Source organism: Nothoprocta perdicaria, unplaced genomic scaffold, assembly GCF_003342845.1.
Source record: "Nothoprocta perdicaria isolate Ctin4 unplaced genomic scaffold, notPer1 scaffold_2, whole genome shotgun sequence".
NCBI lineage: Eukaryota > Metazoa > Chordata > Aves > Tinamiformes > Tinamidae > Nothoprocta > Nothoprocta perdicaria.
The window spans coordinates 12,526,253-12,598,341 of record NW_020455204.1 but is presented as its reverse complement, the minus strand read 5'-3'; the positions used below and the strand labels follow the sequence as shown (position 1 = coordinate 12,598,341).

Genomic DNA, 72,089 nt, shown 5'->3' with positions numbered 1-72,089 from the left:
CCCTTCATCTAGATTTACCATGGAATAAATACATTATCATTTAAGTAACCATTTGCTTATCATGCAATAGTCTGAATAAAGATTAGAAAACGGCTAGTGAAACTTATAAAATTTTTAAAGTGTTCAGTGCCTTGGGAAGCTTAAGGAGAACAGAAAATATTTTTATATTTTTATATATTTTTATATTCTTTAGTTATGAGCCTCTTTTCTCTACATATTGTATAGATTACTAGGTCCCTTTCTCCTCTGGTTGCCAACCCTCTCTGCCTGTTGAAAAACACTATACAGCAATTCTGCCAGTTCCATATGAATACTGTTCATCTCCTCCATTTTATCTCACTTGTCACTTATAGCAAAGCTTAGAGAAAGCCCTTAAATTTTTCAAAATATTTAAAAAATGTGAACAAAGCTAAGACCTTGACATACAATGCAGAGGTGTAGCACTTAATTTAAATCCACTGAAGAATGAATATTATTCAGAAATTGCTCATTTGGCTACACTGATACACTTTTTCTTTCCCAGCTTTCAGTTTCTTTTCAAAATAAAACCATGCACCTGGATGGTAATTTCTCACAGTATATTTGCATGCAAACTGTCTTTTGTGAAAAGGATTTCTTTTCCTCTGCAAGAAATAACATTTTAGTATTTTGATGTGGCTATAGGAAAGCGTTTCTGAAAACATTAGGTGTTGAATGCTTTAACTTGTACCACCTACACCTTAAAGGCATTTCAAATTATTACTAAACAGTGAAATTTTTGCATCGTTTTTAAACAAATCACACTGCATCTGTATGTTGCCTAAGATTTTTTTTTTTTCTGATATCACATGTTAACTAAAAGCAAAATGCAGAGAAATATCTTGCCATTCTACCACAGCTATACAGTACAGACTTTATGATTAATAATGGTATAATAATAGAAGAGTTTCAACAGGGCCAAATCTAGAATTGTTTATAGGAAAGAAATCTGAAACAAACAAACAATACCATTCAATAGTCCTGTCACCATAATTTTCATTCTTTCACGCAAATTGATCAGTGAGTAATAAAACACACAACCACATACAATCCACAACCAAGCCTCATATAACTCAAGAGCTGGAATACTAGACCACACACTTCATGCAGCTTGTGTAAGCTAAGGAAACTTATCCTATATACAAAACCACACATTCACTGATAGTCTAATTAAAACATTAGCACCTAATCAAAAAGTTATTGTTAGTCTAGTTACATTGATAGTGACAATTATAAACCGAAGTACCCAATTACTTGCAATGTGCACTAAAAATACAGTCAAATTGATCTGCTCATTTCTTTGGCATTATTGTCATTTTTCCTTTTTGTTCAGAAAGAAGAGGGTTTAGGGAAGGATGGATTGACAAATCATTAGCGCTTCTGGGTTCTTTGCTGCAAGAATGATGCCATATTCATACCATGATCTGATTTTATGTATTTCTTAAATGCTCTACACCTTCCTCACTGGTCCACAGTTCTACTCTATATATGCCGTATGCCCTGCATGTGTTGGGCAATTTTTTGTTCCCTCAAAACTGTCTCCTTTGTTCTTTGTTTCCCTAAAAGTGGTTTTATCAAGCTCCCAAGCTTTAATGTCTTGCAGTTGACCACTGATCTATTTGTTTATGATTTGTTTCTTTGTTTATGATTTGTTTATTGCCCTGGGAACTCTGCTGTCATCCTAGGCCCAGACTTTCAGACTGTCTGCTGTTCTACATACTATTGTTGTAAGTCACAGGTTATCTAATTTCCATAGAATAACTCCTGGTTATGGCTATCTGTTATAGAAAAATGTCAAAATTATTCTAATGGTAGGTGTTATACCACAAAACTGTTAAGCAAAAACTAAAAAGCTGGGGTCATACTCACTTAGTTGTTAATTTATTTAGCAACTGCCTAAGACATAACTGCAAGTAGGCCATGTCCAGGCAAAGTAAGCCTTCTCTGTCCAATTTCTGAATCTTTGCAGTTAATATAAGGCCTGTGGCCAGTTATTAGTATGGTAATATATTTACCAGCTACAAGGCTATAGTTTTTTTTTTTTTTTTCAGTCCCACAACTGAATTTTCATGATAAAGAATTCTATTTCTCCTTTAAGCAAAGGCTGTAGCTAGAGGGGAATTGTTATTTCTATTTTCAAAGAGAGAAGATGCCAAGATGCCTAATTGGTATCTAGAAAAGACTGCAAATCATTGACAGCAGAAGCCCTGCTCCTGACACTGAAAACTCTGCAAGAGTTCTTAAACCTCGTATTAAATTCCTAATTGGTATAAATCAACACAATTCCTCTGAAATCACAGAAGTGCAATGCTTGGGAACATAACAAGGACATTACACTGAAAATTTTGTTATAGGTAAAAAGGAGGATTTCCATATGCAAAATCAAAAGGGTATGTTAGTAAAAATAAAACCTTCTAAACCTTCTAAACCTTCTACTGTTCCTATTAGTCCAGATCAAAGTGTTACAGAAAGGCAAGAATATTTTTACAGGGAATCTCAAAACTGACAGTTAAGATTGTTACATACACACCCTCTGGTATCCGTCATTATTTTTTTTTTTTCTGTTATGCTCACCTTTCCACTGTTACGCTCTGTGTGAGATCGCTGGATTCAACTGAGGTCAAGGATCTATGGCAAGTCATCAATGTTCCACATCTTTCATGAGATAAGTATCGTGTTGATGGTGATTTCCTCCTTCTCTTTGCCAGGTGAGGCAAATGTTTCCTATTGTGATTTACTTGGCTTTTTCTTCATTGGAATTCTACTCATTATATGCTTATTCTTAGTTTTCTTTCTCAACCTTAAAACTAGTTTTGCCCAGTGACCAAAGCTGCATTTCTTCAGCAGACCACTGATGAGTCATTTATAGGGGGGCAGCAGCCTTAAGGCACAGACTTGACTGCCTCTCTGTATACAACCTCCTACATGCACCTTGGTCTGCGACCTCATTTGCCTGGTCATCAATTTCCAGGGCCTCATACCTGTTGAACATGGTCACTTGTAGCGGTGAGGGGGGCCAGGGAAGAGTTCTCCTGCCACCTCCAACAGGGACCCATTTCCACGCTTGTTCATCATTTAGTACAGTTAATTCTGTCCCCTCCACTCTATGGCAAGAGGCCAGTGTATTCTCAGATAGAACCGGGCGGTTTCTGGGTGCCTTTCCTGGGATGACTGCAGAATGCAGCTCCACCAGTCTTTCTGACATTCTCTAAGGGCTCTCAACCTCTCCACATCCTCCTTCAGCTCTACCACCAGGCTAAGTAGGCCTTCCACCTGCTCATCCTTAAGACAGGTGTTATTTTCCCTATTCCCTGATAACATGGTGAGGCTCAGTCACTCCCCACAGCTGGAGACCTGGACTGATGCATGTTTCTGTGGCAGTCTAGTCTGTGTTGCCACAGTCTTCCTGGCAGAAGCTCTCTGATGGCAATTTCTGATTTCCCACTGATGGGAGAGATCATTGAGAGATCTCTTCCCAAGCTGAGATGAGGTTGCCTGCACCTCCTGCCTGCACTAATCAGCAGCCGCAACACACTCTACTCACCTGCAGTCCCTGGGGGCAGCCTTTAAGGCTCCCACTTCCCTGCTGGCCTCGCCCCTGCTGAGTCAGAGCAGGCTCTGGCTGAGGGCTTGAGACTGCCCGCCGCATGGGGCTTGCATGCGCCTCTCGCATGGGGCTTGAGACTGGGGCTGCCTCTCACTGCCTGCGCCTTCTCGCTCGGCAGCTTTCACTGTGGTTGGTCACCTCTAGACAAGGTGCTGCGGCACGAGCGTCCACCCCAGAGCCCTTCCCTTCGAGATGCGGGGGCCAGTCTCTTTTCAGTGGTGGCCACTGATAGAACTAGAGGAAACGGCCACAAACAGAAGGACCAAAAATTCTGCAGGAGCCTAAGGAAAAAATCCCTAACAGTGAGGGTGACAGAGCACTCGAACAGAGCACTCCTGCCCTGGAGATCTTCAAAGCCCGCTTGGACACAATCCTGTGCCTCATGTTCTAGGTGACCCTGCGTGTGCAGGGGACTTGAACTAGATGATCTCTTGAGGTCCCTTCCAGTCTTAAGGGTTCTATGATTCTATGATAGCTTATAAGTTTTTTGCACTGCACCTTCAAGGCCACTGATGTCATGTTACCTGTATTCCTTTATACTGGTTAGGGTCATGAATATTGTCTTTTACAGACAGAAAATTACTTGTCGTCTAAATAAAAGCTATGTTAAAACTAAAAGCAATTGGGTTAGAGTTACCCACTTATTAGTAAATTTTCAAGGCATTAGGAGTAATCACTGCCAGAGTGGCGGCTTGGTTTGGCTCAGACGCAGGGGTTGGCTACATATTTTATTGTCCATATTCAAAAATACACGCTGGCTCCAATGTTCTTGCTAGTTCACATGATTTCTAAATTTAACCTACATTTTGTGAACATGCTATCCCTTTCAACAGTTTGGCAAATGAAGGTTCACTTCTTGTGTCTCAGAACTGTTGTCTGTGCCTCACAGTTCAATTTCTGCAGTAGTAAGAACTTCAGCAGTTACAAGTGAGTAATTTTTGAGTGATGTTCACAAAGAGGATTTTACCTAATACTTCCGGATATTGCAGAAGTTTGTATTTCACTCCCACTTCATGTTGGAATCACACACTATAAATGGTATTTCAAAGCCTGTCAATCTTACAGGAATAACTAGGTCTTGACCCACAATTCTTGAACAGAAAAGTAGTGAATCCATGAAGTGATTTTAAAAGCAATTACTGGAGGAAAGTTCTCTGGGTCATACTTGCTCTGTAAAATCTAAAAGAAACAAATCATAAGTGTTCTCTCAATCTTCTGTGCATTTCTGGCACAAACCCATACTGTCAGTGGCTAAGCTGCTTGAGTTTTTTCTGTATTCACACTATTTCAACTTTAAAGTGAAAGTGGCATTTCTGTTGTATGTTAGCTTTACTCTCTTATTTAGCAATCACCCATAATATCCTGGTACTACACAGAAGTAAATGTACATCTTTCACAATAACTGGAACGGTAAATTGAACACCAAAACTATCAAACACATATCTAGTAAGTCGATAGTCTATATTCAGGCTCAAGTATACAGGAACATGTTTAATTTAAAATGCCCTTTTTGGATGTATTTAAAGCCTAAGTTCAGTTCTAACTGATATTATCTAGAACACAGGACAAATTACTAAATACCTTTTTGTTTGTATGTGTGGAAAGTCTACATGAATGGAAGGGGACCAACTATTTTCTTACCTGTCAGAGATATGAAGGTAATATTGCTAACATACTGTGTAGGTATTATAATGCTGATCACCTAGCCTTTCTATTTCTACTACAGAGAATAAAAACAATAAGAGAAAAAGCAATCTAAATGAGTCTGAAACTGAGTATCTGAACTTGTAGTAGAGCCCAAGCCAGGTTAGACCTCTTGACTATGAACACTGCATAAGAAGTTTCAGGCAACTATAAACAGAAACCCAAAGAAACTTCAAGGAGTTGCATATAACCATGCAGCTGCTCACAGAAGCAGATAGGCTTCCCCTTTAGGTATCTAAAAAGATACCTCTAAAATGTTTTCATACTTATTTCTATACTTTCCGAGTGATATAACCTTTTGTATTTGCTCAAATGAATCCAGATTCACAGAGCAAGACAGACAATAAAGGTGCATAACCTCATATTTTCCTATTAGACTCATTTATAAAAAAAAGAAAATAAAAAAGATTGTAGAGATTATAAAATGCATAGACAGTTAAGGGAACAGAATATTTAACATTACTAATTTCCATGAATAACATGAACAATTTCTTCATCAAAAAAGAATCCCTTAATGCTAGATCTTGTAGCACTTGGAAGTCCTTTGGAACACAGAAGGGAAAAGATTTCCTTTTCTGTTTATTTTTTTGGGATACAGCATCATCTAAACTTAGCTTTAATCTGAATGGTTCTTTGAAGTCTGTCTTATGAGCAGCAGTTATGGGGCCTGTAATTAACATGTTAACTGAGGTTTGAAAATGATTACTAAACTTACCAGTTCCCTTCAGATTTGGAAGAACGAAATGGCCTAGGACATACATTAGTATGCAGGCCTGGATACTTATGCTATTGAGAGAGATATATGAATGCTCTAAAATAAATTTCTTTAGGTTATTTGAAGCTGTAGTGTATAGAGATAGATATTTGCTAATTTCCAGGGCATTTTTTTTCCAGCATCTCAGTATGGTCATTTACATATTATGTAAATATCCCACTTTACCTATTTACCTCCAAGTTTATAACTAGTCTTTTTTTTTTTTTTTTTTTTTTTTTTTTTTTAACAGCCTCTCCAAATACAATTGGAGTGGTCAGGATATTTTGTTTTGTTTATGTCTCGAGAACAGGAAGTAAATCTCTGTAACTCTTTGATTTTTTACCCCCAGTCTGCTGCTTGGATATTTCCTATAAGTAGCCATTAAAAGAATGAGAAATATAGTTCCCATGATTTTCCAGTATCTGAAGAAAATAGGTGAAGAATTATTCGATACTGAGAATTTTTGTAGCTCATAAAATAAAACAGGCATTGAGAAAATTTTAGAGAAGAAGAATTGTCTATTTTTCTACGAAAAACACCTAGTAGTGTAGTGAGGGAAGAATTTTACAGCAAAAATGAAACAGCAACAAAATACATACATTTTTCCAGCACATCAAAATTTTCTTAAGAGCATTTTTTTTTCTAAATATAAGCACAAATAGAGCAAAACTAGGCTAAAGAGCATCACAAAAGAAAAACTTTTTGTGAAAATCTGTACAGTACTTGTGAAAAGAAGACAGACAGTGGATAAGTAGTTTTAAAGGAGTCTCTCTGGAAAGATAAATCTTACTGCTAAGTGCAAAAATAAGCAGTAAGTGAGACTAATGAAACAACCCTATACAAGTTATTATTTTCCTACAACTGCAGCATAAATTAGTCAAGATTTCTAGACTGTTGACTTCCTCATATGAAAAGAAGGATATGCAGACGTACTACTCAAAATGTTTATTACTTATACATCACAGTACTTTGATTCCCACCATACCACTATGCTTCACTCTCCAAAGTATCAGGGAAAAAACATTTCTTCTATATCAAAGGCTTAAAAAAAGGCTTAAAAAAAGAGACCATGACAGTGGCATTATCCTAGAAGTTAAAAGTATTTCAGGATACCTTGAAATATCTCCTACTGTGAATCCTAAAAAAAAGAAAAAAAAAAAAAAAAAAACCACCACCAACAAAAAAAACTCATCCTTTTACCAAATAATGCCCAGTACAAGCATCTTTTCTTCTTACTTGCTTTCAAAGCTGTTCTCTATGAGAGCATAACTTTTTTTCATTATTGCAAATGAGCTATTAGGCAGACTTTATTTGCCTCCTGAACAGAATAATCAAGCTGAACACTGTAAGAAAAAAGTACAAGAGATTAGATAATTGCTAGGTGCAAAGTAACATTTGCCATTTCTATAGGTCTAGAAATTACAGTATACACTTTTTTTTTTACTAAGTTTCATTTTATCACTCTTTCACAATGAAACGGGAAGAAATAAACTTTAACAATTTTAGACAGATGGGTTATTTCATGTCATTTTAGTTGTGCTTAGAAAGCATAGTAATGACTGTGCTATAAAGATGAAGAAAACTAGTTTAAGCAGCCAGAGTACAAATCAAAATGTTAAATTGCCTTAAAGTATGTGTAGGTCCCATGAATAAAGTAGCAGTCCTAAAGAGCAAAGCAAAAAATAGCAGAGCAGAAAGAAAAATGTTTGCTTTTAACAAAAACAAAAATCTCCAAAAAGGTATTTCTTTACAGCAAGTACAATTCTCTATCTCATTTTAAGAATTTCAGTCCATCAATTGGGTTGCCACAATCAGGTAATTTTTCAGAACAATATATAAAATTGTCTGTAAATAGATTACAGACAAAGTGTGTCTAATTATATATAAGATTTTGTTTGTTTGTTTTTTGTTTTACAAGGACAATATTTTTAAGTGATAATAAAAGTCTGAAATATGAGAATTCCTTTTAGGGGCTGTATTAGTATCAAACCGTCTACCAAAAGGCAGACACCATGGAGAGAGTCATTTTAAGCTAAGCCAGGCAGCAGAGGAAGTTACTGAAGAAAGGATGGGAGAGGCTCCCACTCAGGATCTGACAAGTTCATAATGATAGAACTAATCCTGACGTATTATGGAAGCTAAATAAAATCTAGACATAGTTGCAGCAAAAGCACAATTGGCGAACCTCTCCTGGAAACAACCATCTCCTAAAACTATAATAGATAATATGAAGAGGGCCTTTCTTTTGCTACTAGAAATGTTCTGGTTTATGTATAAAGTTTGGTCTCAGTATTAACTTCATGTCATGTTGATATTTGGGATAATTCCATCCCAGTAATACCAACTCAAGTTCTAAAGGCTAACCAGTTTGTCCTGCCTAAAAAAATTGTGATTTCAACAAACCTAATTTCTTATTTGGCTAGAATACAAATTCAGTATATGTTCTTGAATACAAGATTTTCAAAGATTTTTCTCATTCCACTTCCATCTCTTTTATCATAGAAGCTATGATATATTCAAAACAGACAAAATAGATACAATCATTAATCACTGAATACATTTTAGAATCTATTAGAGGCATAAAGAGGCATAAAATAATATTTCTTGATGGAACAGAGAATATGACAACAGACTGCTTGACAAGAAAAGCAGTGCCAGATAATTATTCACTTCCAGATATATTTTAGGATATAGAGTCTCTTATCTCTAAAACTGGACATGTTGTCAAAGGTAGTTGTCTTTAGTTGTCTGCAGCCTCAGCTCTTGGTGTAGGAGTAGGAAGAAGCACTGATAGATTCATCAATTTAAATTACCATAATCATTCTATTTAAATTAAATGTCTAGTTTGCAGACAACTAAAAGTATGTGACTCTTTTGCAGCTCAACCATGAATTATTAGCTAGGAATTCTAGTAAATATAAATGTTTTTTACTTGCTGGAAGTTTTGGAGATATTTATATTAGTTGTTTACAAGCATTCATATATACATAAATATATATATTTGTATGCAAGGGAATGATTCAACATGGACAGAAGGAGAACACTGTATGATGCTAGTGGCCTAAGAATCAAGTTACATTTAAAACCTTGTGAATGCTATCCCTATTTTCCTAAAGCCATATGCTACTCAAAACATATTTTAATACAACAGAGGAATAAGAGGAACAACAGCAGGTAAGCAGCATACAGTGCAAACCTGCTTCTAGTGAATGAATTCCACTAATGAAAAGACACTAATTTACTTCCAAGTGCTCAAGGTTTGAGACTCCACAATTATTAATAAGGATACCATTCTATTTTGGGGAAATTTTATGTATGTGTTTTTAACCTGATCTAACTCTGCTGAAATCTTTAGGAGACTTTCCAGTGATTTAAATGAGAATTTGATCCATCCCTTTGAGTCTAGTGTGACAACACATATAGTGGTAGGTATTTAATGGTTAAAATAACAGCATGAGCTCTGGGAAACTCTTCAGTGCTTCACCTCATCTCACTATTATTACCACAGGGATTCTGGGTCAGCATTAAACTGATGACAGTTCTCCTTCTGTGTTCTGAAATTCCCTTGGAAAAGGTTAATGGGGAGTAATAACTCTACCTGAGCTACACTTTCTACCATCTGTCTTTCTGTTAGCATTTATACTAAGCTCATCACTGCCACAGAAAGTGGACAATGAAAAAAGGCTCAGATCTCTGAATCTTTGTGACTCAGGTATTGATCAAACCACCTGCTAGTTGAATGAAGTGGCACACACATACGCAGACAGACAGATTTATAGAAAACTCCGGGAGTTTCCAGTCTGCTTTATGGGAGTATTTAGGCCAAAGGCTTTTGCGATACACTGTTTCCAATGACATTTTTGGCAGCAGCAGCTTAAGCAGTCATTTTTCAACAGCCTACGTGTATGTTATATCTGTCAGGTCTGCTATTTTCCTTGAAGTCTTTATGTTTCAGGTTTGTTCTACAACTGGGCTTAATCAATCAACTTCTCCTCCCCCATAATGCTATACTTTAATCCAATCTTTCCTTTTATGCTCAGAGACTACCCTGCACTTTCTTAATTCCCAGACTTTAAGGCAAAGAAGTTTGATACCATAATTTAACTGACTTGATTAATTTGGTAGAAAACACAAGAGAAAGTTTATATGTATTTATACATGATTGATGTAAGATGTTGCTTGTAGTTTTCCACTCTCCTACTCCAGTAATACCCAAGACTTTTTTTTCCTGAAGGTTTGCTCAGCTCTACATGTGATCTGCAATTTACAGTATTTCTAGATGACTGACCATGATTTTTCCTTCAAAAAATGACTATACTAGAAGAAAAAGAAATATGAATATTCATTTCTCCAAAATCATGGTCTGCTGCTTTGCATGAAGCCTTTGAAAGCTATATAGCTACACAATTGCACTTATAAAATGCTATAGAAGACAGACCTGTTCTTGACCTAATTGGTCATTTTATACTTAAGCTCCTTATGTTTTCCTTTTAATCTCACATTTGTTTCAATGACTACAGAGAAGAAATAGATTTTCAACTTATATATTATTATATATTGTACAACAACTTAGTGAGAACTTTTTAATCTGCAAGTTGACATAGACTTTATTTTTACTGTTCTGCTAAACAATTGAACTTTGCCAAACTTTTTCCATTGAGTTATCTTTCAAATTGTTATAGAAACTTACAGATATATTTTGGCAATGGCTGAGAAACACATTAAATGTCTGTCTTGATCTTAATGATCTTAATGCCAATGTAAGATGGAGAAAATCATGCACTTCTGAAATCTGTTCCAGTTAGTTTTCCTGGATTGAAAGATCAGCCTTAGTATTATTGTTGTCAATAATATGCTTAATGACATCATCAGTTACTCTCAGCTGTGTAAAATCCCCTTCAGTTTCAACTGTTGTAGCTTATTTTGACTGTGGAGTGCAGAAAGTGTCATTGTGGGAGGTTAAATATGCTCCTCTGCTGGCTGGAAGTCTCAACATCACATTCCATTTTTCAGTGAAGGAAGCTGATATGATTTTTGGACTGATTCTCTACTGCTGAAACTTTCCATAGAGAAAATACAGGGCATTGGATTCCATACATTTTAGCTGCCCTCACCTGTTGTACTGCTACCACAAAGCTTTAAAGAACTATTAGAGCTCCTTCTTTCTCTCTTCCTTCGGATTACTGTCATTGGCTTTGATAAGGATAGAGACCAACCTTGTATGAGACACTTTTAAACATATGAAACAGCTGTCACTTTATTATTCCTGCACTCAATGGAAGTCCTAAAGCCTATCAAGTAATCCAGCAATTACAAAATTAGAGGAACTCTAACAGCTTACTCAGATATGGAAGGAGGTACAAGGAGGTATAAGGTCCTTGTACTTGGAAGGAGGCACAAGGAGGTGCAAATATTCAGGTACAAAGGAAAGTGGTACTGCTCAGAGTAAACCTGCTTGACACCTTTCGTTGATAGGGTTGTAAGGAAACAGTAAGATGATTCAGTTATTTATATTTAAATATCATTGTACAGCTCATGAAAAAAAAAGTTGCTTAAACTTGATACTGATTTAAAATTTAAATAGGCAGAAAAGAGTACTTTTGCTCCCTGTTCTTTAACATGGTCACATTCAAGGACTGCATTTTAGAAGCTTAATGTCATACTGAACATTACTGAACTATTATTTTGGAAATGTAAGCTTCCTGAAAAAGAGTTAAAGGTTTGTGAAGGTTTCATGAGGAAAACTTCCTGGATTTTTCTCTCAGTAATGAATGCTTAGAGACATAAGCTGAAGGCTTCTAAATCCCACAGGATGTAGACTGAAAAGTTTTGTGTGTGATTAAAGTTTAGAAATGATTTGTTAAGCAGACTTTTGCATCCAGAATTGCTTCATTACTGCAGAGGAAATGCATATGAGCATAAAGACACCCTCTATATGGACTGATGATTGACTAGGGCTTAAGGCTCAAGAGTGTGAAGATGAAAACTAGAGAACACACCAGGAAAAAAAAAAGTTATGAAAATCATAAAATTCATAACACAACAAACAGGGGAATAACTCCCACAACAGCTCACATTACAGCCCAAGGCCTTTATGAACTATAATGGAAATTTAGTTAGTCACAAGACAAGATATGAAGTATCATTAGCTACCAGTTTCGTAATATACTCTTACACAAAAGGTATAATATTCATACCAATGTTTTGCCTTTTCATGGCAAGATTAAAATACTGCATCTGAAATTATATTACATGATATTGCAAGTTTAAGCTAGATCTCCAATATGTAACTTGGGAAGTACAAACTAGGGTAGAAACCACACTGATATTACCAAATATATTTTCATTTTTGTCTGTGGTGACATTTTAGCGATATATTTATTGTTGACATATTTGGTATTTTGGTGCATGCTATATAATCATTCACTAACAACAACAACAACAAAACACTGTATAAAGATTTTGTGTTTCTGCTGTTTTCTATACTATAAAAATCTGTAGTGAAACTTTTTTTTGTTATTATTTAGCAAATAGTAACAATAAATATTTATGTAGTGCTATAATTGGGATTACCAGCTACACAGATTATTAAATTAGCCTGTCACAATTAGGAACCAATGACAATTGAGGCAAATTGGGATGAAAGTTAAATAAGCTATGGGAGAGTTAGCAAGACTACATTTTTAGGTAGAGAGAATAAGTTGGGCTGGCCAGAAGAGAAAGTATACACAGATTTTTTTAGAAGAAAAAATAATAAAGACACTAGAGAACGTTTTAGGGTGCTACCCACTGTCTTAGCCAACTGCAGTTACCTTCCAGATAGAGGTAACTGTTTAAAAACAAGATTGGAAGTCATCACTTTCTCTGAGCTTTGGAGACTCTGCCAGAATGCTGAATATCATATGGATCAATTACTTTTTGAGCAAATGCTGTGAAATTGGGCATATTACTGATGCTTTCACCTACTCAGAAAAATGATAATGCTTGTTTCAGGTGTTTAAAATCAAATGCAACAATTTGTAGCAGAAGAGACCACAGAGTAAAATTCGTGTGGGTAAGAGTTCTGAAAATGACAAATATTAAGAATTCAGCAGTAGAATATAGATTTGCAAAAGGTCCTGAATACATGGTTATTAGAAAAGTTTAGCAGTTTTACTGGTTTCCTTCTTTCAGGGAGGCCACCAAAAGCAATAAAACAGGAACTAGCATCAACTTTCCCCAGAGGCAGACACAAAGACAGGATTCAGATAAATAATCTCTCACTATCTTGAATGTTTATTTCTAAGAACATACACTTCAATAAGAGTCTATTTTTGAATTGTTGGGAGAAAAAATAACTACTATAGAGCCACTATAGCATGATTAACCTTTATATCCATGTGAGAGGATGTATACCATATTCTAACCCTGACATAGCATGGTGGCATTTTAGGTGCTTCCAGAATAAACAATGTATCTGACAACTCAGTGTAGGGGACAATTTGTGACTAAAAGCAATTTAGTAAATTCAGACAGAGAAGAGAGGTAGGAATGCTTTTCAAGGCAGTTGAAGAACTTGAAGAACTCTCAGAAAACCTTTACCTAATAATCAGATACCACTGTGTGCTTTTAAGACCATTGAAGTAGGCTCATTGCTTTGTCTTTTGAGTGAATATACTGTTTGAAAGCCTCTGGAACCACGTTATATGAAAAAGGACTAAAGCTATGAAACAGAACTATTCCCCGTCTCAACTACTACCTTTGATATTACTTAAATAAACACACACATATTGTACTGGACTGGGAACATTTTGAGCTTTCAGGTACATAACTTCTTCACACTCCCATAAAAAATAAAAATTGATCAGAATAAATGGAGTGGGCAGATTTTATAGAATTTTGTTTCAGAAAGAAACCTTAAGGATTCTACGGCTGGAATTACAAGTGGTGTTTACTTCTGTTATAAATGCCTCCTCCTCTATATTAAATCTTATTCATTATACAATTGTTTTATTTAATACACAAAATGTGTCCCTCTTTGCAGTAGTAAAATGACTTTTTTAGATGAGGTACAGAGATCTTTAATATCTGTGCCAGCAGATTTTATCCATATGACTTGCCTCTTTCCTCTTTTTCAGTCATGGAAGCTTTTCTCCAAACCCCAATATATAACAATATATATAACAATATATACCCCAAAATATAACCTCAGTATAACAATATAAAAATAGCTCCATGTTTTCTAAGGTGTTATATGTTAGCATTTTAACAAACAGCTTAAATTATCTACTCTCTCTTTTAGGATATTGATCTAGATTATTTATTAAGATTATTTACCTCCAAGACTATGCATCTAGATTGTCAGAAATCTGAGAGCAAATAACTCCCTCTTTCCCCAGGTAATCCTACCTTTGGCAGGATGCTGCTCCAACTCCCATTCTACCCATACAGCTTCACTAAATAAGGCAGAGAAGAAATTTTAACATCTTAAATATGCTAAATATTCCCACCAGCTTTCCAATTCTCAGTTTCTTCTTTTTATAATCCACACTGCTGGCAGTGTGTAGATTTTAAATGACTTTCTGATATTGCTTGTGTTCCCAATAATATCTCTATACATCCCCTTTAGGTATTATGGAATTTCAGCACTTATTTATATGCTACATCTCTTGCAAAAGATAAAAAACAAAAAAGAAACAAACAAAAAAAAGGACTTTAAAAATTGTATTCATTACCTTGGATTTCTTTCCTGGATGGTTGTAAGCATTATCTACTGCCCTGAACTATGGTAATGTCACCTATTGTAAGTTACAATCTCAAAAGAACAAAATCATTTTGCTGAGTATTTTGAGAATAGTTCTAACATGGAAAGTCACTTCCTGGTATCTTCTTTGGGATAGGCTAAACCCATTTGGTCTGTCTGATCCTGGATTTAGTTAAATGTATATAACTGTCATTGCTATGCACCCAACTGTATTTTTTCACTTACATAAAAATATAAATAGCTTATGAATTTATGAAAAAAAACATGTATCTAAACATATAGCAAAATTGTTCTTAAGCAAGAAAAATCAGAGGAGTTATTATGAAAGAAGAATTCTACAATTCGAAATCACCATCAAGAAGTTGCAAACAAGAAAGACAAGCAGTGAACAGACCTTTCCCTGCTTTAGGAAAGATACTCATTTGCACATATTCAGATTGATTTTACATTTCGGGGTTTTTATTTTCTTTTTCCAACGAAGATGTGATCCTTTGAGGAATAAAGATAAGATCACCATATCAAACACATCATTGATAAGATTAGTGATATTAAGTAAAATACTAAACATTGTCTTTATGTATTCTCTGTTTACAGTGTTCTGTCAAGACATAACGCTATCCAGCAGCGAATGGAGAAACTTTCAGTGGATGCTTTTTGTATGAAGAATGGGCAGCTGCACAGAGAAGGCAGAGAGCTGCTTAATTGCTAGAAACAAGTGTTGTGTCCCTACCAAAGAGTCTTGAAAGCAGAATAATATGCTTTTAAGTTCAAGGACAAGTAGTAACAAATTATGTCAATCCAAACACTGATCTACTTCAGCCCCTTGGCATCTTCTATTTCACTTTGGTTTCTAAATGAAGACACAAACACCTGTTCTTACAGCAGGTGGTATTTGTTTATTGTAGCTCTTCCTGCTGAGTTTTAATCAGCCTACAGCTGCAACATCCAGGAGAAGTAACAGTTTATAGTACCAGATTTCACATAACAGTAGTACTGGTCTAGAAAAAGAAAATTTATACTTGACTTCCATCATATGTTAGGAATCAAGTAGTCTTTTTCTTCTTAGACTCCAAGTTGCTAATTAGAGAATGAGTTCATTTACAATGCTAGTAAATGAAGTTTTGAACATGGTGCCCTGAGGGTGATGCTTGATCATGTTCTCCAGTTCTTGGAAGAAGATTCCAAAATCTTTGCCAGGTTCTACTCTTGCCATTCTTTACTTTGAGAAGAATCATTCAGGGAGAAACAAGAGGCTTAAAAAAAAACAAGGAACAAGTTAGCAGTATGTAAATCCCTCCATTCAAATGCAACTGAGAGGAAAAAAAAGGTACTCATGGCAGAAGTAGGGGATATAGGGGGTGATTATAGGGGAAAAAGTTTCTGTATAGAACTACACAGTAAAGAACAGTGAAAAAAATTAGAGGTATTAAAAATAGTGTTCCTGTAGATAGGTTGAAAAACTCTTACCCATATTAAACAGTGTACTGAATTGATGGTCAGCATGCAGCAGTAATGATTACTTATATTATAAAACATTATTACTTATATTATAAAAACATTTTTTTCTAGCATGAATAGAAGTAAGTAATGGACTTCATAATGCAGTGGGCTGTACAAAAATGTAATATGAATCTTACCTAGTATTAAAGTATTGAATAAAGCTTAGATAAGACTTTAGTCATGATACAAGAAGATCAGGGTTAAAAAAAACAGATTTGATTGTGTGGTATGATGGCTAGTTCCCTCTGTGCATCAGTTCAATTATATAACTGCTAAGTTTTTGTGTATGTAATTGTAAATAAAGTTTGAGGAAGGACTTGAAAGAAAATAATGCCTTTAGTCTGAACAAGAAATCCTCTTAAGAGGAGAAATGCAAGGAAGTGCAACGCTTCAAATACAGACAGAAACAATACAAAAAAAAAAAAAAGAGATAAAATTGCAATCCCAGTCAAACATGGACTTCTGTGTTACAAATCTACAAAAGCTTTGATGCCTAGTATGAAAATGGGATATGATTATACATTATATGGTGTGAAGAGTCTGTAATTCTGTTATTAGTTGATTCACATCTGTAAAGGTTCATCTCTTCAACCAGATGATATAATTTCACTGCAATCAAAGAAATCAGACTGACCACAGAACATATGACAAGTAAAGCATAATTTCTTGAGAATATCATGACATTGTGAGGTTTTCAAGTAATGCATCTCAGATTGCAGCAGTAAATTCAGGGCTTAAAAGATTGCCCAGGTGAAGCTGAAAGGTGAAATATCATATAGTCTCTGTGATACTTCATAGATCATGTTGAGTTTCAATATTGCTTCACTGATTAATGTATGTGGGGTTAGAAAGGTGATGATTACTTTACTTCCTGTCACAGAAATATGAGATAAAAAGCACACAGGAAAACAATCTATAAAGTGAGACTCACCTTCAAAGCTAAGGTATCTATATAAGTTTCTGAATTTTGATCAGAAATGTGGATTTAAAACATATTTTCTCATCATTATTATTAATTGAGTTTGGTTTTCAGTTTTAGTTAAAGCAATTTTATTCCTTCCTGATGTAACTAATCTGAAGATGTCCTGCAGAAGCACATCCAGCCCTTCTAGATACACACTGTTTTGGGAGCAAGAGGCAGTGACACACATTTGCAAGGAGTGCGGTATTTTGCAGCTCCTTTTCTGGCTTCTCCAGAACCTTCGTTAGTTAGTTAGTTAGTTGAGGACCTGTCTGCACTTCTATGTGGTCCTGAATTCACAAGGCCACATAATTAAGAATTCATAGCGTTATACCTCAATTTTCACTGCTGTGTCTTGTCATTTTTGTGGGCAATGCCCATTCTTAGGAATAGGCATAAGGCCAACCTTAATAAAATAAAAAAAAAAAAAAAAAGAAATATCATGAGAGCAATGATATGGTGTATAACATTTTGACTAGTTTGATTTAGTCTGAAGTTCTGCTGTCTGCAGAGATTTCCACTCTTGCTTTTGGAGAGATTTTGTTGCTGTTGCTTTGGGATTTTTTTAAAAAAATTGGTGGTTTTTTATATCATAACATGTTTTGGGGATATGAAGAATTTTTATATCCTGAGCTCTGACCTCTAAAAATATTGCAAAGTGGAGCAAGCAAAGAATAGATCTGTGGCTCTTAATTAGACATAGAATTAGGACAAGTGCTATCAAGGACACTGTCACTTCAAGCATCTCTTGAGATAAGAGTGTCAATGATCAATATAGTTTTTTTCCTTTGTGAAGATAAGGAGCAGTGCTGGGAGAAAAGAAAGAAATGAAGACTTTTAGTCCTTTGGAGCATATGATACTTTATACTTTTTGGTGACAGAAAAGAGATTATTCCAGTTTTACATATTAAAAGTTTATGAAGTATGTTCACTATTTGTGATACACAACAGCCTTTCGTTACAATCATGCAGCTTCTAAAGAATAGTACCCTCATCCAAGCTATTAGCATTGTGAAAGGTAGATCTGTACTAAGAATACTCCATATAGACACAGAAGTTATTGCAAATGAATTCATCATTATTTAGCTTTTTGCCTCTGCTTTTCATCATAGATAAAAACAGGCACAGTGAACATTTTTATCTTTTCTACTAGCTATAAGGCATAACAAGGACCTCACACAATAAAGGGCATTAACAGAAACAATATTTGTCCTATAAGTGTTTGCTTTCCTGAGCTGATTTTTTTAGTTCATTTTGCTATTGACATAATATTTAATATTGACCCTTAAGATTAAAAGCTACTTGTTCTGAAGAAACTTAACACTATAACTAGTCCAAAAGCCTGAGCTAGAAATTGTTGTAAGCTGAAAGAGCATCTTAGGGAAAATACTCTCCTGTTAAGAACTTCCCTAGACACCTTCTAGTGGTCGTTGCTAAAAACTGAGTATTGGGCCACAAGCAACCTCACGCTTGTCATAGTTCAACCAACAAGTTGGTGTCTTAATTCCTCCAAGAAGTCTGTTAGTTCAAAACATTCCAGATTGGAATGGGTATGTGATACAGGTGCTTGCTTGTCTGTTAAAAGCAACACACTGAAAGGATGCCACAACCCTTGGAGCTGTAGCCCTGAAGTTACATAGAGGAGTTAAGTAGTTTTGAGGAATAGCTTGGAGCAGGCTTCTTAACGAGCTGAATTCTGCCAAATACAAAACTGCCCAGGCACCTAGCAAGAATGAATATGAGTGGGCCACGGAAAATGCACTAGACCTTTAACAGAGTTCTTTCTGGAAATATCTTGCTTTAGAAAATAATTAGAAATTAATAAGCGCGCACACACACACACACACACACACACAAATAAATATTTTTATTTCAGCAGGTAGTTCACTAATAGTTATTTATTTAAATCCCTAGTCTTCCAACAGCTTTTTTAACAGATCTGGCCACGTATGCTGCACAGCATGAGTCATTACAGCATACCCTTTGCAGAAACCCTGTTCCTGCTTATACACTGAAAGGCTGCAGACATTGAACCAAATCCAGGTCATGATGCACTGTTTTTGCTATATTAATTAGCACCCGTTCAGAGCTCTAAGTTAATAAAAATAACTCAGGAAACAGTTATTCTCTAAAAAGGTTGGTATGAACTACTCAATAGTTCAGATAAATTCTCTGAGAATAAGCTGAGCTCTTTTGGAAAGAGTTACAGTCAGAAAGAGCCCTTGCTGTCCAAAAAATATAAAATACTCTGCTAATTAAGTTATATTATCAAAATGGAGTATTTCAAGAATGCTTGGTGAAATTATATGAGATCTACAGCACTGAAGCCTCTACACTTTAGATCTATATATCTGAAGCCTGAGAGATTGTAATACTCAAAAGAAAGCGCGGATATACACAGATTTCAAAATCACATCAAAAGATTGCTTTCTAAAACGTGAGTGTAACAATTTACACTTTTAATTGGGTAACATTATAAAATAGCCATGAATATCACATATAAATCCTCACTTTAAATCTAGGAAAATTAAAGGATCTTGTTATTTTTTGCACTCATTATTTTGAATGGAGAAATAGCATAACACAGAAGGCAAAAGTAAAAGCATGAGAATTAACAGCAATCACAAAATTAGAGGAGAGTGTGGGCCTTAGCTTTTTGTACATTTAAATGGTCTCCAAAAGCCCCAGATTTATAGAGCTAAAAGCTACATACGTTTCTCACTACATAAAGATCAAAAGATCCAAGTGTATGCTTTCAGATTCACAAGTCACATTATGCAATTTCGTGATCAACATATTTTTAGCAGTTTTAGTCTTTGAATGACAGCAGATCAGGCTGTGGAAACAGAGACAGAAACCTAGATGAAATTCCTACAAGTGCACTTAATTCTATCAATGTAAAAGCCAGTTATAGTGAATTCCTTCTGTACATTTTGCCATAAAACTTTTTTATGTATTGAAACTTTTGAAGAAGGTGAATCATTCAGAAATGATGAGCCACTTTTAAGGAAGCAGAGTCTGAGGACACATCAGTAGTTGTTGGAAGAGACAGGAAGGTGGCTATGGCTGAGTTATTACTTTCAGAGTACTTGTCAGAAACACATTTCTACTAATCAGCCATACATATTTGTGCTGTTAGTATGAAGACACTCTTAGGGCTTCTTAGAAAAGGTTGCAAACTAGTTCTCATAAAAACACATTTTTTAGCACTTCTATGACTGAAAAAAATCCCTTATGTAGCTCCCAAATTGTCTAATTTCTGCCCACCCTCCCAAGCTTTGAGGAATATTGGTGCAATCAAAAAATAATTGCAGGTCATTAAAATTAGCGTTATTAAATTTAGAATGTGTATAATATTAAGTTTCCTTAAGGAAACACAACTGTTTGTGAAGTTTTAAAGCACCTTAACAGCTATAAAGCAAAAATCATGCAATTTTGTTCATGGTTATTGTACTGAAATTGATTTTTTTTTAATTATAGGTCTAACAAAGACAGAAGTAATGAAGTCCTTACCCACTGGATTTTACTAGTAAGGTTTTCATTTTGATGACCAGAAAGTAAAGAAATATTATAGAAATGGTAATTTATGAATAACCTACTTAATTTCCAGAAAAGCAAGTTCTGTATTATTAACTTCCATTTTATTCTTTTCTAATGTAGGTTCTGGTTAAAAGACCTAGACTGCAGTGTCATTTAATTAAAGATTTTCAGAAGGTAAACTCATAAATTTCAAAGTTTGGAACATTATGATAATCCAGTCTGCTCTGCTTTATAACATAAGCCATAGAACTTCATCTTGAATTGTTTGATTAAGTTATAGCATTTACTTGAACAACATATTCTAGAAAGATTTAAGTCAGAGAATTACAATTAAAGTATCAAAGTGGCATAAAGCTAGGACCTCAATGGCAATTTTGTGAGTAGTATCACACTCCAAACCACCTTCCTGTCTTCTGCCCAAATCACTAGATGTCCTGATCATTTTTAGGTTTGTCTTAAGAGGAATTTTAGATCAGTCCTGTGGATCTATCTTGTAATAATTCATCTTTAGTTATAAATAATTCAGTTTTATAATTGTCTACCTACAAGATAGCACTGCCTACAAGTTACATGACTTTTCAAACAAAGCATGAAGGCAAAGTGCCTTGCTAAGGATTTCAGCCTATTTAAAACTTCTGTTTTCTTGCTGTCAGCCCTCATTTTTGCATGTGCAAGGGATATCACTAGTGTTTCAGATTATGTGTGTCTTCTTCATGTAGATACTACATAACTTGGCAGTAAGCTGAGCAAAGTATAACAAAGGATATATAGATATTTATTACAGATATTACATAAAACAATGAGTCTGAGAAAATATCTATGCCATATCTCTCTAATAAGAAAGTTCCTCACATTTCTTGCCCTTAGTGCAGACATCCTCACTAACATACAAGTTCTAACTTTTCCACTCCACACAGAAGTTCAGAAAACTTCCAGAAAGCAGGCTTGCTAATTTATCTACTAAATACCGACCAAAAGAATTTCCTGCAAAGATGAGATAGGATAGGGCCCTTCATGAGATGTGGATTGGCACAGAAGAGCTAGTCTCTCTAACTTTGTAGAGGGTACAAAATTCTTGAGGTGTTTCACAATAAGACTACTCTCGCATACATGCTTGTAAATGAGTCACCTAGTGCTAATGAGCAAAAAATTTGGACTTGAACACAGATCTCACCTAAAGCCATGCTCACAAAGTCACACAGATGTGCAGCATGTGTCTGGGAGTAACTGGAGACCACTTGAATTTCCTCGTGGAATATCACACCAATTAACTGAGCTACATTCTATATTAAGAACAACTCCACTATATCTGTCACTGCTTCCTTATCCACAAGAAATACATTGTAATCCAGAATCTACAGGCACTTGAAGAATTAATATTTTAGGATTTAAATAATATATTACTTACAAAATGCATAATAAATTTTTATGCAGAAAATAAATTCCTTAAACCCAGGCTATATTTGGAAGAAGCATGAATACCTCTATCTCTGCAAAGAATCTGGTCATGAAGTTTCAAGTACTTTCCAAAGCAATTTGATCTCTTAAAAGCCGAAGCAATTGCTAATGACTAAATAATAATGGCTAAAATAGTAATGGCTATAATAATAATGGCTAAAATGCACTATGAATTGCTTTACACCAAAGAGGAATATTAGCACTTTTTTTTTTTTTTTTAAATAACTGTAGCAATATGTAACTAGAGACAAATATGTATTGGTTTCTCTTTATTCACTTGTAGTTTCTTCTTGAAGAGACTACGGTCAAAGCAATCCAAAAGTTAAGCGTCCCTCTAGAAGAAAGAACAGCTACAAGAGTTTCTTTTCAGCACAAAATTATGTAGTACTGTTTATCTTTAAGAATTCTGTCTGTGTTTGGCATAGAGGAAATCACAGTGTGCTTTTGAAGCCCACTGTTATACAACATCAAAGTTAGACTCTTCCATATTCAAATGAAAATATTGCAGGTTCATATTTTAATTCACTTTTTAAATTTTACTTTCAGAAAGTTAGGTCCTAGTTCCCCTTTTCAGGCAATTCTTTCACATATGAGTGCCACACTGTAAATATAAACACGTACACATTCATATATGCTCACACAGTATTCATGGATAAGCTTCTGAAGATGTTAAATTTACCTCTTCTTGATGGTGATATATAAATTTAATATTAATATTCTAACATATTCAAAGAAAGAAGCAGTTACAAACCATACAGACTTTATAAATAAATGTATACAACAGGTCTAATAGATGGAAAACTCTGAATAGCTCTCAGTTTATAATTGCAAAACTTAAAATGGCAAGGAAAGGAAAAGGCAAGCATCCTTTGATTATTCTTCTTCCACTTAAACTCTTCACTGCTACAGGGATCTCTCTCCTTCTATCTTGAATTTTACTTATGGATCATTTTTGGTTTAAAAGTATTTATTTCCCAACTTTGCCCCAGCTTTGGAACAGCTAAATCTTGATTAAGATCATTAAAGCTTTAAACTGCTCTCAGACTGGAAATATACACTGCTAGGAACTCACAATTCTATTCTTAATGGCTTCTTTTCAGTCATGGCCATTAATCATATTCCCCCAGTAACAGACTTACAGATGTTATTTATCTCCAAGCTTGCTTCTACATTATTCTTTTTGTCATTGTCACCATCTTTTCTCCCTCATTCCATCTTACTTTCTTATTAACATATTAATTTTTCTCTTTTCAGTTGCCTTGATGTTTTCCCATATTCAAATGTCAAAAACTTAAAATATTGATTTCCTTGCTATACAATCTCTAAAAACACGCAATTCACATTAAATTAATGTTCAATTCACATTAATGTTTTATGCTTATTGCTCTCTCTGGTTTAACACAAACAGTTATGAGAGGCAAATAAGGGTTACAGAAGTGTTTTTTATTATTATTTATTTATTTATTTTAAGTTAGATTTATACATAAATTAACATAGATTCATCCATACTGAATTTTTATGGCATGGCTTGGCACCACCTCCTTTGTTACTGAAATCTGTCCTCTTGGTTTTAAAGAACACGCAAAATGTTCTTTAAAAAAATAAAAAAATGTATTTATGAATCATCACATTTTCTAGCATTTTTCTATTACAATCCTTTGATATCTTTACCAGGTTTATCACAAAAAATACAGTCTACTACTCGCTACCAATATTTTGAGACTTACCGTGTTAAGATGTCACAGGGAATAAAATAATCATTATTTCTTTGAAAAAAATCTTCTTTTGTTGAATAGCTTTATTATATTTGTTCTTCTAAGTTACTTTTTTCTGTATAGTAAGGAGATTAAAAATATCTTCTTATTGAATTTACTTTTTGCATAATTCTCTAATTATCCCCTAGCGGCTGTTTTTATCATTCTACATATGAGTATCTTAACCAGGTCATCACTTATTTCATATATAAATAACACTGTAGGGATTATTCATTTGGATGGAACATTGTCTCATTGTCTCTAAGTATGTGGAATATGTATCTTATTGTCCATAAAAGAAAGGTAGTTTATTTTCATCTAGAATTTGTTGTGATACAATTCCAGAAAACAGATTCTGGATACAAAGTGAGATTTCAGTACACGGGACATCATGGCTTTATAAAGACCAAAAGTTTTGCAGAATGATTTCTCCATTTGCTATGGAAGTGAGAAAGTTGCATAGCGAATGTAGCAAGTAAATAATAAGCAGCAAAAAATCTACCTGTTAGATATCACATGGAAGAATGAAGAGTCAGTCAGTTAAATAATCTAAAACAATTTAGAGGTATTTGTAGGTATATTATACAAATTATGGGTGTAGTCTCTTTCTTATGGATGGTTTGTTCTGCTTAAGTGAGGATTTTTCCGAGTGTCAGAATAAGACACTGCAATAAAACCAATGAGTAGAACCAATGATTTGTGCAACCAGCAGTCTGGAGACTAAAGACATGGAGATGAGACTGTCCTGACTCTGACAGTGACTTTGCAAAAGACTCGGGTCAGGTTCCATGCCTGCAATTAGTCTTTACTCCTCAGAGAGGATAAGGCAAAAACTCAAAGTGTGATGTCGAAGTAGAAGCTCATGAATAAAATAATAATTCTGCGCTCAGGGTAGACCTTTGACACATGGCAGAAAACAAGGTTAGAATTATGCTTTGAATGATGAAGATAATGAGAAACACTATGTGGCTGCATTGCTTTCTCAGTATCTATTACAGTCTTTGTTACTTTCACATAGAAACCATATTTCTCCCACTTTATGTTTATCTATGTACATGGACAAATGCATATATATCTGCACTCTTACCTGTATATCTACACACACAAATCCTCCCTTTCTTTTTCACAAATATCTTCTAGTATATCTTCTTGAGTCAAAGGCTATCAGCTTTCTACTTCAAATCCAATTGAAATAATAACAAAATTCCTACCCAAATCAATATTTGGATTTAGATGATAACCTAAATAAGCAAACAAGCAAACAAAAATCTGATGCTGAAAGTTTTATGTAAAACAGTGTATCCTGGTACAAGCTTAGAAATCTCTCACCTATTCCAATCTATGCAAATATTACAGGGAGATGCCAGCATGTCTGTAAATGGCATTCCAGGTAAAATAGGCTTTTAATCTTTAAGCCTAAATTATTCATTTGAGACTCCATTTCTACATCAGAGCTACATCAGAAAATCCAAAGATCTACCTACAGTCACCTAGTAAAAGCTCCAATGTACAGGGAGTCCACTCTACAACTATGATTTATCTTTTGAGGAAAGATTACTTCAGTGTCCTGACTTGTTTCAGTTTGCTATTTCCTATATTGCTACAATTCTCATGCAGATTATAAATACATAAATAAATAAATAAATAAATAAATAAATAAATAAATAAATAAATAAATAAATAAATAGGAGGAATTCTAATTTGCCTTTGAAATAGCATTTTCTAACTTTTATAGAGGAAACTACTCATACTTCAAGAACCAAAATATCTTGAGACATGAGTACAGAAAAAAACAGACCCTGCAATACTTTCTACATAGTGTGCACAGAATGCTGATTATTTGTCTGCTTCTACATAAGTGTAATTTACTGTTAACTATAGACTTGAATCTTTTTCAGAAATAAAATCTTATTTCTGTTTGACTTTCTGTATGAATTTATGTGAATCACTAGTTCTCTTTAACCTCAGTAGCAACAATGCTTATGCTTTTTCCTCCCATATTATGAGCTCTTGAAACAGAGTTTATTGCTTAATAACTGCTTGGAACTTACTTAGAAGTGTGGATTGTGATCTAGAAAAGAATATTTGTATCATTTGTCATCTATTATATCATTTATTTATCATCTATTGTATCTTTTTATCCAGGTATGTAGGAATTTCACAATATTCCAACTATGCAGGAATTTTGACTTAAAAATTTACAATGACTTCTCAGGATATATAAGGGATATGCTAAGTGCCATATTCATAGGGATATTCTAAGTGGCATATTCATCAGATTTTGTGAAATTTTAACATGAAAACTGTTTTGCACTAGCAAATTTCTAATTACTTTAAGAATCTGCATTTCAAATGAAGACCTAAATGAACAGATATTAATACAGATCTATTTGGATGTATCTTAAGTGCATTCCTAACTTAGCATGTGAAAACTTGCACTATGGTAAGCCGTTGTGATTCTTTGGTCTTAACAAAAATGCTAGCTTTACAGATATGAATAAAAGCAACCAACTGAAAAATTATTTAAAATGCAACTTATAATATTGAATATACCATGCCTAACTGATATTATTATATGTCAGAATTCTTTTGATATAGTCATATAATACAAAATATATCTAATACAAAATATCTGTGTGTACTTTGTGAATAATGTATTACATACATTGAGAAATACTGCAGATATGGCCCTAAAAGTATTCAATGAGCATTCTTTCTCTCTCCTCAAGGCCTGTGGACAGGCTCAGGTGCTGTCCAGGTGAATGATGACTAATTCTTTATGGAATTAACTTAGTTCTTCACTCATCTGCAGTGTAGACAGATAGAAGCAGTTAATCTGTTTCAAAAAGAAAGCTCTTGTGAGTCTGGTTAGCTGAGAAGCAGAGCAATTCATTTGTGGCTCTATCTATAGCCACTGCCTTTCTTAAGCAAGGTATGATCTAAATTAACTTGTACAGAGCTGTGCATCTGCTAACTCATCTATACTGCTTTTAAGTGCCTGCTCTGTTTTAGGTATACCAGTTTTGTACAACATTATAATTTGTAGATACATATTAAGCAGACTCAGGGCTCAGACAAGTGATCAAGTCATCCAAATCCAAAATGTGAATATCTTCATTTCCTTTAAGCTGATAGATACCACTGTTGCAAAGAAACGCTGGAGAACTAAAGATTAAAAAAAAAAAAAAAGATAAATGAGCTGTATTAATACTTTAAATAACAGTTTTTAATGAAGTCTCATTATTTTCAGTAGAGTCCCACAATTCTAGTAACATTGATATGACTATGACTTTTGAAAGCTTTTTTTTCCACAAAGTTTTGGCTGTTACTAATTGTGTCTGATACATTTCAAAATTATCTATAGGAACAGCTGAGCCTTCCATAGCATGAAAGTTCTTAGGAAATTCATTAAAAATTAATAGAATATAGGAGTTTTCTGCTGGTGGACAAAACCTGCCCTATTCATGTTTGTGACATTGTGATTCTGCTGCAGAAGTCCTGCAGATATTTTGTGTCTTCCACTCTTCAACTCCTCTACATGAACAAAAAAGTATAGCTTGGGCAAAATATCTGGATAACTTCCAGAAAAAAAATATGCACTCCTGAATTCCCTAGTTTTCCTCGGTAAATACTTTCTCCGATAAATACCCAGTAAATACACAGAAGAATTCAAGGTAAGTGATGAGAAGTTTTAAGCGAATAGTTTCATTAAGCAATAGAGAATACTTCTGAAGTTGTAGGGTACAATGGTAGACCTGCATATGTAAGATCTCCTTTCATAAGGAACTTCGAGACATTCAGTATCCTAAGAAAGTAAGTAAAAATAGAAATATATTTCATGTAAAAATTATATTAAATTTTATCGCTATTGTGTGTGAGGCAGGAAAGGTACTTGAAAGCAATTTTTCATTTTCCAGCCCTGTCATAATAGTTTAATTGGATTGACTGCATTATTTGAATTCTTCAGTCCTTCAGGTGAAAAGAATATAATGAATCTAAGACCATATCAAGAAAAGATGATTTCAAGTTCAAACTCCTTTTGCACTAATAACAAATGTAGACAGAAATGTTGACTCTTAAAAGAAACAGTACCTTATCAAACAGCAGGGGGCAATGAAGCATAAATCAAAATAAAAAGTCTCTTTATAAAATAGATGAAACATAGAATATTACTACCTGAACATTCTGTTTGCTTTAGTGAATGTTTTATGAGCAGATAAAAATACAATAGGGATTTTTTTTGGAGAGGAAGAGAAAGGATTTTTTTTTCATGTAACCTACAGAAGTATATGACCAGAGGTATATGTAGTTTAAATACTCTGTGATATGTCAGATGCTCAATAAATATATTCTGCCAAAATCTGTAAAAGTTCTTAAGTGCTCCCAGTTTCAGGTCTGTAAATATCTTAATGTATCTGTAAGCTGAAAGATATAAAAAGTCTGTGTAAATAAAATTCCACTGAAAGGAAGAGTCTGCATTCTTCTAAAAGGCACATTATAATAATAACTTACCACTCTTTCATTGCAACATATGTTTAGTGTTTGTAATTACATATTTTTGTTCATTCTTTTTATTTATATAAAACAGTGTAATTCTTAGACATTTGGAACACTTATTTATTATCAAAACTGCTAACTAGTTTCAAATTTAAATGCAATTATCCATATAGACAGCAACTCATTTTCACAGTACATATTTCAAAGTTAAAATGTGTAATTGTACATTTTGTCATGCAATGAAAAAATACCCATCTCCTTAGCTTACAAATACATTGAGTATATAGTACATATTGTTTTGTCATATAATTACTTCTGAGCATATGTGTAGTATGTGCTAGAACATCTCAGATTTGACAGTCCACATGTAATATGTTAGGAGCAGAAATGGTGAATTAAATTAGAAGACTGTTAAGATGGTCCCCTCCCTCCCCAAAGTAAAAAGAAGTTACTATGTGCCAGTCAAGGTCACCATTTCATCATTTGGTTTCCAAGGCCAAAATTTTGCAGACATCGAAATAATTTCAGAAGCGCAAGAACCAAACCTGTCCTGTCCTGAATGCCAAATAACCACTCAGAGACAGACCACACAAATGTCCCTTCTGCACTTAATAGTTTCAGGGGCTACCGATGCTTTCCAATAGACCTAGCAGTTGCTTTGCCCACTAGCGGGGCATCAGCTTGCCTCCCTGCTCTGCAGAACAAGGGAATTGGCCAGTTTGAGTACAGTTTGAGTACAGTTTTAGTACAACTCCTTCCTGCCCACTTCATTTCCTCCTATTTCTTATTAGCCAAGCCAGTGAGTGCTAGGCCCTGTGTTGATTTCTCTTACGTGTGGCTATTTGTCTTAGAAAATAGGACCAACAATCATTTTCGATCTTAACTGTGATGCTGCCACAGACCACTGTTTCCAGCATCCCCTTTTTTCCTTAGCCCTTCCTTTTCATTCCACCTGGGCAAACCAGAAAGGTTGCCCACCTCCAGAGAGGTTTCCCACCTCTCTGACAAGAGCAGCACAAGCAGCAGCAATAGCCAGGACACAAGAGCCAGCATCATCAGGAAGAGGTAACACACTGTCACCCTTGCTCCTGCAGTCTGAAAGTCAGGAACCTGCAGTAGCATCTGCTACATAACACATGCCAAATCCCCACAATCATCATGAGATTATCAGGAGCTTTATCAAGTAGTAATATTTCTTTCTGTCTTTAGCCTTTTCAAAACAAATGGAAAAAATCTCATTAGAGAGGAACACCAAGTAAAACTGCGAACTGCTACGTATAAATTACTACTTCAAGTATCCTTTTAAGGCTTGTACTTTAGGTAAGGAAACACATGTAAATATCTATAACTGTGTCCTGATAGTCCTGTACACTTGTGATCTTCAATGACATGATCACATATTGGGTTCTTTCTGTCACTGTCAAGTTGGAAACCCTCAGAGGCTGCAGTAATATTGCATGGAGAAGTACAAACCTGTTTTCCCAACTTAATGGGAAATGGTTAATTTTAAACATATTCTTTTAACACATTTTTATAATTTTCAAATACACAGTATTTTTAAAAAACATATTTTGTCTAATAAATGCACTTCATTATGTTACACTTTATTGTTCTGAATAAAAGCCTTATGTAAATATCCTTTTTTACCTGAAAGAAAATATTCTGGAGACTTTAAGAACGTGAGGCAGCAAACAGTATCTTGAAAAGCCTTGAAATCCATGCTGCCACTGTCATTATGTACAGATTTCCATTATTTTCCAAGGAATTTGGATTGCTTCCTATGAGAACAAGGAAGTCTCAGAAAACTGATAGTGTCTGTGATGCTAAATTTTTACATGTGTAAATTATTTTGATAACTGAAAGGCAATTTTAAGAACTTTGCAAGTCCAGCGATTGCAAATTGATTGTCTCAGGATATGTTTATGTATCTCGCTGCATCAAGCACAGCAAATAACCTGGAATATAGTGCTTTTGTACACATTACTAAAGTACTTACTTTTGTGCACATTAATAATGTGTTTATGAAGGTTTATGAAGACATACCAGTTATAGCCAATAATAGACTGAAACTTTTACTATGTTCTAGATATAGCAGTTATGCTTCTAAGCAGTGTCTGTGATATGTCACAAACATTTTATGTTACATTTTGTATTCTACTGCAAAACTGTAGTGTTGTCATATTACATATTTAGCTTCTAAAATTGATTGATTGCTTCAGAGAAAAGTGTATATGGTATTCCACTTCTTATCTGAGTCAATGTTTTTCTCAAAACTGTGAAGTAAATTAAAATAAAGTGTTTAAATCTACTGCTTATGATAAAGACGACCAAATCTCATTCTAATAAATGTGAAATACAACTTGTCATGTTCCTTTCACTTTGTAGAAATGCTACCACAAGGCTTAGCCAGTTAAGTCTAATATGTTGACATTTATTTTTGCTGCAATAAATGTTAGGATTATATTTTTGCATTAAATTCTGGCATTTTTAAAGATCACGATGACAAGTAATTTATTCTTCAAATCACTCGGGTTTGTTTTTACTTTTTGAATATGGATTTGGCCATGTGTCTCCAAGGCATAGTACAAAGCATATTTCATATGTTTTGCAACCTATTAGTTTGATTTAAATCCACTTTTTCTGTCAGGATTTATGCAAGACTTTCTTGATGTTATTTGCTCTGAATTATTGCCCAGAAATAATCACAGTGAATCCAATTTCACACGGGCTGTGTGGCCTATGAGGTCTGTCACTGTAAAGCTCTAAAGCTTTTAAATTTTCTTTCAATGGAGGTGATTCTTCAATTTTGTTCAATCTACAGCAGTGTCTTGTTTTACTTCCACATCTACCCCTTCCTCTCACACTCTAAACTGTGATGAATTTGACAGTGTGCAATATATAGGTACCAATCTGTAAGGAACAAAAAGAAAATGAGATTTTTTTTTTGGAAGGAAGGAAGTATCTAATTCTAAAATGCAATATAAATGAAGGATCAAAGTATTATCAAAATTGTATCCTTTCACACCTAAGTGTTTACACTTTCAAAACACATGCTTCAATTCTACATGCTTTTATATATCTTTATACTGTTCTTCACTGGTTTAAAATTAGAATGTGTTCTCCAGCAGGAAATATCAAAACCAAAGATTCTTGAGTTTTGGAAGTACACTAAATTTCTGACTCAAAATTAAATTACTCATTCACAACTCACAAAATGGCCTGCAAATTTTTATTTTCACAAACACCTGATTTAGCAAAAAGCACTTGTATTATACTACTTGTTTATTTGCATTGCCAAGTGTGTGGGTGTATTACTAGCCCTGAGGCAGATTTAATTTACATCCTGACCATTTCTGATTAATTTCCTCTACCTTGTCTTTATTAAGCAAGGTACATATGCTGGCACTGCCCTCCAGGAAAGCTTATTTAGCCTCAGCATTAAACAAACAAACATCTCCTCCAAACAGTTAAAGCTAACAGAATGGGGCTTTTTTTTTTTTTTTTTCCTTTTCCTGCTTTATTTTTTTTTTGTCTCATAAATTATTTTAAATTTTTTAATCAAATGCCTGGTTTGTCTGATTATTTTTATAATATATCACAGCAGAAGAGCACAAGAGGTGTGAGGTAGTTCCATGAACATGATGTTCCTCCAAGAGAAGTAAAGTTATACACTTACTGTTTCACTACAAGGGTAGTTTGATATCACAATTTTTACATATTTCCTGGAGCCATGATCTTGGAATTAAACTGCCAGAGGTCTAACCACCCTTTAAAATAAACAAGCAAGCAAACACATAATCTGTAACAGTTTATAGCCTTCCAAGACATAGAAAAACAAAGGAAAGAAAAACAAGGGCACTCTAGAAACTGAAGAACGAGAAGGCGCTTCAGAATTAAATTTGTTGGTTAAGGCTGTGTCTGTAATCTAGACTGGAGCAGTAAGGGAGGGTTGAAGCAAATCCCTTGATTGTCTTCACTTATTATGTGTTGGTTTTGTTCTCAAAGCAACTTTGCTGTGCATACACCAGACTCCTTCCAGAGGAATGAAACCAAAAGGTCCCTCCAGTGAATGAGCTGTAAAATTTCCAAGTATTTCAGTGGACACCTATCACATACCTGTGCTTGAACTTCCAAATGCTTCTCTGATACCACCATCAGCTTTTTGCAATATATAGAGAGTCAAAGGCCATCCACTGTCACTTGCAAGCCCTCAGCTCTCTGAGATATCACTGATTACTCCCCATTCAGTTATCCTATTCAGAGCTTATCTTCAGCTGTCTCTCACAGAAGCTGATCAGAGAAGAAATAGGGCTATGTACATTCCCTGCAGAAATCTGCCTACTATGTCTGTTTTGTGAGAAGAAAATTAATATGTTGCGTCTTCACAGATACTCAAAAGACTGGCAGGCTGGATTTTCTGCCCTCTTCTGATGAAGAGCATTTCCACCAGCTATGGTGTCCCTGTTGTTTTGTGTCCGTGCACGTGACTAAGCAATGGTTAATGGGGCATAGGTTTCATCCTAAACCCACACACAAGGATTGATGTGTAGCACAGAGGCATGCAGCATTAACACAGAGCAGACAGACTGGTGCCTCCTTTGAGTCTTAGTTCCAGAAGATATTTGTTCTTCCTTTTAAACCTGTCATGTTTTTCCTAACGCTACTTCAGTGATAACACAAAGGCTTGCACAATAGTTGAGTGGTAGCCCTTGCAGCTTATACGTTCGTAGATACACTGGCTTGGTCATCATATGGGAACATAGATTCCCTCAAAAACCTGTACCCTCTTCCCATGGTACACGAATCAATGTCAAGTAGCAGACTGACCTGGCTTACGTCTCCCGCGTTTACTGTTCAAGGAATGAGGGTGTCCTTGAGACAGTTTGGAGTCCGCCACTTTGCCTCTTCCTTTCTAGGTAAATACATTGACTGAGGATTTAGCACTACATGTATTATACCGTGACTAGGATGCCGAGGCTGAACAGTTAGAAGTCACAGCATGCAGCAGATACATGGCATCCCTTCAAAATTGCAAAGAAATGGAAGTAAAAATTCTATATGTGAAGCTTTATATAGGGTATGATAATGGAAGTCCAGAGGCGCGTGTCATGTCTGCTGTTCTGATATCATCATCTTTCTGAGATAGGTGAAAAACTGCAGTGCTTCCAGAGGTATTCGCTGAATGTGAATCAGTCAAGGAAGAAGAATCACAGTCAAGGAAGCAAGTTTCTGAGATGACAAATCTCCTTCAGAAAGCCTCCAAATACATGTGTAGTGGGGACTTGAGACCAGATTAAACTTAATCTGCAGTAAAAACCTCCAAACACCATAGGATGCAAATCAGACAAGGCTCAGCAACAATAACTTTGACCTACCAATGGACTCCCTTTGCTCTGAATTACTCCCTAATGCAATATAGCCTACAGTAGTCAAGTTTTTCTTCCACCAATTAATTTTGCATAATGATTACAATAATTTTGTTAATACTTCAAAGAGTCAAACCTTTAATCAGCTCTGTGCCTCTTTCTACAACCCTGTCTTAGGTTTCTATCATTCATGAATGGTAATCATCAGGTATACAGATATACAGAGTAGATAATCACTGTAGTGCCAACCATTATAACCCTGCTTATGCTGTATTTTAACCTTTTTGTAACAGTGTCCTGCTGTGAACTTTGGTTTGGTTACTATTTGCTGTGGCTTCCAGGTTCTTTTGCAAAACAATGCATGTAGTTTTCCATCATGATTTACAGCTTCCATACTACCAAATGTGACTGAGGTTTAGCAATATTAGAAAACAACTTGCTCATTTCACTCACCCAATCAAATTATATAGATCACTGTACATGAGTCACCAGCCCATTCCCTCTCTTCAGAGGATTCTTTCTGTCATTTAAGAGGCCAAAACTCATTCAGATCAAGAACCCAAACGAAATAATCCCATTCATGTTTTCACATTTGTATTTTTATTTTTGAGATGTCACAGAGATTTTAAATTGATTATTTTGATTTTGTATCATAGTTCTTCAGTAAAATATATTTTAAATGACAGCTAAACTGCCCTGAGATTAAATAGATCAAATCATCACTATAAAGTCTTAGCATCCACATTAATATTTATATTAAAAAGTACACTTGACTAAATTCCTACTGTTTTACTGCATCCTTCATTCTCATGGCAATACTGTTTATGAACTCATATCAGTTACTCCAATATTTTGTCTACTACTGATGTCAGGTTGATAAGTAAAATTATTGGTATAGTACGCTTTGCCACATTAGGATATTGATAGGTCCTAATATAAGCTAGGTTTCTTCTAGAACTTGAAAGACTCTCAATTTTTATGATCCATGTACTCTTTTAAAATCTGCACAGATATTTCTACAAACTTCCACTTATAATCTGTAGTTTTTATAGCTACAACTTCAACTTCTTCAACAACTTATTTATCAGTTAAGACACGGAGCGTTTTTATCTAGTTGCATGATTACATCATCTAGCTTTTAACAGGTATAAAATACAAAGAACATTTTCTGATGTCTCTGTGCAATTCATTCTACCATTTCTTTAGGCTATTATTATGATCAACGGTATTGCTTAGATGTCATTTCATTCCTAATATATCTGTTTTTAACTTCTCTTTTAGACTCTTGGCCGTATGTTTCTCCTATCTTTTATCTGCCTATCCTTTTTAGCACTAATTGCTAATTTTCTACAGTGTTTGTTTTTACCTTTCTTCTAAGGAATTTTCTCCTTTTTTTGTGTGTTTTTTTTCCCCCCCTTTAAAAGGCAGAATGTCTTCCTTTCTCAATAGTGTAATTATGAAAAGGCTTTAGGAAAATACTCTTGAAAAAAAAAATGCAATTAGTATTGGTATCTTACCATTTACATCTTTCTTTTCCATTATGCAGCTTTTTTAAAAAAAAATATTTTGTAAATTATATTATAAACAGGGTATTAAGTCTCATGCTGTCATCAAAATACACGTACTTGGCTTTCATTTTTGAGATTTTTTTTTAGTGTCTAATTTCTGTTAGGTCTTCCATTCCCAAAAGAGCTCTACCTGATGGAGAAAATGTTAAGTGCAGGAAGAAGCTCTGCTGCTTTGCACTTGGTATTGTTGCAAACACATAATTGCTTATCAAAGGGGCTATGGCCTCTGTGTGAAGGAAAGTACATAGGCTTGTGCATTGCCCCACAGCCCCTCTCCCGTCATGCTGCCCAGCATATGCAGTTATACAGGATCTCTCTGACAGCACTCTATGAATAAAATGCCACGTTTCTGCTCCAAGCAAGCTGTGCAGCCAAGTGTCTAGTGTTGCAAGGAGACAGCTAATGGCCCAATTTACAAAATCCAAGACCTGACAGGCACTCTCCTCTTTTAAAGTGAAATAACAGAATGAACACTTAGAGGGTGAGGCCTATTCTTTACATGACAATAGAGGAGACAGGCCTATCTTAACTGGCAGAGTAGTCTCACATCCATCAGGTCACACTGTTTTCAGTGTGTTTTCAGTGTGTTTCAGTGTGTTTTGAAATAGGCTGGTGTTTAGTGTATTTACTTCAGGAATTTATATTTTATTAAGAATTCTATGAAATTCCTCCAAGCACAGCTTAGGCTAGTCCGTCCTTTAAGAAGTGAAGGTTTGGAATGGAGATGAGCTATCACTTGTGAGATCACGTATCTTCCAAGTTCTGTTAGAAACAAAAAGAAAAAAAAAAGGAGGATAAAACCTTCAGGATATTGTTGCTTCACTTTGCTAGGAGCTGGTTCTAGTTCTCCTAGTTCTCCTTCTGTAGGTTCCCCATCACTTTTACTAGGACACACCTGGGCACAAAGATACCACCTTTGACTACTAGAAGCTTCATGATATAGAGGACTGACAGATTATAAGAGAGAGTCATAACTATATCCAGGTGCATAGCTATTCAGCCTGTTGATTATCCAGCTGATGAATGGAATTATTTTGCCCAACATAGCAATGTTTGCTAAAACTGAATAGATTGTCAAAGTTGGCAGGTTTCTCTAAGGTCCCTCTGAATTGAATTCTGCCATTTGGCATGCCAGAATCTCTCCTTATATAGTAACATCTATACACTTGCTGAGGGTGAATTCTGGCTTATTATACCGATCACTGATAAAGATACTAAATGCGGTTGGTCCTACCACTGGCCCTTGATGTATGCATTTCTAACAGCTGATTGACAATGTCAAGCCATTGATCACAATCCTCTAATCCTCTGACTCAGTCAGTTTTCATATCTGACATCATTCCTGAATGTCTACAAACTACCTAATACATACTTTCTGTTGAGGTATTTATTGGAAGACAAGGTCTCTGCTCTGGATATATTAAAGAGAGGACAGAAAAAGTGAAAAAAAAAAAAAAAAAGCATATGTAACTTGAGTAGAGAGAAAAAGATGCAATTGCTGTAGGAAATGCATTTTTGTATTAAAAGAGAAAAAATGGCTTTTGTTGGAAGTTATCAACATTATTTTGGATTATCTGATCCTAACCAGACTTTTTTTATTTGCTGTCAGGATTGAAGAGATACCACTTGGACCCCTATGTGCTTCACCTTTAGCGCCATGTAGTCACTCTTGATATGTACACTTGACATCTCCCCTAGCAGCAAAACCGGTGTCCATGTGCAGGAGCAGCCAAGAGAACTGAATAGTTTTATTCAAGGTCTGGACAAGCCTTGCAGTTGCTTTGTAACATCTGGTATCCAAGTCCCTGACAAGCAACAAATCTCCCCAGACAGCAAGTATGATAAGCAGATGTGGAGGTTCTATTCCTCTCAGGAGTCTCCTACTGCTATTGACTGTTGCTTCCTCTTGATGCATATCTGTGTTTCATATTCAGCTGGCTCTGATGCCACCACAAACAGAGGTTCCTTCCTTCATCTTCTACCACGGCAATGAACCTTCTCAGCTGTTCCATAACAGTGCCTTCATCCTAGTACCTCTTCTCAAGTATAGAAGTTACATTCATTCACTCTGTTCTGCTTGTTCCTATTTTTTTCACAGAAAGTACCCAGAAAAAAAGATTCTACAAATGTCTCAGACCTGAATTCTAGACAAAAATGAAGTCAGTTCACGATTTGTCAGTGGATCTTCCTTCAATTTACTTCTCTGTTCAGCTAAGTAAAACATATACACCATTCAGCCTTACCTCATGTGAGCTACATAAAGCTAAACAATGTTTTGGTGTAAAAAAAATGGCAGGTTTGTGTAACTAAGCAAAATGAAAGTTAAGTGGAACAAGATTGCTGATCTAAGTATTTAGGGAGGCAAAGACTAGAGAAGGAGAAGAATCATTTCAGAAAAAAGAACTTCATTGGCACAAGAACATATATACTGTCTATGAGTAAATTTAGTTCAGAATCTAGAAAGTTTTCAGTTATCAGCAGAATCACATTCTGAGAATATCAAAAGTGATGGCAAAGAGCAAGCTAATTAGAATACGGAATTTGTCTTCTTAAAGGAAATATATCACATGATTGTTTTAATAGCTGGGATTATATCACATGATTGTTGTAATAGCTAACAATGAATAATAACAATATCCAGCATGTTTGTTCCAGTCCTATGCTTTTATGTCTTCCAAGGTAAAAATACAATGAAAAGGGTCATGATGCTTTAGTACAAAGACAAAGGAAAATAAAAGGGTTACACAAGGTGTAACCTGTGAAAAGGTGTAAAACTTATGGTGCTATACATGTACTTTACCTTTAAGTGGAACAAGCTACAATTATGGAGTCATTTTTGAGGACTGGTGAGTTTAGTGAGTTAGCAAGTGACTAAATTTTCTCCTTGAAATAAAAGTAGCCAATAACAGAACTTAGCTCCTAAATGTTCAGCTGATGAGCCAAGAAAATGGTTAACGCTTTCCCTGCTAGAAAATAGAATTTAAAGTAAAAAAAAGTTTAGGAAGAATATATGTAAAGGCTATACCTATTTGAAATATAAAATAAGAGTCAATATAAAGTAGTGTAAAGGCTAACTCTTCTTTACCAACCTCACCATTTTCTGTCTTCTAATGACTGTTCAACATGTCTATTGTAGATTGCTCTTATATGATTGTCACGGAATGAGTGGTGGCAGGGGTGAGTGACAAAATGCACTTCACTCATATGAAAKAAATAATAATAGGATTTATTAATATGGACAATGATTTCACGAGATTCTATGGCAAGGTCACTTATTATTCACTGCATAGAGGCTCAAGATAATACACAATTATCTTGGGATACCCTCCCGTTGGGTCACGAGGTTCAGATTGGACCCCCTTACTTTCCAGGCTCCTTCTGAGAAGAGTCTGGGTGCGGCTGGATCCAATCCTAGTCCCAGACGTGGTCAACGGTTTATGACTAACGGTTCTTGTGCACAGTTACACGGTAAAGTTAAAGAAAGAGAGCGCACTATGTTCACTTACCACAAATCTGTTGTGGGAAGCGGGGTGTCTCAAGCTCGAGGAGTAACCTTGAGAGGCGTCCCTGCTCAAGGGGAGATCCTGCTGTGCAGGCCGCAGCCGTGTCAGGAGAACTCAAAGGGCTCTCTGGCTGTCCACATATTTATAGGGTAAGATGATTGACTTATAGTCATTCTTTCATTTCAGAGGCCCATTGGCTAGTTTATTAGCCTTACCGCCCCTTTGGGATGCAGCCTTCAGGAATGTTATGTTGAGTCTAAGTGGCAGAAGAAATCAGAATGATGGCGCCTACCAGGATTAGATAAATCACTGGTGGTTAGCAACTGAACAGGGCTGCATGTAAGGTACAGGCCAGGTTGAGCTGGGAAAGGAGCATATCCGTCACAACAATATAAACTAAAGGTAGCCTAAATCAAGGTCGGTGGCTGTCCAGTCAAGACACAGGACAATGTATTAATTGCCATATGGCTAAGGTCCTTATAGCTTATTGCTTGGGTGCTATAGAAAATCATCATGTTCTTGAATCGTCCTTCTTGGGTATGAATGCATTTGTCTCATGAGCATCAGGAAATTTCAAAGGTGATTTACATCTAAGCTTTCTACCATACCCTTTAGTTCTTTTTTTAAATTCACATTAAAAACAAAGGAAACTACCATTACAAACAAACCTATCACTGAAAAATGCTTTGGCCATAGCTTCCAGCAAAGAGACAACAAAAAAAGCAAGCATACAAATCATATATATTGTACCTCGATTTACAGGAAAAGGTCAAACTCTAGGATTTTTATCGGGTAATAAACAAAACTAATCAGATGGTACACTGTTACAACACCCTGTGTATAGCAGAGATTTAGGATACTCTGCCAAGATAAAAGAAAAGCAAGAGCAAGAAAAAGAAAGATAATAAATGTGTCTAAATTAAACTTGGAAGAAAGAAAGCAATGTTCACAAAGAAAATTAAGAAAAAATCTGAGAGGGAAAGGAAAAGGTCATTTCACAGAAGTATAATTCTAAAATGCAGAATATGAAAATGGATCAAATATAAGTCTAGAAGTAGAAGGGAACAAGAATCACTATATTTTCTATTGCAAGATTTCAAAATATTCTTAAGTTTTCTGCTAGTACTGTAATGATTCAGCAAAGTATCAAACCCCATTTCAAAATCACCAAGTTTATTGTTTAACTTATAATTTGAAAGTTCTGCCTTTTCAGATTTGTTTTTGAGTGACTGTTGATTATTTTGAATAATGAGTGTTACTATGTAACGAGTGCACATTACTTACAGTGATTTTTTTTCATTTTTTTTTTTTTGTTTTTGGTATTCATGTTATTTCATAGCCTGTACCTCAGAGTTTTTAAAGCCCTCCAGAGGTTTTAGGGATCTACTGTCAGGGACAAGTACTTCCCTACACAAGAGGTAGACTGCCCTCTCCAAGATTTTTGGGGACATATTTTTCTTAACGCATATATGTAGAGACTTTCAGGAAAAAAAAACCAGCAGAACTGTGATTATAATTTTTCTCTTGATGAGTTCTTTTTCTACTCTCTGTCTCCATAATACAGAGGGTATCAGAGTCACTCATAGCCAGGAAATGGGTGTCCTAATGGGTTTTTTTAAAGAAATGCCAAGTCAAACAAAGTGATCAATTGCATGAGACAAGAAATATTTCTTGCAATAGCAATATTGGGAAGAAATCTTCCTCCAGAATTACTTTTCTAATCCTTTTCTCTCAGAAGACTAAATCTTGGAGTAAAGATTAATAAAAGATGCCTACAGACCTACAATGTGACCTTTACATACTAGAGTGCAACTGTGTAACTCCATTTACATTTTAACTTACTCTTGTTTGCTCGTATTTAGGGTTGGTTCTGAAGATTGTATATTGGTAAATCTAGAACTAACTTCAGCTAGTTCTTAATCCACATTCTACCATCCTGGCATCAGGAGAGAGAAAATATATGAAAGGATATATTCAAGACTGTTACTCCCTGACTTATGAAATAAATTCAGTGATTCTTGCTACTGGAACTTTTTTCATGCCTCTCGTTTCTTTGGAATCATGAGGCATACAGAAAGATTATATCTGCAATAGCTTGATAACGAACCACTAAAGAAGTTAGTATAAAAAAAATCCAAGAAAAAACTGCCACAATTTTGAGGCTTTTCATAGCAAGAATTGATACTGTTAATATAAAACCAAAGAAACCGAGTAACATTAACACACTAACTAATGTCAAAGACCAAACATTGTTCACAAGTTTAGGGACTAAATATCATAAGAAAATGGAACAGTGTTACATTAACAAATGCTAATTTAATCCTACTTCCATCTTCAATATATATTGAAAAATATTTCCTCTTCAACCTGACAAACTAACTATGAAAACAGTCTTCATAAGCACATAAGTAAGGTTTTAAAAGACCAGAGCTCAAGGACAGAGAGTAGGTGAGAATGCTACCTCTTTTTCTCTAGCATACAGAATTCCTCTAATCCCCAGCTGAAAAGGCTCTTCATGGCACTGAAAATTGTAATGACTGGCTTGTGAAACTAATGATAGACTTTAAAATAAATTTCTTCAAGGTTAATGAGTTTAAATTCCCATATCCTCAACCTTCCTGGCAGTAAAATACTCCCACTTTAGAGTATTATTTATATGATATTTCTAAACGTTCACCTCAGCATAAAATGCTGCATTATATATTTCTAAAAAAATATGTATCTTTCTGTGGTACGAAATATACAAAGAGTCTCCTCTGCAGCAGCCTGCAGGCAAACTTTCAAGGTTTCAAAAGCAGCCTCTAGAGAAGCTTAAAAAAAGATGACAAAGTCAATTAAGTTATAAGAAATCCTTTATTTTTATAAAGAGGAAACATATTAGGAATTTTATTATCAGTCAGTGCCATAGTGCACATGTTTCTCCTTTGCAATTTAGAAATCCTGACTACTGCTGTAAATTAACCACTGCAGTTCAAACAACTGAGATACTCCTTAGAGGAGCACTGTGCACTGTTTTCAGTTTCTGTTGAAAAAAATGAGGAACATATCTTAATTTAAAGGGTGAGGCCTACTCTAAAATTTTATTATTTAGGCCATGATAAATACCTTAGAAAATGATTTTATTGGTACTATAAAGCAAGACATTTCAGACAATGCATAAAATTAACTATTGAACTGAAAGTAAGATCCTAGCTAGGTGGCATGTTTGAATCAATCCATTCAAAATGCAGTACCAAGCACTACAGTGATAAATGAAGCAGTCAGCAATGATCACTATGGCCTTTTAGTGAATGACAAAACACAAGAAGCCTTCCACAGATGTTGAAATTATGAAGGAGCAAGGCAGGTGCTTAAATCCTAATTGCTAAAAATAGGAACAATGATCAAGTTACAAAAGGAGACTACATTTCGTCTGTCAAGCTCAACTTGTGCTGTGCAGTGTTTATTAGTGCTTTGTTTTATGATGTGCCTAATATTCCATATTTTGGACCATAATAATGCATCTGTTCTATATTTTACAGGTTAAATAAAAATTCAGGCTATATGAAGCCTGTTAAAAACTTAAAAATTGAATATAAAAACTTACATTAAAATATATTTAATGTGGCTACCACAATATGTCAAGCTTCCTGTTAATTGTTCTCTACCATTTGAGATATTTTGATCTTTGTGGATTAAACATTTTGCTGCTTCTCAGATTTTTTAAAAAGGTAAAATCAGCTTTTTAAATATAATCTAGTGGGATATTATAATCATTTGGCATTAATAATGAAATTGTTGTACTTATCTATTAGCGATTTCACTGTGTTACAAGGCTCCCCCAGGAATCCTTCATATCCTTTATAAAAAGCTATTTTTCTCCTTCTTAAAATCACTCTCAAAACTTTCTCTCATCCATCTAAACAAAAGAAACTCTCCTCAGAGTGAAGCACATTTTTCATTAACTACCTAGTTGCTGTGAGCAACACATACACCTATAGTATATCCACAACGTCTCTGGGAGATAAAGACCAGGACCACAACTTTGACAGATGTTTGCATGGCTTATATGTCATGCTTTGTCACTTTTCCAGTGTAGACTATCTCCCACTGCCAATGCATATATTAAAAAGAGCTAATATCATCCTTTCATCTTTTAGATAATTTCTGAAATATACACATATTTTAGCAATTCCCAAGAAAATACTGTCAATACATTATGCAGTGTTAATCTGTTTTTTTTTTAACTTTTACCCTTTTGGCTCTTTTTGGTCGGATCACACACAGCAATAATAACATTCCAGAAATATATAAACAAAGGAAGTTCCATTAAATGGTCATAAGTTTTCTTATTCAACAGATAGGTGAGTGATACTAGTCCTGGGAATATCTTAATTGATTTTTCATTTAATTGAGATCTTCTCTGTGGGTTTTCTGTTGCTATTAGTTCTGCTGCACTTTGGGGAGGCTAAACCAAGAAAGGACATTGTGTAACTCACCTGCCATATCAAATCTCTTCTTAATGTTACAGCTTTTGATAAAGCATTTGCTGCATTTAATAAATACTTGTACTGGGGACAAATATTTTGGCAGAAAATATTATTGTGTTCAGAAAGCTAAACCCCTGAGAACCAAATGATAAGTAGGAATCTTCTCTATAGGAATTTATGTGGACTTTTGGTACTGTCCGGTAGAATGATTTATGTTTATATAGCTGAAAAGACAAATAACATGAAGCATAGAGAGAGAAAGAGAGTATTTGTTAGAAGACAAAGATTTAAATCTAGATAATGTACTTGTAGTTATAATAATAATAATAGTAAAAATAAAGGAAAATAATCATTACCTACTGTACAATCTTACAAGGTTTCACAAGCAGTATCAAGTTTACACCAGCCACGTAAAAGAAGAATAATCTATTTTACTTAAACATTTACTCATCTGTTTACAGAATTTCCAGAATTCCGATCTATTCCTTTCCACAGCAAACACTTGGTATTTTAAGTGCTTGTAATTGTTTTAACACTGAATTATAGTACCATTAATCTGACATAGAATTGGGTTCATGAGTTATTTCAATGCTTTATTATTTAGAATTTAAAACTAAATGTAAATCTTCTGCATACTAGGATTAATATGTGATACATAATGTGTATAACAGTGAGATGATTTATTTTTGAATTAGGTTGGCAAGTACTATTATGGTGATAAAAATAAGAACATGAAAAGGTTTACGTACTTTAACAATTAAATATATGCTTAATTTCTTTTATTTAGCTTTAAAATCAGATTTATTTCCTCACGGAATGTACATCTACTAAAACTGAAGTTAGACTTGTAGACATAATAAACTAAACATAGCCTAACTCCTCCATAAAAATAGGAGGACTTTGCTTTCTCAGTAAAATGATTCCACAAGGAAATGCCAATATACTTTCTTTTCACAGTTTGACAGTGCTTTTTTTATTGTTATTATTTTTCTTCAACTTTATATGGTTTCAGGCATGGGGCATGGCAAGGATATGACCATCCACATCACTCTTACGCATTGCTGCAAAACAGGCATAGATGAGGTTCTATAGAAAATTATTTTCTTCTCAAGCTTCTTCAAGAATTCCTGCCACCCCGTGGAATAAACCATGCTCTGTGAATGAAACCCTCTTTCATCCTTCCCAATGTACTAAATCTCTCCTCCCACTCTTCAATGGGTAAGTTCAAATTTCTGGAGGTAGTGACTGAATGACAACACTCAAATTAAAAATGTGCAGTTTTCATGGAGCAGAACTGGTTGATTAGCTCCAGAAAGCTGAGACGAACTTCTCAAAGGCAAGAGCAGTCTCTATGCCAGCCTATGAAACTGAAAGTTAAAGGAATTCACTGTCTAGGTCTCTCTTCTCGTCAGGAACTTCCAATGGTTGAAGATTTGGACTTCCTGCCCATGAATCTTAAGAAACGCTGACTAACCTAAAAGGATACTGACGCCTCTGCTGGAGCTAGAGACTTTTTAAGATGTGTATTTCTGAGGAAAGGTTGTCAAAATTGGCCATCATTTATACCAAGCACCCACATTACAATTTAGCATATTTTACAATCCAAGTATCTATATAGAGGTTTACCAGTGATACGGTTCTCTCTCTTTTTAAGTGAAGACTATCTTTTACAATATAAGTACTATGCTACCTAGTACTATACACTGGCCTCATTCTAACTGCAGGTGGTCAAAAACATAGACCCTATCAGAATATTATCCTTGGCAAAGCAGTGAAGTCATCCTTGATATCCGTCACTGTGCTAGTTCTGTATTAAAGCATAACAGTAGTTTCTTTCAATAAGCTAGTAATATACCCCCAAAACAATATAAAAAACAGCAGAAAAAAAATTCCTCTAGCTGAAACTCTCAGAAAAGATACTCCAGATCAAGATACTACCCTACACAAAAGTGGATGATAAGGAGGTCTATGTGTTGGCTCATAGTATGACATAAGCCTATTTCAGCCTAACTAGGCCTAACACAAGGTTTTAGTAATGCAATAGCTGGTTCCATCAGTATCTGATCCTGCATTAAGGCCCACTGCTCAAGTCACACGTGAGAGTTGTTAGGATACTAGAAATATACTGCAATGAGGTACCAATCACTGGGAGGAAGGAACTCCATTGTTGATTTTTGCTCAGAGACCTTTAGAATCCCTTACATAAAAACAACCTAACTTGTACTAACAAATGGGAAGCGCTCATACTATATTAGAAAGTATTATCATCTTATTTCAAATCACCACCTTAAATAATTTATAATATTCAGCAAATGCTGTCTTTAGAGTTTTATGGCTTCAACTAAACTAAGTATGTATGTTTTTCAGAAAAAAAAAAGAAAAAAAACTCTTGGTTTCTCTGTATTTGGCTATATTAATGCATTGTCGCTTACTTTTCTTGCTTTTCTACTACTTCTCTTGCTAAAAGAGAACTGAGCTAGAAACACATTGATTCTTCACATGTCAGCAAAGGGGAATGCAGAACCAAACAGCTTTGCCAGCAATCTTAGTGCTGCAAGTTTTTCTTGTGAAAAGTTCCACAGCTTCCAGTCATAACAAAAAACAGGCGAATTTTCTTTTATTTGTGCTTTATATACTACTTCCAGTCTGCATCCAGAAATATCAAATGAAGTGCTGAGTAACACAGCTTTCTTGGACTGAAGCATTTGCAAGTAATGGAAAGGTTTTCTTCCTAATCAAATTTTACCATCAAAAATTTTCGAGAATATTACCACATTAAAATTGTAAACTAATCTAACTGTAAGAAATCACTTTAAATTATCCTATGTGGTTTTTACTTATTAGAAGTTTAACATAATTATTTAAGTAAATCACCATAATTGGAAAAATTAGATGTATGATTAACTCTTAGTTTGATTTTTCTAACGGGAAAGACTTCTTACTACTTTATCTACATTATATTGGAAAAGATTATGTTGATTTCTTAAAATTACTTACCTAGTTTTTTTTTTTTTTAAGTACTTATCGAATTTATTTTATTTTTCTACTTACTCTATTGTTATTATTATTATTGGTGAGCTCTACAGCATTTTTTTCTTTCTCCTGTATTTTCAATGATCATAAATTCCAAGATTTTTATGTGGTAAAATACACAACAAAAAGCACATTAAGACAGAAAGGTGATTACTATTATATAGAGACAACAGTATTGCTCAAACAAAATTGCTTCTCTTCTCTGTTCTTTTCTTTTTGTGCATAGACACTGCATTACTTTAACCAGTTCCTTATCATTTCTTTATTGTTTGTTTGGAATTTTTGTCTTTAGGTAAGTCTTTAGATAAAATATTTGTCTTTAGATAAGCAGGGAGTTCTATTAGAACTAGACTAATCATGTGCAGGAAAAACATTTAAATGCTGTGATCCCAACTAGTGGCTCAGGCATGAATGAGAGTCAAAATTAATCTAGTACAGATAGTTACTCTTTTTTCTACTGAGATAAATCGGAATGGCAATATAGATCAAAATACTGTATGGCACCACATAATGATGAAGGAGTACAGAAAAGAACTGAGAGCTCTAGTAAACAAAACAACAAGAAAATATTTCCTTCTCTTTATTTCCAAATCAGTACTTTAATTAGGAATATTATAACTGTTAAGTATATAGTGTATTAACCTTTTTAGGCTAAGTACTATTAAGTGATAAAGCTTACAACTTCAGCTTTTGCAAACAGACACACCAGGGTGTGCAGCTATAGTATTTGTACATCCAATAGCAATAATCATATGACCATTATGCTCACAAAACCTGCATGAATTTCATGGAGTTTTCTGCTGTTTAAAATGTATAATATGCAGGACAGAATACATAAACAACAGGAAAAGTCTCAACTCCTGAAGAATCCTTTACTTCACTGTTTTCCAAAGGGGAAAGGTGGAAAAGGAAAGCACTTCCACAAGTCATGCTTACCAGAGCTGCTTTGAATCATTACCTATGGCACAAAATCCATGATAAATTTTGGACTTGCCTTTGTACTTCAAAAAAAAGCAAGTTTATTATTGTAAAGGCCCATTAAATGAATAAAGCGTTTCCTCATTATTTTGATGTGCTTAATATCAGGGATATATATATATATATATATATATATATAATGGCAACTAATTGCACCCCATTTCTATATTTGTTTTGTTAGTGGTAGCCACTCATGCAGATGTACGTATAAATTTACATATGACTTTTTAAATACTAAAGTAGTATATTTTTGTTGAAAGACTGAGATGCTCTAGGTTCCATTTACTTCAATTTAAGAATTTTGCTGTTTCTGTAAAACCTCTATTTCTTCCTTTTCCCACAACACAGCTCTGTTTTCCCTTTCCCCTCTCCAGGACCAGATTGGCCTGTGTCAATATAACAGAGGTGTGTTTTGCATGCCAAGTAACCTTGCAGCTGAATAGGTCAAACTGCCACCGTCACAACACCTGCCACTTTTCATAGATTTTCACAGTACAAAAGGTCACAGCTACTTTTCAGGTGAATTGAACCTGTAGGGCTCAGTAAGAATTTCTAGTTCAACCTTTCCTTGGGAGGGAAGAGGGAAAGAGTAATTTTGATCTGTGTTGGTCTATTAAAAAAAAAGAAAGAAACCCTTAGAGGTGATTATTTATACTGTACTAATTACTCCATTTAAAGTCTATTTTATACTTCTATCTAATAATATTAAGCAGGGATTTACACTTTCATCGCAAAAAAAATCTCTGAACTTGATTTGCTTCAGGCATTCTTTTATATATATATAGTTTGACTGTCCTTTTTGAACTATGAATAATTTGCAAATGTGGCAATTTAAATATATTCAAAAATAGGGACCTTGATATCTCTTTCTAGGGTAAGTTCTATGTTTTTTAGTTTCTCCATCTACCTGTTACATACAAATTGAAAGATATGTATTGCTGAGAAACATGATATTTAAGAAAGTGATGATCAAAACAAATTATCCCTAAACTACAATCTAAATATTGTGATTGCTCTCAGAGGTTATAAGTTGTGTAAAAATAATCTTCCTCCTCTCACTCTAACCTGCTAATTTGTCTTATCTGTTCAGATAGTGCTGTATCTTAGATGGTAAAGCCTCATGGAAGAACTATGATTTTTAATAATTTTCCTAAATAATATATAATCATTTCTCTCTATGATCTCTAAATTGTTATATGATTACTTGCTTTATGCATGAAAAACTACCAACAAACTGTTTTGTTTCTCTTTTCTGCCACTCCCTTGTGCCTTAATATGAAGTCAGAGATGAGGTCTATCATATTCTGAACTAGATAAGAGATGGAAGAAGACCTGCAGGCAAATAGATCTCACATATTCTAGAAATTATAATACTACTCATTCAATGCTCACCTGTTTTAGCAGTAAAAGCCTTGAAACCTAGTTGTGACACTTAGTATAAACATGATTCAAAACTGCCTCAATACAAATGGACAAAGTTAAGTAATATATAATGATCCAGAATCCTGAAATAGAATGACTATGCATACATACAATTTACACACAACCAGCACACAAGTTAGCGGGTTTAAGCCCTAAAATGATGACACATTGTTGATGAGAGTAATATACTTTTACATTCACTATGAGATATTTGTCAAAAAGTATATCTTTTTTATTACATCAACTGTGGCAACAATCAAAACTAAAATAAGAATTCTGGGTGATTTAACACAATTCATCTGTAAAATGCTAATCCTTGGAGATACTTAGGGGATGGTTTGACAATAAAATGAGCATGAAAACTGAAAATAAGTCTTATCTCCCTGGAGGTCTCTGCATGGACAAGATAAATTCAATGTTTGAAAAATGTTGAGAAAAACAGAGCCTCATGGAGGAAGCATATCACATTAGCCTTAAGAAGATATTTAACTTTACGTGGTTAAATTTAGGAGATAAGCCATTGGGTGCTCTGCTCAAGTCATGCTGTCAAGGCTCACCTACTGTTCTATTTTTGCCATAATGAAGAGACCTCAAAAGGCGCAGATCTTAAAAATTTTGCTGTGAAAGAGCATCCAAAATGGATGTCACTTGTAAATTTAGAACTCCCCTAAGGATTGCTAAAGCATATTCATCATTTTCACTAGTGTGCTAGTGAAACTTTAAAACTCTTGGTGGATCTTTTGTAACCAAGCTTTTATATGTGAGGAGTAATTTCACTGTCTCCACAGTCCCTCCCAAACCAATGACAGGAAGAACCGATTAGATACACTTCTACAGCAATGTTCTTGTAGTTACAGAAGCCATTGAGAGCTGCAAATGTCTAGCTTCCTAAAATGCAGGGTTACAATAAATGAAACAATATAAAGATTGGAAAGTATTTCAGGATGTGAAGAAATGAAGAACTTTCCTGTTAAAAAAAAAANAAAGAAAAAAAGAAATGGTAAAGAAGAAAAGGTTTTCAGTTTTAAAAATGGAAGAATAATATCTAATTGCAGTCAGAAAACTGTGGTGCTTTTTAGATGATTTTGAAGGACTTGCCAGAAAAATTGCTGTAATTTCACATATGAAGCTCAGTCAATGGTCTAAAAAAAGTGTAAATTTTCTAAGAACAGAGAGCAACAAGAAATTCTCAATGTTCTTTTCCTCACTAACTGCAACCATCGATGCATATCTATTAAAAAAGACTTCTGTACTTTCTGTTTCCCTTAATGGACAAGTAGAGATTTTAAACTTGGAAAATACATAAGCTAAGCTTTCAGAAAAGACAAAAGAATGACTTAAAAATAAGGATTTTTTTAATATGAAATTTTAGACATATTAATTTCTGCATTTGTTTTCTAGTATCAAAATGATCTTTTTTAAAACCTTTTCTGTTATTCCTTGTGATTCTTTAAAATGTTATCTGAGCATCTGCAAATTTAAAATAGCAAATAGTCCATGATTTCTCAGAGAGCTATGGTAAATATGACAGTATAGAAGATTCACAGCTTTTTAGGTATCTAAGTTGTCCATAAATTCTCAGAGTTTTAGAAGCACCAAAAGAACCTTTGTTCTCAGAGCTAGACTAAGTCTGGGCTCTGACACATGTACAGGCACCCACACATGCATACCACATACATACACACTCTGACCTTCATTTCAAAATCTTTGAACTCAAATATCATGAAAAGGAACTGTTATTTTAACACAGTAAAAAGCATTAACATGCATGTCCAAACTTTCTTTCCATTACAATTTTTTTTGGTAGTCTCATTTCTTTTGTAGGCCCATATCTAATGGGCCTACATAACCTACAGTAAAGATAATCTAATACCTTTACTGTATAAATAGGAGTAATATAACAGCCAGTGACTTACTGCCATCCATTTTCTTTGCTTTGCTTTTTTCTAAATGTTTATTGTTTTGTTTTCGTGAATGCTGACTTTTTTAACCCTGTTAGTCTCACTTTCATATAGCTAAGATGTTGTAACAAATATTTCTTCTACAGCATTATTAGTTAATGTATGTCTCATTTGCTTTCAGATGTTTTCCTGTAAAATGGCAGATTTTTTTACTTTAATAATTTACAAGTTTTCACTTTCTTCTAATACTGCTTACAAGGAGCCTAAAACTAACTCTGAGACTTGTAATTTTACTTGCATTTTGAAATACTCATTATTTTGCAAGCATTTTCCACATGTTAAAAAGTGTGAAACAGTGAAAAATGTAATTTATTATAGAAAGTCTTATTGATGGTTAAGTGATATTTTAATTAATAACTTATTATTAGAGATAATCTGAGATACATGGTAACACACTTCATTAAAGTTAAATAATTGAGTCAATAGTGAGGACAATATTCAGAGATACTGCTTGGACATAAAGTCATACGTTGACAGGTTTCTAAAGGAATAGATCATTGTGGGGTTTTCAGATTCTCTTTCAATTTTGAACACTTACGATTAAATGAATATTTTTATTTGATGTTTTTCTATCAGAAAGCGCCAACTTAGCAAAATTGTTAAATTGTGCACAAAGGTGTTAATTTTCTTGAATCTTCTGACAGAAACCAGGCATATTTCCCAGGATGACGTTTCTTTCCAAAAGTCTATCCTCCCTGGCAATCTAAAATTACCGTCTATCTGCCAAAAAACTGCGTATCTCACTACCTAGGAGGCCTATCTTTAGCCAGGATACTCCATGGTGAGTCGAGTTCTTGTCAGAATATTCAGGTAGCTAAATCTTTCAACTGAGTTAGCAGAGAGCTTATTATTTTTGATGTTCTGGCAGCATCTGCTTGAGTAAAACTTCTTAGGGCATAGATTCAATTCAGCTTTTCAATGGTGAAACTAGGCTTTTAGATCTCCATGAGGCCACAGAATGTCATTTTATTTGCTATAAAAATAAGTAAAAAAATCTGTTGTTTAAATATATTTTTAAATTTGTTAAGGTGTTAAGGTGTTTCTTAAGGTGAAGAAATGTATTTCTAAACATTCAGCCACAAAATTTCTGGGGTTACTCTTAAAACAAACTACATATAATAAATACAAAACAAAATGAATTGTCACAGTGAAACCCATCTGCATACTTGCCTTTTCATTTCCAACATATTGTCAGCCTATTTCAAAATACTTCCTGTCCATGTCAGCAGGCTCAGAAAACAGATTTCAGATGGTCAGATAGAAACTGATACAAACACAGAAGTTCATCAGCATCACTTATCTATCAGCAACTCTGTGTTGTGGTTTTCATCTTTTCTTATGACATAATTAGAGCTGCTTAAAAATCAATTTTTTACATATTTTTCTGTACAAAGTACTATTTTGCAAAAATTATAATTTTTCATAATTAGACATGTTTGTCAAAGGAAAATATAGGAAAAAAGTGGATTAAGTGGTTTAGATTTGAATAATACTTTCAATGAGTATTCTTAATATAAATACCTATGAAATGTCAGTGCTAGACCCAGAAAAATATTTTTCTAGAAATTATTTTTAGAATTTTGACAGTTTTTAAATTATTTCCCTCTGTTCAGAACAGATTTTAAGGTTTATTTCACTTTAAGTAGAGAAAATCTCCCAAAAAGTCCTTTTTTTTTTTTTTTTTTTTTCAGTCTAGCAAACTTGGTATTACTTCAAAACGGACAGAGAATAAAGTTACAGAAACAATCAGCTCTTCAGGATACAAAATTTTCAATCTCTTCGGAGAACTTTATTTTTCATGCTTAGAGGATTTCTAACAAAGAGATTTTTTTGTAATTTCTAGTTCTGTATAACTTTATGCCTTTTACGATATTCAGTCTAACAATAACACATCCAGAATCATAAATTAGACACCTTCCTCATATCAGTATCTTCCTATGAGGTTTTAAAAATAAAGTCATGCGAGATTTCAATTCATGTAATATTTTCTACTTCCCTTTAGATGCATAAAGGCATTCCTTCCATGTGCAGCTTCAGTCTGATAACTATTACTGCTATTCAGCTGAATTTCTCTTCACATACAGTTCAGCTTGGCTTGGACACTTGGACACTATAGGACCCTTGGACACAGCTGATAACGGAGGAAGAGAAACCAAGGTCAGTTAAGCTCTTTGTAAGTCCTTCCTAAGACACAAATGTGTGCTATGTAGCTCCTCTTCTTCTGTGGCCATTTTTTCGTATGGACCTATTGGTTCGTTCGTAAGTAGTCAGGTTCATTCATAAGCACCCAGGATATTTCAGCATAGGCCTGTGCTACCAATCTAGCTTCTGCATTCTGATAGGGCTCAAGGTCTTGTGGCCTGAGCAGACAGAGACAGGCACAGAGGTACCCAGGAGTTCAAGAATTCAGTAAAACATAGGTTACTGAAAAGAAGCTCAGCCTGATGTGTTTATGCACAAGTTTCCCTTTAATTTTTTTTTTTATTTTTTGATTTAATCTGTAATTACAACATTCAACAAAGATCTTGTTTTGACATCTATTTGCAATCTGTTCATATTTTGAAGCACACATGCTGTATTAGTCAGGAAGGAGAGAGAAGTATTTTCACGAGCCTTTTTTTTTTTTTTTTTTTTTTGCCTAGAAAAGAGTGTGAAATTTCTTTTGTACAGGATTAATTAAAATAATCTTTGTTTTAATGTTTCATAGAAAAATACACTTCACCATGTTTAAAATTAAAAACTGTCAGTGAATACACAACCTTGTAATTTATCTCTGACATTAAAAGACTTTATCTGGATGCAATATTTGACAAATGATATAAGCACTCTACTTCTTAAGTCTTTGTGGGATTTTTTCCAATTATTTTGATATCAACACTCCAAACAAAATATATGAGTCTATTTTAAGAGTGACAAAGGCCCGCCAGTGAAAAAAATGTTGACATAATACTGAATATTCTAGCAGACTTAGAGAAAAAAAAAAACAGAAAATAAACTAATGCTCTCAAAAAAAAAAAAAAAAAAAGGGCACAAAGGTCTATCATGTTAGCTTTAAAGCAAAACAAAACTTTTGAAGTCTGGAAGAGTCTTTCAGAGCTAGAAGCAGACTGAAAATTCTTCCGACATAAGAAAGGCCATGAAGACTTTGAAGCCTAAGCCTATCTGAGTTTATATGATTTGTAAGGACTGATATTATAAATCTCTTCTAGTGTAAACTTGTTGCCACAGTTGAAATTGATTCATGTTGGTACTCCTAGTACTTTTGCTCTGAATCAAATTTTGGGAACGAAAATAAAAGTCTGAATTTGCTTTTCTGGCCAAGAGTATAAATTTTAGAAAAAAAAAAAATGGGTGGATTTGCCAGATCGTCTCACAAATAAGTTTCCAAAGTTCTACCTTTGAAACGGGTCAGCATTTAAAGGTGCATAGTTCTGTGATGAATCAAAACTAGTATTTATGATAGTATGATTTTGCATCTTCCCTGCTTTCCTGTTATTAAGCTGTACTAAAAACACACAAAAAATACAGTTGTGAGGTTATTAGCCTGCAATTAAGTAGAGAAGGAAAAGCTGGGGGGGGGGGGGAAGCATAGCTTTTGTACTGCGGTAATAAAATGAACAGCAGCAAACTGCATCTCACAGAACCACAGAATGGTCGAGGTGGAAGGGACCTCTAGAGATCATCTAGTCCAACCCCCCTGCTCAAGCAGGCACACCCAGAACACACATGGCACAGGGTGGCAACCAGGCGGGTTTTGAAGACCTCCAGAGAAGGAGACTCCACAAGCCCCCTGGGCAGCCTGTTTCAGGGCTCTCACACCCTCACAGGGAAGTTGTTCTTCCTCACCAGGAGATGGAACTTTCTGTGTTTCAGTTTGTACCCATTGCCCCTTGTCCTGTCACTGGCCACCACCAAGGAGAGTTTGGTCCCATTCTCTTTACATTCTCCCCTCAGGTGTTTATACATATTAATCTCCATTGAGTTCAAGTTACATGTGAGGCATCTGGAGTTGGCTTTCAGTAGTTGGGGGGAGAATTGGGAGGAGAAGGAGAGAGAAGTGATGTAGACCGTTCCTCTAAATGAACAGCCTGATATATTGTTTGGTTGTTGCTTTTCTTCTCAAATCTTTGAAGACCTTTTTTTTTTTTTAAGGATTGACCTTTTCTGTTTTAATTATTTATTAGGATTTAATTGCTCTTTATGTATTTTACACGCTCTAAGATCTATTCAATGCCCCTAGCAGTATCCTCCCTGAAGTAAAAAGAGAAGCACAATAAAAAAGGCATGATTGAAAAACCCAAGAAAAAATCTTAAAATGTCAGGATATTCTATATTTGTACATTGTGAGTATTCAAAAGTATGTGTTTCAAGTAAAGAATAACGTATTTTTATGTATATTGTAAATAAACACCCCCATTCCTTCATTTATCCTTTTAGTTGATATAATCCTATAAATTACAGCCGCAATTATGGCAGGCAAGTAATCACTAATTTTAACCGAAGAAATAAATATTTCACAGAGAAGATAACTACAGGTTAACCTTTTGAGCACAATGACAAAATACTGATACTATTGAAAAAAGAAAAAAGAAAACCAAAAAAACCAAAGTAAGATTAGTGCATTAAACATACTGTTATGATGGTAAACACCTCGCTATAGAAACTTCATTGTAAAATCCTCTTTTATATAAAGCAGGAAATTGCATTTCTGCACTAGAATTACACCAACACACATTTCTCTGAAGGTTTAAAAGAATTTTATTACCTGAAAAAATATTTTGAAATAGACTTATGTTTTTCTTTTTCTCCTTCTCTGTACGCCACCATTTAACAAGCCTCTAGAGGAGTACAAATCTCAGCACTACTATCTATTCTTTTCCTTTTTTTCTTTTTTTTTTTCCTGAAACTGCCCATCATATTAAAACAAAGCTGCACAAGGAGATTACTTAAAGATCAAAAAAAAAAAAAAAAGAAAAAAAAATAGTAATCTTTAAAATTATCCAGAAATGAACTGCAGGAAGTATTCTGATATTAACTAAGTATTAATTTTAGTGATTTACTCTGCACTTATATAAAATGTTGAATATAGTTTCAAATTATTTCACTGCTCAGTTTTTCAGAGGATGAGAGATAACTTACAGACTGTTGTCTATCAGCAGTAACAATGATATCACTTTGGCTTAGATTAAGTATGAAAAGACCACACAAAAAAAGATAATATAATTTGGACATGATATTTACAAAAGGTATTATGTAAAAATCATCTTTCTTAACTCCAAACAGAAGATTCTACTACACAAAAGCTGTAGATGTATATATGACAACAGAATCCCTGTTAAAATAAAAGCTTTAACATTAACTAACATCAACTATAACATTATCTAACCTTTGAAATCCAATTAATTTTAAATGAATAAGTAGATATATGTTTAAGGGATGGGCCTAATCAAAAGCTTGAGTATTTCCAATGAATTACTATTAACATTCTTGCTGTTCCTAAAACCACACTGAAGCCTAGTAGGCATAAAAGGGGTGAGATAGCTCGAAGTAAGAAGATAATTATTATACAACACTCTAAATTTGAATTTATTGAAAATGTTTCATAAAAGAAAGCTAAAAAGCTATCAAGTTTTCCATATAACACCACACAAGTTGTTTATATATTACACTATCCACTCACTTCCTTCAATATCTGACCACTTATTTTATCCCTCTAAATATTAATTAAATGTGTAAAACAACTTATTTTTAAGGAATATCAGAAAAGGTAATAACCTGATAATTAAAGGATAATTAAAGGATAATTAAAGAATGGAAGAATGCTCTGTAAGAACAATACATCTCTTTTTGATTCTATTATTAGAACATGTCAGGATTTAAGATTTAACAAAAACAAAAGGAAAAGAAAAAAGGAAAAGAGAATAAGTGTTATGTAAGAACAAACAACAATGAAAAATTGACTGAGTTCTCTTCAAATCTCTTATTATTAAATTTAACCAAATAAATGTATGCATGAGTAAAAAGAGAAGCTAAATAGGTTACAATAAAGATTGCTAACATTTTTTTCTTGTGTGAAAGTTTATCTAAATTAAAAGAGTAGTTGATCAGGAAAACCTGCTGAAAAGTTACAGGTGCTACAAAAATACTGAAAAATTACAAAGTGCTAAAATACATTAGATGTAGGAAAACATTACAGACATAAAGGAAGAGAAAACACACAAATTTTAAACGTTCAGATTTTACTTTCTCTTTGATTCAATTTTTGCATGTCCCTCAAAGTATTGTCAAAGGAGAGGATCTTCAGATAGCTTGTCAAATTTACCTGAGTATAAGAGATACATTATGGTATTTCATGTTGTACCATCACAATGACTCTTCAAATCTTAACAGCAAAGTCACAGGGTTTTTTTGACTGCGTATGAGTATACCCTAATCGAAATTACATTAGTCACAATCTGTTTATAAAAATTATAAATTATTTTACTTGGAATAAAATCTGATGTTGGCCATATATTAGAAAAGCCTTGGGAAAGGCATCTGGAATAAGCATATGTATTAGGAGGAGGAAAAAAGACATAATTAAAGTACTTCTCTTAAAAGTGATGCTAATAGCTCACTAAAGACTTAGCTTTAGGTTTAGGTCTCTTAAAATCTCTTAAGATTCTTAAATCTCATCCTCCACATGACACCTTCTAGATGTCTTAGACTGACATAGCAATCATACATACATCAAGCTTAACGATTTGAAACATAATTTATACAATAGCTCAGTATTGAATAGTATTTACAGCCAACGTTTTTTTGTTCAGACCAATGTATCAGAATGGTGCCTTAAGATGATAGTGACGTGGGAAGGGAAGAAAAAGAAAAGAACAGAACTGGTCATTTACATTCATCAAAATGTATTTCCTCAAGAATGAAATTATTCAAATTCTGAAAGAGACTGTCTGTCATGAAATGGGCTTTAGAAGCCCAGAGATACCATTTAATGGAATAGGATTTTTCCCATTGACCACTAATTGCCCCTTGGCATAGATTAGTCAAAAGTAGAAAAATGCTTGATCTGTAACGATAGAGCTCTGCAGCTCTTTAAATTCAGAATTAGTCATTTGACTAATACTAGGTGTAACAATGCAGACAATTTATTCTGCTCTAAAACTGGTTGGAGAATTTCTTCTAAAAAGAAGTGAGACCTGTAGTAAGATTAAATCATAAACTGGGAAGTGTGCCTGCTTAAGAATATAAGAAATCTTGTATTTACTTTCAGGGACCTATAAAGAATAGATTTCTTTTTTTTGTTTGTTTGTTTGAATTTGCATAAAACCATCAGCATAAAATTTCCCCCAAAAGACAAAGACAGGTAGAATATCTTTCCTTTTTTTTTTTTTTAAAAAAAAAAGGGATACTTAGACATTTACATTTAGGAAGAACAAGAAAGAAGGGCAAAACAGAAGCACTAATTTACATATCTGTTATGATTAGTGTATTATGTCTTTAGCCCTGTCCATGCACAGAATTGGAAAGACAGAAAATGTAACTTGATAGAATTGACATTCTGTTGTGCTCCACTTACTGATTAAAGCACAAGTAAAGAAATCAGGAACCCCTGTTCTGTTCTTGACTTTGTCACTAATATAGCTGGGATCTTCAAGTGACTTGATTAACCTTTGTGCATTTTTCTGCTTATATGTATAATGGGGACAGGTATATTAACTTTCCATGATATACTGAGGAAGAATGCTAGAATAAGGAAAAGGATTATGAAAAGCGCACTAAATCTTAATGAAATCAGGTTCTTTCTAAATAAGGTGAATTAGGTCCAAAGAACCTCAAAAATCTAATCCTTTTGACAGATACCATGTGCAGTTCTGGGCTTCCCAGGACAGAGGGATGTGGAACTTTTAGAGAGGATCCAGTAGAGAGCAACAAAGATGATTAAGGGACTGAAGCATCTAACTTACGAGGAGAGACTGAGTTGGACCTGTTTAGAGAAAAGAAGGTTGAGAGGGGATCTTATCAACATGCACAAATACCTGAGGGGAGAATGCAGGGAGGAAGAGGCCAAACTCTTCTCAGTGGTGGCCAGTGATAGGATAAGGGGCAATGGTACAAATTGAAACACAGGCAGTTCCATCTCCAGGTGAGGAAGAATTTCTTTACCGTGAGGGTGCCAGAGACCTGGAACAGGCTGCCCAGGGAGGTTGTGGAGTCTCCTTCTCTGGAGATCTTCCAAACTTGCCTGGATGCCACCCTGCGCCCCGTGCTCTGGGTGTCCCTGCTGGAGCAGGAGGGTTCACTAGATGATCTCTAGAGGTCCCTTCCAACCTCAGCCATTCTGCGATTCTGTGTTAAACACTGTCTCTAGTTTTTGTGAGAGGCAATCGATACCTTTCTATTTAACCAGGATTATACTCATTAGCAAGGCCACATGGTCAAAAAAAAAAAAAAAAAAAATGAATACATTAGTCCTTGAATACTTCATGACTCTGCAGAGCCTCCAATGGTTTCCTTCATGTACTAGTAGATGAAAAATGGAAGGTGTTTTGGCTGCAGTTTTTAATATGACATCCAATAGGGGCTGATATATAATACAGGAGGAAGAATGCTGGTGCACGGGTTGTGGTGATAACCCTGTCCCCTCAGTGGATAGGAAGCTGATTTTCCTTGCTTAATCTGTTATGGAGCTCTTCACTATTACTTCATTTGGTGCTGCTCACTGATCATAATTCCTGGCCAGGATTCAATACCTGTATTGTAATTCAGAACACCCAACAATTGCTTTTAAGGAGTAAGAATTTAAATGTAAGGTGAAACGATACCTACCTGATACCTACCTCTAGCTGGCTAACATTCAACTTGACTAGAAGCTCAGAAGAGAGTTTGATTTCAGTTTTTATATTACTATTCTGCAAAGCAGTTTTAATTCCACCTGATTAATAAGACAGGTATAAAATTCGGAATTACCAAAATATAATAAAACATAAACATAACCTTCCTTTATCTCTATTTAGAACAGATTTACAAAAAAATCACCAATTTTATTTCTGTTTTTCAACTGCTACATATATTTTAAAAATAAACAACCTTTTTGCCATTGGATCAGATGCATTACCAGAACAAGCAAATATTAAAGCAATTTAATTACAGAATGTTCAATATTTGAAGTATCTAAACTATTAATGGGTGAAAGTAGATCTCTTTTTAGCCTTAAAAAAAAAGTGCTCTTAAGGAAATGTTGCAAAACAAGTGATTTGTTTTTAGATATTATAGTCTCAATTTCCTGAATTTCAGCAAGATAAACAGGCATTTCTAGTCATCTGACTTGATAATCTGCCTTAGAATAAGTTAAATGATACTCTAAACATACTTACTTATCACTTCATTCTATATAATAATAATAAAAGAAAACCTTGAACACTAGTTCAATTACTGACTTCTACATTCTAGCTATATGAAGTTATTCTGCTTAACGCATCTTGCATCCTGTAGGGTAAAGTGTGAAGAGCTGTAAGAGGAATACAAACTTGTATTTCTATACCTACACAGATGAGAAGGTTGTGTAAAATGTGGTATTAACATAAATTATGCCATTTCATTGTTCTCCTCAAGCTTGTGATGTACAGTTCACGAAGCTTTCTCATTAACAGAAGCTGTATTTGTAAACAAGCAAAACCAGTAATTTTCTGCATGCCACACTTTTATTTCACCTTTCACTTCACTTATTATAATTAGCTAATCACATTCAGGTATACATATCCTTTGCATCCAATTAAAAAAAAAAAAAGAACAAAGGAAAAAAGCCACTTTCATGAATTAAAACTATCACCTAACACTTCTGGCATTCAACAGACACACCACCACTTAATTGGAAAGTAGTAAATACCATTATGACAGTAAAATCATTGTTTCAAAATAGTACACACATGTACTATTGATGAAATAAAATCAACAGATAACTGCCTTTCACATCCCACTGGAGTGAGATGGCCTTGCAGAAGAAACAGTTTCGCCCTTCAGATTAGTTTCTTCCTGACTTTTTGTTTTTCAGCTACCTCCAACTCTTAAAAGATTTAAAAGGAATGAAGAGGGATGTTTTTGTTTAATTTCAATGACAAAATGTTTTAACTTACATAGAAGGGAAAATAAAGGTACAACTGAGATAGCTGCACATGTAAGTTGGCTGATTATAAATGCCAGGGGAACAAGGGATGCTCCTGTCCAGGGAAAAGGCCACAAGAGAAGGAAAACTTGAGTTTTCACAAATGCGCGTGGCAGGGGGCCTCCCAGTCCTGTGTGAGGCAATGGGAAGTGGAAGAGGTTGAAGTCACCATGAAGATGTTTCTTCCTGACATTCCTTGCCTTTATTTGTTTCCCTCCATAGTTCTTTGGTTTTACTCTTCCTCTGCCCCAGCATGCGTCCCCGCTCCCCCACAGGCTGGGATCCCTTGAGGGATATGAACAGCACTCACTTCCAGCACTGCTCATACCTCTTACAGCTTAATATGGCAAATTGGAGGGGTGGTTGGGGTGTTGCATTATGCTTGCTTTGCTTCTCCAGTCCTGTGGAGGCATGCATCGATATATATTTTGTCCATAGCTTATTTAATAATTCAACTCAAATCCATTATGTTATTTTCTTACTATGCTACTCAAATACATTCGGGGCTAAGGCATTGCAGTAGGCCATCAACTCAGTGTAATTTTCTTTTTATAGGCATATGTAGAGATGATCAGCATTTGCGTATCTTCAGTCATTTTAAATGAAAACAATTACTCAGACATTTGAGCTGCACCAAAGGTACATTAATTTGATATTGCTTTTCAGAGAAAAGGTTGAAGAGGACATGAGGTAAAAATAAAAGAACAAGTCTTCTAAGGGAGGGGTTTTCCTGACTATTTTCTGGAAAACAGTAATTTTAGATCTTCCTGAGCTCTAGGCTGTATTCAAGTTTTGATGTTTCATTCAGGATGGATGTAGTTTTCTCAAACATCAATAAAGACTTTCAAAGTAACTTTGAGCTTTAGGTTTCCACAATTTAATTAGCTATTCTTAGGCAAAAACAAAGAAAAACCTCCTTACATTTATTTTTAGAATATTATATGGTAATCCAATTACAAAAATACTACTTCCGGAATAAGAAAATAAGATGATCCAGAAAAACATTCAATTTAATTGAAGAAAGACTACAAATTTGAAGTATCTTTCATTCTGTTCCAGGAATACAGTTAAATAATTTTAACTGAAATCAATGCTACCACCTAAGAGAAGAAAGATTTCTAATAATCTGAGCTGAAAATTAGCAGGGAGAAGGGACTGGGGATGGTTTTGCAGCCACATTTAAACCTGAGTCTCTCTGCTCCTTTGGAGCAAACGATACCACAAGGGTAAACTGAACACTGGGCAAAGTATAAACACTTTTTATAATAAGCCACTAAAAAAACTTTTAGCTGAGTATCTCATTTGATCTTCAAAAGTTACTCTTAATGATGGTCTCAGCTTTTCATACATTGACTTAGCGATTTCATTCATGTTCTTGCAATTTGATTCAAGAAAACTGAATTTGATCCACAAGCACAATAATAAATTAAACATATAGTGAAGGGGAAGTTAGAGACTAGAGTCACTCAGACTTCATAGATCTTAGCATATTACGACCTGGTGAAAAACTTATTGTAACTTTGATGCATCTTTGGAGAACACAGTATTTAAGACTTGGCCCTCATTATTTAACTGATACGCACAATATAAAGAAGGCAGCTCAATTAAATGTCTTCAGGTTCATAAGGAAGAAGAAAAAATAATTACATTCTTACTTAAAAAAAAGCAAATGAAATCATTGTATGGGTACTTTCCATGATAGATTTAAAAAAAAAAAAAAAAAAAAAAAAAAAAAAACCTCTTCCTATGTAATTCAGTGGTAGTCACAAGCCTATATCAGATTTCATGCAAAATCATGTAGAAGAGCATCAAAAAGGATAACATGACCACCAAAGATACTGCAGAAGTAGCCTCTACAGTGTTTCCTGGAAGGGGAGGGGGAAGCTGTTTTTTTTCACCAAAGAAAGATGCTTGGAATTCCAAAAAGCCCAAACTTTGTCATGTGGGTTTATGTGCTTGTTCTGCTGCGAAGTTCTTCTATGTTGCTGACTAAATCACCTGGTCTCTCCCTGCCTTTATTTATCTATCAGATGGTGATAATAATGCTGATTTACTTCACAAGAATGTTGTGAAGATTAATTAGACTCCTCAGAAAGCAGGTACTTTTGAAGTGCAAAGTATCATCTGCATACAGGAGAGAAATACCTTCCCCCCCCCCCCCCCCCCCCAATACAGGCTGTTAATTATCTGCAAAACTGTGCTTGGCAAACATTTGATCTGAAACTTTGTAGATAAGGTTATGTGGGTTTTCTACATTTCCTTTTTTCTTTTTTTCTTCCCTCTCATATTGTAAAGCAAAGCAAATTATAATGCTAACCTTGTATTTTTGCATAACTTTAAATTAACTTTTAATTAGATATTGACCTGGTGGCTATGTTGTACCTTAATAACACTTGCCTGTAATCTGTTAAACATTTATAAATTTCATGTAGGTTATTCAACACAGATAAATTTACAGAGTTCTATGAGTGGGATAATAAAAGTTCAAATGTTTGTAGTGTGGTTAATTATTGAATTATGCTGAGTGTTTGGACAAGTTTTTTGCTAAATTCAAACGAAAATTACTATACTGGGCAGTATTGTTATCTATCTGAATACTTGGCTGTTTCCTTTAGCATCTGGAATATTTTAGGTACACCCTTAAAGGATTTTTTTATATATATACTTTTACAGTAGAACTGATTGAAGAAACCATTTGAGTGGAAGCAGGGTTCACCTTCACAACAGCAGCACTGCCGTGCTATTCCACCGACTACGCCAAATTTTACTGTCGTGCTATGGTGCCGTAAAATAATCCAGAGGGGCTTTTTGGTTTGGGGTTTTGTTTTGTTTTAAATTATTCACTAGTGTAAGATCTTTGGTATAAAACCATCCACCACCAATCTGGTGCAATTGTTATGGGGTGGGCTTAACAATTAGTAATTAGTAACTGGGGGCGGGGGAAAGGCAAAGAAAGATTAAGTAAAATGCTATAGCTCTTTACTTCACCTCAAAGTTATAGGGGGCTCTCAACTTTGCAAGGAGCTGTAATTGAGCGCTCTTACACCCTGAATGTACCCGGATACGTTCAACCAACTTTCAGCCTCCCCAGCCTCCCGAGGAGTCGCCTTTGCCCCGCGTCCCAGGTTAAGGGGAATTGAGGGATACTCACAGTCCGACTGGAGGAGTTAGTCGCTCCCGATCGCTGCTAGACTATATCCTTTATACTCTTTGAAAAGGAGTACGAGACTCTGCTACACGCATCCTCACAGGCTGGTTCTTCAAGTATGTTCAGGCGTGTTTGGCCCCTTATCACGTGCTTTGCAAGCGTATCAGTTCTTTAGTGAGCTGGGTCTTTCTCCGCAAATGTTAGCGAAAAGGACCGTCCTGCCTCCACATGACTCCCCCCTTCCCTTTGGTGTTGGGGAAAGCACCTAGAATCTTACTATGATTTTCTGCCAGGCTTTTCTGCACTTTGGCAGAGCTTGGCMAAGCTCGTGCCCTTCCGCAGTTTTCTAGTTAACTTTTTACTCTCCCATCAACTACATCTGCTGTGCTTAAGCAGGTAGAGAGCTGTTTTTTTTGTTTGTTTGTTTGGTTGGTTGGTTGGTTTGGTTTGGTTTGGTTTTCCCTCCTCCCCCTCCCCCCCCCTTTTTTTATGATAGTATGACTAGATAATGTAGCAGAAGTTTTGAAAATGGATTATTCATTTCTTGAATATCTATGGCTTCTAAAAAAATCAGGGCAGTCTAATCGGAAGACTCAGTCTTTGGTGGCAACAAGGTTTGCTTTTATCAGCTGAAAAGATGAACTAGTGCTACCCACTTCTATTCACAGCTGAGCATGTAGGCCAGCAAACCTAAACGTTGCAGCATGTGTGTAAGGAAACCTTGTGCGTCCCAACAGGTACGACAAAAATCTGTTGCATGTATGCCTGTGATCTATATGTTTTACCAATATTTATTGATATGTTTTACAGATAAAAGTCATATTGATTCTCCAAACCAGTATCTATGTTTGTACATGTAGGAAAATAGATTTTTTTGCAGAGGTATTCTAGCAGGACCTTAATCCATTCATTAGCTATACAGGATATTAAAGAAGTTCATTTCAACGAGTTAGAGGAATTATCTAATATTATGTAAGTGGATGAGATGTATGTCAATTATCAGGAAAACTATCAGAACTGCAATCTTAATGCATACCATTTTTATGTGCATGAAACAAAATATATATATATATATAAATACTCTTTTCCCGCTAAAGAACAAGCTTTAGAATTTTCTAACCTATTTTAATGCATTTTTGTAATTCTTTTCAAACTTGCATTTCTCATCAGAGGAATGTTTTCTAAATGATCCTTGAGACTTCTAAGTTGAATATTACACAATCTAGAAAATAAATGAGGATATTTTAAATCAATTTTATCTATCATACAACATTAGTAGATTTTTATATTATTTAAAAAAAATCCTTCCTCTTTTCTGATTTGTTATCTATGGCATTCTCATTCTGAAGTGCTTGGCTGTATAAGTTACTTTAAAAGAAAGCTCCAGAAAGTTATCTAACATTTTTTTCATTATTCCCTAACAGAATAAAAAACATACTTTTGTGTTTGTTCATAAATGAAGATAAATTTTGGACAATTTCAGAATGAGAAATGTCAGGTAACATTTTCAGAAAGTTGTGAGTGACCGAAGAGTTAGAATATACCAATTCCAGTTGACTAAGGCCAGCAAATAATAAGCAGAAATTATACAGTATGGATTCACTCTGACCTAGCCCTGGTATAATACATAGTGACAGAATTGCTGCCATTTGTGTGCCTGAGCATAACTGCAAGCTTACCCACACTTCGTTTGGTGGATTCATCTCAAGGTGTAGTGTTTTGAACTGTTTAGTTTCAGTCAGGTTCAAGATCTTTCCCGGCTTGAAGACAGAAGAGGTGACTACTCCATTATGGAGTATCTAGCTGGCAGTCGAAATTCCTCATACAATGCTGGGTGTCTAGTCCTTTAGAAGAAAACATGGCACGTGAGTTGTTAAAAGCTGTTGTGTCACTGAGTTAACACCTTCCAAAATAAGAGAAAGTATAATTTGCTTTGGGAAAAGTCCTTTAAGTGGTGATTAATATAATAATAGTAATAGTAATAACAACTTTTTTTCCCCAGACATAGTATAGATTTAGTTACACACAAGTCTCAAGTGCTGTATGAGAATTCTCAGTTTATCACTTGGAAATGTTACAAAAACTACAGCCTGATAAACCTTTTTGATTCTCAGTACCAAAACTCCTTTTAAGGCTTCTCAGAACTGATTTCCCAAAACACCTGGTTACAGCTACATGCTATGCAGGTACATACAGACAAATGGAGAAGTAAGAGGTGTAGGACTAAACATTGTCCCTCGCAGGTGACTGTACAGATTTTTGTCTGTTACCATTTTTATTAAGCATATTCTTTCCAGCCATTGCAAGTTGCAGTGAAACATGTTGAGCATTTAACAACCCCTTGCTAACACAAATTAGAGTCAGCAGTGGGAAAACAAGTATTTGGCTCATTGTTGGTTTTGTTTTATTTTTGTTCTCCCCATTTGCATTGATTTTAAGTATTTGGCTATATGCCAAATACTTGCCAATACTCCTTGCATCTACTCCCAAAGTATGGACTGAGGCAATGGTCAGTGGAGAGATCTTACCATCCATCATTACTTGATATAAATTCTGCCAAAGCTCAGACTTTGCTTGCAAGCTGGGAGCTAAGACTATATTCCTCTCCTACTTTTAACTTTGCCAAACCCCAGCAGCTGCTCCCATATCAAGTGTTGACAGTTGAAGTGTTTTCTATTGTGCTGTAGCTCTGCCGAGACCTGGCATCTGCTCACAAATAGAGGTGTTGACAGTTGGAGCTCTAGCACTTTCCCTTTGTGCTGCAGTTCTGGAAATCTGGTGCCTTCTTCGACACACAAATTTTGACAGCTTTAACTGTAGACTAACTCTAATATAGGGTAACACATGTAGGCATAGTTTGGGGGGAAAATGCTTCCACATAACATCAAATCCTGAGAGATAAGAGGCAAAGTAGGTACAGGGCTTAGAACTTTTTTTTTTTTTTTTTAATGCAGCACAAGACCGATAAAAGTACTGTGTCAATGGACTATCTGGAGAATTTTTCCTTTCTGTCAGACATTAGGAAGATATCAACCACTACTACAAAACCTGGTTATCACATTATAACCTTTTCTTTGTGACACAGGAAGTTGCACTGTGGATGTTTAGGTGCTTGAGCAAGATCAAACTCCTTCCTGTTAGGCTTATTGGCAACGTAATTAATGTGATCCCCTTGCTTTTTATGGAACCTTATCTTAAATCTTCTGCCATTTTCCATGTCTGAATGATGTTTCTTATCTGTTTTAAAAGTAGTTACACAAAAAGATCATTTTGCCAAGCAATCATAACTCACAAGACGTATTACTTATCGCTATTAGTAAGCACAGCAGGAAAAAAGTCAAGTGACAGTTGATCTCTTTTTTTATTTTTTGTTTAATTGTTGGACATCAATAAAGTAATTGTAGATGAGACAAGACCATGAATTGTTGTTCAATAATAACATGTATGTCTTCTGAGCTCTGAAGTAAAAGCAGAATTAAAATCCCTGTGTTGTATTTTAGGATAAATATAAAAAGATGAAGTAAATCAGTTCTCCCAAATGTTGTGTCTTGCTCAAATAGAAAAGGAGATTATTGTTCTTACAAACAAACTCTGCAGAGTTTTATTTCTAGGGGAATGTATATGTTTCATTATAAAATAAGAGATTCTTAGATACCTTCATAGTAAAATATTGAGTATAACAGCAAAAGACTGGGGAAGCTATTTTTTTTCTTAGATTTTTTCACATGAACTGGAATGACAAAATGAAATAGAAAATCAAATGTTTTCTGAGAAACTAAGCACAAACATTTAATGTAACTTTATGATTTCTCCAGGCTCTGATTTCAGCATTAAATAAGAAACATATTAGTAATATGACTTCGTTATTTAAACTCTCTGTCTTACGCTATATTCGTATCAAAAATGATTCAACTACATTGGCACATAAATATGAAATTAATAAAATAAAATAGATCAAAGTAGAAAAAAAAGTAGCAACCAATCCCTTTCAAAGAAAGTGTTGATAGATACAAATCTAAATCTAGACCATGTTGTATGGACGTATTTTGATTTAAAATCAGGACTGCTTTAATAGTATTTCTCCACTTGGAATGAAAACCTAACATGACATACATGAGAACAGATAATACTGGAGAATTAGTAGTAGTTATGGACATTAAATGTGGCGTGTTTCAAAGGGTTTATGATAGCTAGTTTATTAAAGGGATATTATGATGTGATAGACTGTTGGACTAGTCTCAATGTCTTAATATTTTATGATGCAGCATGGGAAAAATAAATGTCAACATTACACACTAGTATTTTGCTGCCATAAGTTATATTCGCTTCTTCCAATGTATTTAACTACAGAACTGTGTCTGTCTATAGTTATGCATTAGATATATATACAGATATGTCTATATTTATCTCCCGCGACAGTTTTTCCCCTATGGGTTTGTAAATACAAAAAGCTGATCTATAGGGACGGAGTGAGGGTTGAAGGGCTGTAAGGCTGCCTTCACTATGTCTTATGATCTTCCCATCTTGCACTGGGTAGCGTTGGGACAGGTGAGGATAGAACATTTGAGGAAATCTCTGCCTCTTCCACTGCTGTAATTTAAGTCTGTGTATCAGACAATTGGGTGTTAACTGCTATACGTGAAAGGATGGTTCAAGTGGTGTCTAGCCAGCCACTGAAGAGTTGTATGGTTGCCTGGAGACTAACTTGCAATGTTCGGAATCCATGTCTTTAAATAGGAAAGAATAAAAAAGAAAATCTTGTGCAGCTCAGTCTTAGGAAGATGCTAAGCAGCTAGACACTTGTCAGTTTTGAATTCTATTCTTAAGATTTGCAGCCTCTTGAATTTTTTTTTTTATTTTTTTTTTGGTGATCACAACATCTGTTACCTTGCTAAATGAGTTAAGAGAGTACTAGTGAGGCATTTTGCTGGCTTGAGCACATCTCACCCTTGTCCTCTGCATCTCCAGTATTCCACTACCACCAGAAATCTCTACCCCCCTCATTTCGCTGGATGTCATAGGATCATGAGATTAATTATATTGTAAGGGACCTCAGGAAGTCATCCTCTACAATCTCTTGCTCAAAGCACTATTACTTACAAAAACAACATGAGATTTAGTGTAGGCATTTTTATTCCAGTTGGTTATCATATCATGCAGCCAATCGCTCCTATTGCAGGTTTGAATATATATTTCAAACTGAAAGTCACACTCAAACGTATATGTCATGAACAACATAACATCACAAAAGATGCATTTTTGCTGATGGTCTCTAAAGCTGCAGACAAACCACAAGTGAAGCTTTCCAGGCTACTGTCTTGAATTAAGTGTCTAATTTCTATTGATTTCAGCTTAGCCAAGTGACCTTTTAGAGCAGAAGACATTTGGATTATTTATGTAAATAACAAATGTCTGCTCAATGTGTACTAACCCAATTGGTTAAATAAGATTGGCTATACTCTCAAGCCCCACAACTGGCAAAACTAAGCACAGAACAAGTTAGGAACATTAAAGAAAAATACTATGTTCCTGTATCAGGCATTTGTCTTTATTTATATTCCCTCAATTCTGACTTTTTTAAGGCTCTGCTCTTGGTTACTTTGTTTTGGACTGATAGAGAATTCTGCCTTCCTTCCTTCCGTCCTTCCGTCCTTCCGTCCGTCCTTCCTTCCATATGGCTACTTTCAGTTTGCTGTGAGATAGAAGAATGCTGTGGTAGCTTTTTAATATGAATATTAATATATTGGCTCAAATGCTGATCAGCTGCAGCTAACTCTTCGTTCCTTTGCCTTCATTCTGCCTGGGTGAAATACTCTGCTGCAATCAATTCCTTTCCAAGTCTAAGAGCATTAAACAGCTTTGTGGACAATTATCACTGTGGGCAAAGAGAGATCTGAAGATATCTGAAACTTTCCGAAGCTACCAGGTTGACTGACATTGTCATCTCAGTTGAACTGATGCAAATGTTTAGAGTCACTGCAGGGACATTTCAGAAAGTAAGGAAAAAAAAAAAACAGTAGCTTCCCAGTTAAGGATATATTTGAGACTGTACTAATATGCGAGAAGCTTTGCTTTGTTTCCAGGGCATAGAAGAACCTGTCACAAAATACCTCAAAAATAGAGTCTCCATCATTAAAATGGAGAGTACATTAAGACTAATGTACTTTAATAGTGATTGAAGATGTAAGAGTTTGCAGGATATGTGAAAGGCTATATTTTTCAAACTTATTAATCATATGTTTAAATGTCCTGCACACTGACATTTTTGTTACTGATCCAAGATACTCAATACCTGCACTAGCAGAAAAGTCACTCATTTCACTCCATACTATTCTAACACATACATAGCATCTAAGTGTTGGATTAGAAAAGAAAATTCAGGAGACCAATCATACAAAATACTTTTGAAAATTGTTTAAAAATGAATATAATCAGTTCCTTTTTTTTTTAAGGAATTTTGGCTATAATTTTTATACTTTTGTGATTTTTACTGTAGATCAGTAAATATGACTTTTGCCATTACTGAAAAAAGCCACAGGTTTTATATTAGTCTAATACTGCAATCAGCTAGTGGTCAAGTGACTATTGCCTAATCTTACCGATTACTGCTGGAGGTTTGTGAAGATCTGACCAACACAGGTAGACACTGCTTAACAAACAATAGCCCTTCAAGTCCTTCATGTAAAGTTGGAGGAGGCTAAAATGCAAGCAAAGCAAACTGTGATAAGGAAATCTACAAGACTGAGGAGGAAAGAAAGAGCCCCCACCAGCACCTTGGAACATCTGTTTCTGAAGAACTGGTACACCAATGTCTTGCTGGGCATTTCACCACTACTGTGTTTGAAGAAGATTCAGGATCTAGGAGGACAAAGTTAAGAGCATGACACCAAAGAAAAGAGACCGAAGCTAGGGAATTAAAGTGTTAAGGTTATTCTTAATGAAGCTTTTATATATTGTTTTGGATTATGTATATTATGACTAACTATTGCATTTTGATGAGATTGCTAAGATTTTAATTAGGCAAACAGTGAAGACTGTTCCATTAATATAGTGTGCATTTTGCCTATAGCAATGTTTTAAATGTAATACTACCATTGCCTAGTATATCCATTTGGTTGTCAGTGGAACTTGATGGGATTTTTTCAGAAGATTCTAAGCAACTTTGTTGCTTTTGGTTTAGAAAGACTCTTTCAGAAGCAAATCTGCTTTTTTTTTTTTTTTTTTTTTTTTTTTTTTTTTTTTGTCTAACTGATGTAAGATATTTTTTTTTTTCCCTTGGAAAAGCTGTCAGTATTTAAGTAAGGTCAGACCTATATATTTTTCCAAACTTTTTTGCTTAAATGCCATTCACATTTTTGGAAACAGTGCATGCAATTTTCACTTATTTTCCTCTCCCCAGTGAAATTATATTCTTTAATGTATATCAACATATTTAGGTATTTGCTTTGTGGAAACTCTTAAAAACTACACAAATACAACATGTTGCCTATGAATGAGAGAAGGTTCTTCAGAAGAGCTGGGTCTCTTTTTTTTTGTAGAAGTGGAAAGTCGTATGATGAATGATGAGAGAGCTAAATGCAGTAAAGTCTGTCTGAGGAGCTGGATTTGATCTGCTGTTTTCTCATAGGATAGTTTCTTACCTTAAGTATTCTGGTATGATGCCAGTCACGTAAAGCTTTGCTCAGGTTTATAACATAGCAGTGATTAAATTTTTGACTGTTGAATCTGAGACCCTATATCTGACAATCAAAACTTTTTAACATTCCAACCTCTAATTGAAGTCAGTGGGAGGTTTGTGCTTGAAACATACAGAGTTAATAGTATTAGTCTAGGAAATGCGCTCCCGGGCATTTTATGTTGTGCACATAGAATTAATGTGTGCTTTTAATCACAATCAATCTGTTTACATCTTATATTGAAGCTGTAGAATGAGAATAATTGTATTT

General features: G+C 34.7%; 1 long non-coding RNA gene across 1 annotated transcript; it reads right to left on the bottom strand.

Annotated features, from left to right (window-relative positions):
• Window positions 1–15,876: 15,876 nt before the first annotated feature.
• On the bottom strand, window positions 15,877–64,252 carry LOC112946023. Its single transcript, XR_003249120.1, has 3 exons — window positions 64,147–64,252; window positions 59,660–59,765; window positions 15,877–16,079 (listed from the first exon to the last, which is right to left on the bottom strand). It is a non-coding gene; the product is annotated as an uncharacterized LOC112946023 (long non-coding RNA).
• Between the last annotated feature and the right edge of the window lie 7,837 nt (window positions 64,253–72,089).